Source organism: Dermacentor silvarum, chromosome 10 (genome assembly GCF_013339745.2).
Source record: "Dermacentor silvarum isolate Dsil-2018 chromosome 10, BIME_Dsil_1.4, whole genome shotgun sequence".
In the NCBI taxonomy this organism is placed as follows: Eukaryota; Metazoa; Arthropoda; class Arachnida; order Ixodida; family Ixodidae; genus Dermacentor; species Dermacentor silvarum.
In genome coordinates, this window is record NC_051163.1 from 77,215,471 (window position 1) to 77,279,212 (window position 63,742).

At 50.6% G+C, this 63,742-nt stretch overlaps 2 protein-coding genes across 3 annotated transcripts; both read left to right on the forward strand.

The window, feature by feature from the left end:
* Positions 1-15,379: 15,379 nt before the first annotated feature.
* On the forward strand, positions 15,380-16,777 carry LOC119431644 (uncharacterized). Its single transcript, XM_037699123.1, has one exon. The coding sequence runs from the start codon at positions 15,380-15,382 to the stop codon at positions 16,775-16,777; it is 1,398 nt and encodes a 465-aa protein (XP_037555051.1).
* Positions 16,778-28,208: 11,431 nt separating this feature from the next.
* Positions 28,209-52,356, forward strand: LOC119466130 (glutamate-gated chloride channel-like). 2 transcript variants are annotated; one of them, XM_037726620.2, is made up of 4 exons: positions 28,209-28,488; positions 32,086-32,416; positions 35,958-36,233; positions 51,267-52,356. In XM_037726620.2, the coding sequence occupies exons 1-4, from the start codon at positions 28,217-28,219 to the stop codon at positions 51,795-51,797; spliced, it is 1,410 nt and encodes a 469-aa protein (XP_037582548.1). In that variant the 5' UTR covers positions 28,209-28,216; the 3' UTR covers positions 51,798-52,356. The 2 variants fall into 2 exon arrangements, with proteins under 2 accessions (XP_037582548.1, XP_049513467.1); XM_049657510.1 differs by having other exon boundaries at positions 35,958-36,206.
* Positions 52,357-63,742: the final 11,386 nt, after the last annotated feature.

A 63,742-nucleotide genomic window follows, 5' to 3' on the forward strand; every position in this document is an offset into this window, starting at 1 on the left:
TAGGTTACCCGTAATTAAATACACTTGGATTACTCGACGCCGTCGATGCGAAGGGCAAGCGTGCAAGCTAAGCGAGTAGCCTCGCTCAGACAGTCGGTGTGTGCTGCTACCTGCGAAATGCTGTCGCATCGCGGCTCCCGGCCGATCTCGCAAGTAGCTGGGTGCTATAGTACTAGGCGCTGTTTTGCAGAACAGGAACAGGTTCGAGATAATTTTACCGAACTGGTAACTATTTCGTGTCAGAAACGAATTGTAGCAATGCTGTTGCGGCCGGCATGAAAAAAAAAAAAAAAAAGAGGCGACGAGAAACCGGCCCGCCGGCCCCCTCTCTGTAGGGAGCGTCAGAGAACGTCACATGCCAGGCGCGCTGTCATTGGCTGCGGCCAAATGACGGTGCGATTGTCGGACGCGTCGGACGGTGAAAATCTGTCCAGTTTGTCGCACGCCGGGCATCCGATCTGGCGCTTCGGCACGGCAAAACGCCTCGGTTCCGGCGCGTCGGACGCCGGATCGGACACCGAATCGGACCGTGTGTCTCGCGCTTAAGATGCTCTCGCATCTAAAAGTCGCCGTTTCGCCCGAGACTAGACAGTATACAGCTATACGAAGTAAGGATAGTAGTTTTATCGGCCGTGTAAAGTTGTAACTGTTCGCTTACTAACTAAATAAACAAGTATGGTGTCAGGCGCGCACAGGTAAACATGAACACATCTCGTTCGACGACCGCGGGAGCTCGTCAAAACGCTAGAATGTGAAAGCGCGCCAGCGGCAGCGAGCAAATTGACCTTCGCGCTGGTTTTCCCTTCAACGCGAACTAACCGTCGAAAGCGCAGCGCATACGAAGCTACCGGCACTCGGCGAATGCACTTTGGCCCTTTACAGATCGCTTTGAAGATGAGGTCGCCGCGGGCGCAAACTTCGGCCGCGTCGCAGATCGCTTTGAAGATAGCTCCGTGAGCAGCAGCCGCGGAAGCAGAGCTCAACCCCCCCCCCCCCTCCCCCGTCTCCGTCGCATCCTCCCCGCGCCTCGCGCGCGAACGAAGACCGTGCGCTTCCGGCCGCCTGCCTCCCTCGCCTGCGCGAGATTAAGCTGCGGTTGCCGGCTCACCCTCGCACGCTTTCACTCGCTCACACAACGCACGGCGCGCGGCGAATTTTATCACCGTTGGACTTTATACGGAACCTCACAGCGATGACGACGACGACGGCTAAAATTCGCTTCGAGTGTCCATATAATTGCTATCGCAATAAAATTCACCCGGCATTAAACCAAACAACCAACACAACTCATGGAATGTTCTATAGAAGCGCTCGTGAAAACGTTTACTTCAGGAACTGAGGTGGGAATTCTCTAAGCTGCGCTCTTCGCACGCCATTCCTTATCCAGAAAGTTATTGGGTTAAGACAAGAGCGCAGCCGCCGGCGTAGAGCATTTAACTTGCAGTGTCCTATGAGGGAGAGGAAGAAAAAGGTCAGAAAACAGAAATAAAGACAAGGTCAGAAACAATGAACAGAAAGCAGAGCAGTTGCGCAGTCGCCATATAGACTATTTTAGGGAAGCGTTTGAGTGTTGCCACCTTTGGCGGCTATCTCTGCTAGTTTCCGTCGGTAACAGCGAAATGCAAGCAACTACAGTCGATTCGTATGCCATCCAATGGTTGTGCAGATGCGTTCGATGTGTTGTGCATGTTATATCAATTCATCATCATCTCATCACATCTCATCATCATGAGCCTATATTTTATGTCCACTGCAGGACGAAGGCCTCTCCCTGCGATCTCCAATTACCCCTGTCTTGCGCTAGCGTATTCCAACTTGCGCCTGCAAATTTCCTAACTTCATCATCCCATCTAGTTTTCTGCCGACCTCGACTGCGCTTCCCTTCTCTTGGTATCCATTCTGTAACCCTAATGGTCCACCGGTTATCCATCCTACGCATTACATGGCCTGCCCAGCTCCATTTCTTCCGCTTAATGTCAACTAGAATATCGGCTATCCCTGTTTTCTCTGATCCACACCGCTCTCTTCCTGTCTCTTAACGTTAGTCCTAAGATTTTTCGTTCCATCGCTCTTTGTGCGGTCCTTAACTTGTTCTCGAGCTACTTTGTTAACCTCCAAGTTTCTGCCCATATGTTAGCACCGGTAGAATGCAATGATTGTACACTTTTCTTTTCAACGACAGTGGTAAGCTCCCAGTCAGGATTTGGTAATGCCTGCCGTATGCACTCCAACCCAATTTTATTCTTCTGTAAATTTCTTTCTCGTGATCAGGGTCCCCTGTGAGTAATTGACCTAGATAAACGTACTCCTTTACAGACTAGAGGCTGACTGGCGATCCTGAATTCTTGTTCCCTTGCCAGGCCATTGAACTTATCTTTGTCTTCTGCATATTCATCTTCAACCCAATTCTTACACTTTCTCGATTAAGGTCCTCAATCATTTGTTGTAATTCGTCTCCATGTTACTGAATAGGACAATGTCATCTGCAAACCGAAGGTTGCTGAGATATTCGCCGTTGATCCTCACTCCTAAGCCTTCCCAGTCTAAGAGCTTGAATACTTCTAAGCATGCAGTGAATAGCATTGGAGATATTGTCTCCTTGCCTGACCCCTTTCTTGATAGGTATCTTTCTACTTTTCTTGTGGAGAACCAAGGTAGCTGTGGAATCCTTGTAGATGTTTGCTAAGATATTCACGTATGCCTCCTGTACTCCTTGATTACGCAATGCCTCTATGACTGCTGGTATCTCTACTGAATCAAATGCCTTTTCATAATCTATGAAAGCCATATATCAATTCAGTACTCGTTAAATTTAGAAATGATCGGTGTGGCAGCTCGAGACGGCGGCGCCCCGCGAATCTAAAACAAAATAGTCTATATCATGATAGTGCATCAGGCGCCTGTACACGTGAACGCATGCTGTGACAACCGATCACGGTTCACCGCTGACGGCTTCGTTCTTTCGGCGCCTTCTGCATTGCCGACGGACGCAGCAACGCTGGTATCACAGAACTTGCTTACCCACTCGGTGCACCACCAGAAAAATCGCAGCGTGGACAAAAGTGAAAAATATCCTTCTTCCCAGAGATCGTACGACTGCCGAATAAAAATGTCCACACCAGGGAACTCTTTGTGCAGCGGCCTCAAGAAATGTGTGTACACAGCAAACCAGTGACATGTCAAATAAGTGCACCAAAAAGGAAGATCAAAATGAGGGCATCTATCCCTCTCACGGCAGCGTCGTGCATGCTTTTATTACCTAAGATTTCGAAATCGACATACCTATTCCACAATGCCTTTAGAAGATAAACTGCAGAGGCGGGCTCAAACACGCAAGATTACCAAAGCAAGCGTTGCAGCACTGATAGTCATTTCCTAGCTGCTCGTTCTTTGAAGAAGTCGTTTTCAGGCTAGGCCAGAGCACTTGTGATTTGGATTATACAGCTTTTTTGTGTGTTTGGCGCAAAAAGGGCTTATTGCAGACAATGTCAGTCGGCGTGAAGAGACTACGCGCGAATATATCTTTATTGTTTAATGATTTGCGGACATCACATTTCATACCACATATGCTCATACTACATAAAACAGTGAGCTGGCGGACCTTAAACAATACCGTAAAGAACAAATGCCTTTCCTATGTAGAATGTTCACGTGCTATGAGTTTATAAACTTTAGTAAATTGGTAAGACTTTAGTAAGAATTCCGTCAAATTGGTAGTCACAAGTCAAGGGAAAACTTTACTTTGTACTTAACGACCAGGTGCAGGAATGCCCAAGAGAGGCATGTTGTAAATCTTGCTGTAAATCACGGGAGGCCTGTTTTATGACAATCCTGCTTTCGTATCAATTGATGCTATATTGTTCACACAACATCTACGAGTCACGTAACCTGCCATTGTTTTTCTGAAATTAGTTACAAGATAATGAGAACCCAGGCATGCCAACACCGTGTACCGTCAGCTAAGACTTTGTCTTCAAAGATAATGCACAGGCTACCAGCGTGGGCAGGCTTACAGCCAACGTACAGCACAGCTATAGGTGCAGAAAATATTTCAAATCACTGACAAGCGCTGATAATCTTCACCGAGGGATATCACATTTCCAGTAATTACAACCTCACGCAGTATATTTGTAAAGACTAAGAGCCACAGTAGTCGACCCAAATACGGGACAACCACAACTCGCCACAGAGTAAGCCAACAGCACAAACTAGAAATCTTCACAACAGAGAGCCATAACGTTTATTTCTATAGCAGCGAATGCCTAAGTGAATAATCCGTTAAAACTACCCTGCACGCTTTTGCATGGCCCGTCATAGTACGTAGTCGACAAGAAAGCACCTGCCATCGTCAAGTCGTAGTCTCCCGGTCAATTGCCTGCGACAACGTTTCTTTCTCTTAATAGCGGCAGCTCGGCTGGCGCAGATCGGTATTTGCTGCCATTGGCCTATCCGCTGATGACACTTGGTTCTAGACGTACCATTATAGATGCGGGCTCGGCAATCACATTCCCATGAGGGCGAAATGCGAAAGCACCCGTGATCTTATATTTAGGTGCACGTGAAAGAACCCCAGGGGGTTAAGATTTTCCGGAGTCCCCCACTGCAGCGTGCCTCATAACTATATACGTTTGGGCAGGTAAGACCCCAGAATCTTTAATAATAGCTGCAGAGTGGGTCACGTGGAATTACGGCACCAATGGAAAGCCTAGTACAGTGCGACAGTGCAGTTGACACATATCGCAGATCCACCGTTCATCAAGCACTGTACATGCATACCAGCCTCCGATGCCAAATAACTCGAGACCACGTGTCCCAGATGTCCTCGAGTGCTTGTTCAAGAAACGCCGACGCTAGGCTTCGGATGTTTTCCCACAAGGAAGCCAAAAATGGGGGATGCAGAACAAAATGAATTTCTGAGTTATTTCATGTTATGTTGTCATGCACAGTCATATAATATGTTTATTATGTTTATGCAATAAGCATAAAAGCGTTCTCACTGCAGTTCTTTTTCTTACAGGAGCGCTGGCTTTTCTCACGTTGTGTTCTGCTCCTGTGAACATATTTCTTCCATATCTGATATCTGAGCTTAGCGCCGATGGTGGTACGGCCTATGCAGTTAACATGGGACTCTTCATAATTGCAGGTAAGCCAAGTGTCTGTAGGCAGAAATGCTACGGGCAGCACGTTCTGAAAATCTGGAGTAGACAATTTACCATATGAGCTGGTAGGAGTTCTTTCTTGCAGGAATATAAGAACGTGTTCTGTTATAGTAAATATTGCTTTCACCAATATCAGACAGCGAAAGCCCATCGGTCGCAATTTAAAGGGACACATAAGAGAAAAATATTTCGAGCTGTACTAATAATTACTAGAGGCCGGAATTTTAGTAACCAGAAATGCGGGTTTTAGGTGCCTAAAGGAGGAACTTACAGCCTCATTTTAGGCACTATAGTGGCCGAAATAAACGTTTCATGCTGTTTGCAACCAACGACCTGTTTTACGTATCGAATGCGTGTAGCTTATTTTCATGGTGGGGAAGTTACGTAGCGTTCACGTGTCCGATTTGAAAGGCAGTAGCGTATAGTGCAAGTCATCTCTCCAGGGTTTTGCTGAGCAAACGAGATGCTATTTTTTATTCATTCAGCATGATGCAGTCAACACGCTTAATACATTTGTTCCCACAATATCAACACGTATAGATCATATTTATTCGCCAAGCTTCCATGATACACTGGAGCATTAAGTGGAGCATACACGAAAAAATACAAATTATGGCAGAAAAACTGCTGAACAATTGATGACAGAAGATTATTGCGCAATCGTAAATGTCAGGAACGAAGCGTTGAATAGTGTTGAATATAAATCATTGTCAAAGCTTTATAACAAAAACATATTAATATCATGTTTAGGAATTGAGGTTCAAACTTGTGCCTCCTCTCTCGCAAAATAAGCTGGCCTGCAAAGACGAGTGCGCAACATGGGCATTCTCTCATATTAACGGCTTCATGCTCTATGGGATTCTGAACGTTCACTTGTGAGAACTTCCTAAATTTGTTTGACCATAAAAAATACATGTTTTGTGTGTAAGGAAAATTGCACCTTCAACTAAACTGTTTCACCAGCTTCTGCCACAATCATGTGAAGAATCGTGAACTGTTCACACGAATTCTTTCATACGCGCTTTCTAGATGTCTCAGACATTATCCTTCGCAAAGTGTTTTTCTTTTTATCACACGCTGGAGCAGCGGAGTATATATCTCCTTGCATAAACGCTTTGTGAAGAAGAAGACGCGCCTCCATCCAGCGGCATCGCCAACGCTCGGCCCGCTCTGCTCGCGCTGTTGGTCGCTGGTGTCTTTGGACACAGTGATCCACGCTGCCTCGCCGTTCTTGGAACTCGAAGCGTCCTTGAAGGACATCGCCAATAAACGTCTTCTCAATTGGTGGAAGTTGCTGGAATTCCACCGCCGCTTGCACCCTGGAGCTTCGAACCCGAACGCTTCCGCCCATCATGACCGACAACACAGACACGCCGGCGCCTGCGCCCCAGCCCGTCATCTGCACCGAGGTTCCTCGGCAACGTGATCCGAAGGTCTTCAGCGGTACAGATGAAACGAATGTGGAGGATTGGTTTACGTCGTATTAACGGGTGAGCGCGCACAACAAGTGGGACGATCTCGCGAAGTTGACCAACGTCATATTTATCTTACTGGCGTTGCCCAACTCTGGTTCCATAACCACGAAGTCGACATCCCGACATGGTCAACTTTCAAGACGTCTTTCACTCAAGTCTTTGGTCGACCTGCTGTCCGCAAACTACGCGCTGAACCTCGCTTGCGAGCCCGTGTACAGCAGACTGGTGAAAATTTTACTAGCTACATTGAAGAAGTCGTCGACCTTTGTAAACGTGTCAACGCCGCCATGCCCGAAGCTGATAAAGTTCAGCACATCCTCAAAGGCATCGATGACTGCATTCCACATGCTTTTGGCCAGGAATCCTCGCACTGTTTCTGAAGTAGTCACGTTGTGCCATAGCTACGAAAAGTTGAAGAAGCAAAGCGCGCTGACTCGGCAGCCCCTGTCGACCACCGACTCGCTAGCAAGTCTGGTTGCCGTTTCCGACCACTCTCCACTGCTTCAGCAGATTCAAGACTTCGTGCGCGAGGAGGTTGCCCGTCAACTTGCCTTGGTGCCCTTCACTCAGGAGCCGTCCTGTCGTCTGCCTTCGACGCTCCGCACTGTCATTGCCGAAGAGATCGCTCAAGCTGTTCCCTTCGCTCACCACCAGCCAATTAAGGCCGCGCCCCTTCCCTATACGAAGCCAGATAAGCCTGTCGCCGCGTCGCTTACGTATGCGCATGCAGTGCAGCCTGGTGCTGTGCCTCCTACTTATGCGCAGGTAGTACGTAGGCCTCCCCAGCCGCCTTTCTCGGTCCTGCAACAGTCTGCACCACCCGCCGCCCTACTGCTTCTTGGGCCGGGCCGAGAGTCAGCAATCCATGGCGGACCCCTGACAATCGTCCCATCTGTTACGCCTGCTGCACGCCAGGACACGTCGCTCGCTATTCCCGCCATCGCCTTCCAACTCCCGACGATGCTGCCCGGCCGTTCCAGTATGGCAGTCAGCCCATGCGCCAATCAGCCCCGGGATCCTCCCAGCGGTTCGCTTTCCGTCGCGCTGCTTCCCATCTCCTCGTCGACGATCGCTCTCCCCAATGCGTCGCCGACCCGCACCCTCGACCAGGAAAACTAAGCGCCGCAGTTCGCGAGGCAAGAACTGCGCCATCTGCGAACTGCCCAAGTCCTCGCTCTTCTCCTGCTAACATGGTCGCAATATCTGTCGAAGGTATTTCTACTTTTGCGCTTGTGGACACTGGTGCCGTCGTTTCTGTTATAGTCGCCAAACTTTGCCGTTCGCTGCGCGAAGTGACCACGCCACTGTCTGGACGGTCACTTCACACGGCAAGCGCGCAGAACGTGACACCTCTCGCAGCCTTTACTGCCCGCGTGCTTTTACAGGGCGTTTTACATTGTCGAGTTTATTGTTCTTCCTGCCTCACATGACGTCATCCTTGCGTGGGACTTCTTGTCCCATCATAATGCCGTCATCGACTGCGCACGAGCTAAAGTTGAATTTTCGCCGCTGTGTGACGCACCATCCCACGACGCTCTTGTTCAGCGCCGCCTAAACTGGTCGTGCGTGAGGACACCAACATTCCGCCTGGCTCTTTTGCCCTTGTCCCAGTCGTCTGCGATGCCGTCACCGATGCTACCATCTTCTTTACACCATCTCACATCTTATGAGTCGCAAAGCCGTTCCACTGCCTTTTGCAACGCTTGACATCGCCGCCGGCATCAGCAATATTTTTGTGTACAATCCACTTTCTGCGTCGGTTACGGTACTTGTCGGCGAATGTCTCGGCTGCGTGGAACAGCTTGACACTTCGTTCTTTGTTACCGTGCCAGACGAATCTTTCAATCTTGCCTCGAACGAACTCCTCGCCCTTGCAATGCTTGAAGAGTCGTCGCGTGACATGTTTTCCAGTTCCATCGCCACGACACTCACCCCTGCCGAACACTCCGAGCTTCTTCAGCTTCTACACCACTTCAGAAATTCCTTCGATGTTTCTCAGCCGCAATTGGGCCGAACGTCGGAAGTAAAGCACTACATTGACACCGGCTTACACCAGCCGTTACGTCAACGACCGTACCGCGTCTCCGCCGACGAGCGTGGCGTCATCAACGACCAAGTGAACGATATGCTATGCCGTGGCGTTATCCAACCATCCCACAGCCCCTGGGCATCTCCTGTCGTCGTGCGCAAGAAGGACGGGTGTATTCACTTTTGCGTTGACTACCGTCGATTAAATAAGGTGACGCGCAAGGATGTCTATCCTTTGCCGCGCATCGACGACGCCCTTGACAGCCTTCAGGGCGCGGAATTCTTTTCGTCCCTAGACTTGCGTTCTGGCTACTGGCAGGTTTCAATGGCTGAAGCCGATCGCCAGAAAACGCCATTTATTACACCTGACGGCCTAAACGAGTTCAACGTAATGCCCTTTGGACTTTGCAACGCACATGCAGCGTTTGAACGACTCATGGACAATAGGCTGCGTGGCCTTAAGTGGCCTATGTGTCTTTGTTACCTAGACGAAGTCGTGGTTTTCTCGCCTGACTTTCCGACCCACCTCCTTCGCCTTAAACATGTTTTGACGTGTCTCACCAACGCTGGCCTGCAACTGAACCTTAAGAAGTGCCGCTTCGCCGCGCGGGAGCTGACCATCTTAGGCCACACCGTGTCCAAGCATGGCGTTCTATCGGACCCTGCGAAACTTCGTGCAGTCGCTCAGTTTCCGAAGCCTACTAACGTCAAAGAACTACGCAGTTTTGTGGGCCTGTGCTCATATTTCAGGCGCTTTGTCCGCAATTTCACATCGATCATGTCGCCCTTGACCCAGCTCCTACGCGGTGGCGTGGACCTCTCCTCCTGGTCCCCTGCATGCGACGCCGCGTTTGCTACACTGCGTCGTCTTCTTACCTCTCCACCTATTCTTCGCCATTTCGACCCGACAGCTGCTACTGAGGTACATACAGACGCCAGCGGGGTTGATCTTGGTGCCGTCCTCGCGCAACGCAAGCCCGGCTACTCCGAATACGTGGTCGCCTATGCGAGTCGTACGCTGACTAAAGCGGAGGCCAATTACAGCGTGACTGAAAAAGAGTGCTTGGCTCTAGTATGGGCGCTTGGCAAGTTCCGCCCATACTTATACGGCCGCCCATTTGATCAAGTAACGGATCACCATGCGCTTTGTTGGCTCGCCATGCTGGAAGATCCATCTGGCCGCTTAGCACGCTGGGCACTCCGAATCCAGGAGTACGATATTCGCGTCGTCTACCGCTGCGGACGCAAGCACACTGACGCAGACGCCCTGTCCCGTTCACCTCTACCTCCAGACTCGGCCTGCGGAACCGCTTGCGCTCACCCCCTGTCATTTCTTGACCTTGACTCGATTGACAACGAACAGCGCTGTGACCCATGGATCGCTTCTCTTTTCGCCTATCTTTCTGGATCATCGACCACCCCTGTATCCGATCCCTCCGACCCCAAGCTGTTCATTTCGCCATTCGTGATCAGCTGCTCTACCGACGCAACTACGCTCCCGAAGGCCGTAGATGGCTACTGGTCATTCCCCGCAGCTTGAGATCCCAAATCTGTGCCTCTTTTCACGACGATCGGCAATGTGGCCACGCCGGAGTATTTAAGACTTACGAACGTATCAGCCACCGCTACTACTTGCGGGGAATGTACACTTTTCTACGAAAGTTTGTTCAGTGCTCCCTGACTGCCAACGTCTCAAATTACCACCTTTACGTGCGTCTGGCGCGTTGCAGCCACTTCCGTGCCCTGCCAAACCCTTCGATTGCGTAGGCATTGACCTCTACGGCCGCTTCCCATGACACCGAATGGCAATCGGTGGACCATTTGACACGCTACGCAAAAACCGCGGCTCTACCAAGTGCTACAGCGCGGGATATAGCCTCTTTCGTCCTGCATCGCCTTATCCTGGCGCACCTCGAGAACTCTTCAGTGATAGACGTCGTGCCTTCCTCTCCGAGGTCATCGAAGCTCTGCTTTCGGAATGCCACATTATTCATCGAACGAGCACGGCTTACCATCCGCAAACTAACGGGCTCACGGAACGGTTTAACCGCACTCTCGGTGATATGCTCGCGATGTACGTGACATCTGATCATGGGAACTGGGACCGCGTTCTTCCTTTTGTAACGTTCGCATACAACACCGCGACACAAGGTACTACGGGATTTTCGCCTTTCTTCCCCTTATATGGACGGGAACCATTGCTTACCATCGACACTCTCCTTCCATACCGTCCTGACGCTTCCGAGTGCCCACCTGTGTGCGAAGCTGCCCTACAAGCCGAAGAGTGCCGCCAGCTCGCGCGCGCCTTTACGTCACAAGAACAACAGCGCCAGAAGGAAGGCCGCACCGACTCGCTGCCCAGTCCCCCGTATGCCTCAGGGTCTCTTGTAGTTTGTAGTTTGTTGTAAACCTGGAGTTTGGCAAGGAACAGCCAGCCATATGGCTGGCTTTTCCTTGCCAAACTCCAGGCCTTTCCTCAAAACTGGTCCCAAAGTACGAAGGGCCTTACCGCGTCTTGGAGCGAACGTCCCCGAGAATTTTTGCATCGAACCACTTTGTCCATGTGACGACATCCGCCGGCGTGGAAGTGACCTCGTCCACGTGGCGCGTCTCAAGCCCTACCATGACCCTCTGCCCACAACCTCTTAGGTCGTCAGGATAGCTCTTTTTCTGCGGGGGCGATTGTGAAGAAGAAGACGCGCCTCGGTTCTGCGGCATCGCCAACGCTCGGCCCGCTCTGCTCGCGCTGTTGGTCGCTCCTGTCTTTGGAGACCGTGCTCCACGCTGCCTCGCCGTTCTTGGAACTCGAAGCGTCCTTGAAGGACACCGCCAATAAACCTCTTCTCTTATTTAAATAACACGTGCGCGGGAGAGCTGTGTATTACGCAGAAGTTATTGCACAAGTTGAGATCGCTCTCGTCAAAATGAGGTGCGAAGACCCTGTTGTGCGTGGTGCCGAAAGTGCTACTCTTAAGCCGCCCCACCAGCTCACGCTGTGACTGTGCTGCGTGTGCTAAGCAGGCGTGTGACTTTTTGCACAGGACCAGAGTTATTGGCTGGTTCATAGAAGATTCAGGGGAGCAGCCATTCGCTGGTATATCTGTATAACCACAAAGTGCATGAGCCGAAAAATGACCACGTATCTAGAGTCAGCGGTACTTCCAGGGAACTGTGCGCACTTTCGCCTAACACATGCAGGCTCTGCGCAGTCTACCGTCAACAGTCGCTTCAAGCTGCAGTCGGCATTACACCTTTCCAAGTACTATGCCTTTCTCTCTAGAATCTCCGCCAGCAGTGTGACATGGAGTCGCGTGCCCACTGACGAAGAAGATCTTGGTGCTCTTCTTTCTCGCAATGCTAACGATGCAGGGCCAGGCAGTTGGTGAGAGGCCCCGTGAGCTAAACTAGCACTGTCTAACTAAGCGCTTATTTGCTTGGTCACATTGCCAGGTGCGTTGCCATTAGCAGCAGTGTCTGTTAGTGCTGCTGGTCTTATCAAATGAATAAACTCTTAGAAGCAACCACTGTCGTTGTTTCGCCCTAAAGGCGAAGCATTGATATCAATAGCAATTTATTATACAACTACACGAAGTAAGGATCGTAGCTTTATCGGTCGCGTAAATTACAGTAACTATTCATTTGCTATTCAAATTAAGAGTGGTGCCGTCTGAGCACACAAGTACTTTGACACTGCGTGGTGCACGAGCACCTACGGCAATTATCAACTGGATGGCCGCCAACCGCTAAGGCACTGATCGTTGAAACACCCACCCTTCTCTCCAATATAGCACTTGCCACACGACAATGCAATGGTATAAAGTACAGGCACATCGTAGTCAACAAAGCGCGCACCATGCTTTTATAGCAAAGGTGTTAGCCTCTAGTCGAACCCGGGCTCCGGGGTTCGAGACGAGCATGCTTTGCCGACGCCACGGCAGCTACGTGGGTATCGCCACGGCCGCTGGATAAAAAAAGTGGTCGCAGTTTCACCTGAAAGGGGAAGCATCAATTGCGATAGCAAATTTGTAGAGAGCTATACGGAGTAATGATAGTAGCTTTATCAGCTCTATAAACTTGGACATGCAGCAGCACCGGCAACACGCAGAACTAATGTCGACGCCGTCGGCGTTTTGCCCACGTTCGCACAAAATGCGTGCGGCATTGGTGACTGTTGCCGGAGCCTCTGATATAAATAGGCACTTGGTGCCGCAGCTAAACGTCACCTCCCTTCCATGCCCCCCCCCCCCCCGCCCACGGCCTTTCGCGCGTCGGAAGAAGGCGCGTTTGCTCTACATATATGGTGATTGTAAAGGAAGAAAGAGACGCCTACTTCTGCCCCTTAAGGGAGCACGGCGCAGAACGCGCGTTTGTTCTCCGCCGTGCGTTCACTCCCCGTGAAAGGAGATCCCCTAGAGCGTTCGGAGTGAGCGGATGTGCGTCGCTTGAGCTCCGCCGAACATATGCTCTCACTGACCGGATTACCTCGAGATCGTCACCGACATTGCGTCGGACCACCAAGAACTCACGATCGGCAACACCCGGACATCTTTCCCGAGCCGGTAGGACATTTTTTATTTTTTTATCGGCTCGAGAAGATCCGAAGCGGGCGTTGGCCCGCTAGGCCTAAGGGTGGACCTAGTTCGCGTCGGCGAGTACGGGCCACCAGGTCTGGCGACGCGGCACCCTCCACCACCAATATGGACGCTCCCATCACGCTGATTGCCGGCACGACCACCCCCATGCCTGCAACCTGCGGTCAACCCCTCCGAGCCCCTGGGCCCCACGGACATCCTCGACCTCGACGAGCTCACCTCGGCAAGCGACGACGAGGCCCAGTACTTCAGCCCACCTCGTCTGCACCGTGGGGGCCGGTGACTGACACCGATGCGAACTGGAAACTGGCGATTTCCCGTCGTCAACGCCAACGCCAGAAAAAGTTCGACCAAGCTCGGGGCGGAAAACAACGCAGGCAGCCGGTACTGCAAGCGTTCCCTCCCAGGCCACACCGTCGCCGGGGCTGCCTCGGCGGAGAACGCTCCCGCTGCGTCGAAAGACGCGGCCTGCGCTGCGTCGGCGCGAACAACACAACATGTGAAGGAGCCGCGCCAGTTACGACGGAAGCTGCCGCCGCTCCCACGCACAGACCCTAAAAATCATCATGCGGCCGAAATAAGGGTCTGGCCATTCGGAACTCACGACACACCAAATCTCCCGAGCCATTGTGGTGGCAGGCGATTCTCAACAACCATTGCAACAGGTGACACTTCATCATCCGCACCCGCCCCGGATCGAACATATTATTGCCAGCACGCACATGTTGACACCGCCCAAGTTCTCCGCCGGATCACCACCCTGACACTGGGGGGGAATACCCACGAATTCAACACTTACGTGGCGGCCCCGAAGACACGTTCCGTGGAGTCATCCATGGGATAGACCCCGGCACCCCTGCCAACCTCCGCGGGCGCTCGCAGGGCGTGAGAGTGCACAGTGCGCGGATGCTTGGTGCTACTAAATCCGCTTTGATCACCTTCGAGGGCCCCCTCATCCCCCGCTATGTACTGTATTACGGTGGGGAGGTAGCCTGCCAACCCTTACAAGCCGACGCGGCAAGCCTGCCAAGTCTGCCTACAACCGGGGCACCGATCAGACGTGTGTCCTACGCCGAACGCTCGAGTGTGTCGGCAGTGCGGGACCCTCGACCCTGTGGTATGGTCACCCCTGTGCTCCCAAATGCCAAGTATGTGGGGAAGGCCACCTGACGGGTGCCAAAGAGTGCTCACAGAGACTGAAGACCCTGCGGCCGCGGCCCACCCCACCCACCCAACCCCGTGGGCGCAACCCTCAGCGCAACCCACCCAATACCAAACGCAGGTGGTTCAGCAAGGAGGGGGAGACTTCGCGCAGCCTCTCTCACTCGCGGTCGCAGTCTTTCCCTCCTCTACCCCCTGCAGGACCTGGCCAGCAGCAACAGCCGCAGAACCAGGACCGGAAGACCAAAGGGCAACAGCAGCAACCCACACGCCAGCAGCCCCAGCAGGCCTCTCGCAAGTCTGCCGAGAAGCACAATTTCACTTCTTCAGCCGGCACCGATACCAAGGTGAGCTGGCCAGCAGTAGGGGCGACACCCATCGCTCCGCCCAACACTCAGTCCCCCGCGTACGAACACCTTCTCGCAGAAAATTTCAAGCTCAAACAGGAGCTGGCTGCCGTCAAGGCGCGTCAAGCTAAGGACAGCGCTCAACTCCACGCCCTAATAGCGCGCATTGGATCGCCACCGGAATCCACCGAATGCCACTCACAAAACAACCCCAACAGACACGCAACCCCTAAGATTCCGCCCTCGCTTCCCACCCCGACGGACTCCGCAGTCACACGCGAAGAGATACGCGAAATGCTGTCTGCGCTCTCCCAACAACTCTCCCAACAATTCAGTATCGTCTTCACACAACACCTCACACAGTTCGGAGCCCGCCTTGACTCCCTCGAGACACGCCTCGACACCCAAATTGCCGAAACAGGCGGTAATATACGAAGGAAGAGGGCCACCCGCAGCTCCCGCACCACGGAAGACCAAGTCCCTCTCAGAGTAAGCTTGGAATCGCTTGCCCCTGAACACTACTCTACACCGGCGTTGACACACGCTGACCTCGGCCTCACATCGGCCTCGCAAGCCAACACTCCGACAACCACACCTCCCCACAACACGAATTAACCATGGGCAGTACAACCCCACCCATTGGCGAACCATTAGAAATCTGGCAATGGAACTGCCGCGGCTTCCGCAAAAAGCGGAGCCTCCTCCAACAATACATTAACACACACCTTGCTCAACCAGATGTCATAGCGCTACAGGAACCTGGCACATCACCCATACTCCCAGGCTATGAGTCCTACGATAGCCCGACAGAAGGCAGAGCGGCCGTCCTGATTAACAAAGCATTAACTGCAATTGGTCTTGACAACATCCCAGACACCAACATCGACCATGTGATAGTGGAGCTAATTCTCAGGCGCAAAAAGAAGTCCGAGAGGCGAAGCATCATAATCGTCAATGTATATAGTCCCCCGAAACAAAAATCCACCGACTTCCACGCTCTTGTTCAGGGTGCCTGCAAATTGGCCCAGGGGAAGGAACTCGAACTCCTCGGGGACTTCAATGCTCTCGACGAACGCTGGGGATACAATCGTTCGGATGTCAAAGGCAAACAACTTGCAGCTGCCACCGAAAAATTCCAACTCGAACTGCTTACGGATCCAGCAAACCCTACCCGGATCGGCAACAGCGTATGCAGGGACACTTGTCCCGATCTCACCTTCGCCCGTGGTAGTGCAAACTATAATTGGGACAACTTGCAGGAATCCTTGGGTAGTGACCACTGCATTCTCCGTACACAAATTACGGAGAGTGCGATGCGTCGCTCCATTGGACAAGCCCGCATCACAAACTGGGACGTCTTCCGTCGCGAGAGCGAGAATTCAATTGGCAACCTTGCAAACCTCACTGGCTGGTGCGAGCAAATTAAAGAAATTCGGGACCGTTGCACCACCCTCATGAAAAGAACATCTCAACTCCCAGAAGTGGACGGCCATCTTCTGCACCTGTGGGAAGCCAGAAGAAGCCTCATCCGCAGATGGAAGACCCGAAAACATAACCGACGTCTCAAGCTCAAGATCGCATCTCTCACCCTCGAGGCTGAGCAGTATGCTGAGCAACTGGCACGAATTAACTGGGCCCAGTTCAGCGACTCGCTTCGAGGCTCACTGGGTACGGCCCGCACGTGGCACGTTCTACGAGCCTTGATTGATCCTACTCGAACAAAAAATGAGACAAACAAATCAGTCCAGCGCCTCATACACGCCTTTGAAGGCACGGACGACGAGCTGCTTGCTCAAGTACAGCGCAAATGCTATGGTGATTATCACCCGCCTCCCTATCGGGCGAGGTATCAAGGTTATGCAAACCACACCCTGGACCGGCCGATAACGTTGGACGAAGTTAATGCTGCCATTCGCAGCAGCACCCGCAACACAGCAGCGGGGGCGGATAAATCACGTACTCTCTTATCAGGAATATCAACGACACCGCCGTACAAGAACTCACGAACTTCCTAAACGACCATTGGCAATGTGGCACGCTCCCCCCCGAGTGGAAGCACGCAGAGGTGATGATGATACCGAAGCCGGGTAAGAAGCTCCAGATCGAGAACCTTCGACCAATATCACTCACTTCCTGCCTCGGCAAAGTCTTCGAACGCGTCATCACTAGCCGCCTGCAAAACTATCTCGAGGACAATGACCTTCTCCCGCATTCAATGTACGGATTCCGGGCACATCTTTCAACCCAGGATGTACTGCTTCAACTAAAGGAAGATGTCATTGACACTGCCCCAAAGCAAGGAGAAAATATCATTCTGGCCTTGGACATCAAGGGCGCCTTTGATAATGTGAGCCATCAAGCCATTCTCGAGGGCCTCGCTGCCCTTCACTGCGGACAGCGCACCTACAGTTATGTTCAGGCATTCCTGTTGGACCGCACCGCCACGGTCGGTCTCGGTTCAATCCGCTCAAACATCATCAAGGTTCCGAACAAGGGCACCCCACAGGGCTCAGTGATCTCCCCGCTACTGTTCAACGTAGCCATGGTTGGTCTTGCGCACGAACTCCATCGCATTGATGGCATCCATCACGCAATGTACGCGGATGACAAAGAAGATAGCGCCAACCTTTCCCTTTCCCTCAAGAACCACTTATCATCATCATCACAATCTGGGCTACGCGGGGGTCCCTTGGAGAAAAAGAACATAACTTGCAGAAAGCAGCCACCTGCGTCGAACAATACGTACAGGCACGTGGCCTGACCTGTGCAACCGAGAAGTCTGAGCTCCTAAGAATCTGGCAACACAAGCCCCCCAAATCGGCGCAGAAGGACCCAGGCTACAGCCTGCGCGTCGTTGTCGCCGGCCAACAAATCCCAGAGAAAACCACCATCCGTATATTGGGTATGTGGATCCAGTCAAACCGCCATGTGAATCACACCCTCACTATCCTCCGCACTACCACGCTGCAGGTTGCCCGAATGATATCCCGGGTCGCCACTCGTCACCATGGTATGCGCGAAGAGGACACTCTGAAACTCATACGCAACCTCGTGGTTAGTAGGATAACATACAGTTTGCCCTATCAACGACTTACCGAAGGCGAACAGGACCAAGTGGAAGCCATGCTCCGGAAGGCCTATAAGGCGGCACTCAAGCTACCCCAGGGCACTCCCACGAGCAAGCTCCTCGCACTGGGTCTGCACAACACCTATGCAGAACTTTGCGAAGCGCAGCTCGCCACGCAGCTGCAGCGACTTGCACAAACACCAACAGGCTGCGCATTACTCCGACGCCTCGGTTATACCGGCCAGCTCCATGAAGCAGCTCGCCGCAAGCCCATTCCAGACCACCTTCGCACCACCTATAAGGTCGCCCCAATCCCCCGTAATATGGACCCCCGACTACATCAGGGACGGCGGGAAGCCAGAGTGGAAGCTCTCGAACGAGAGTACGGGCACAAGAACACCACATACTATGTTGACGCTGCCAACTACGACCGCACGAACACCAAGGCAGTAACCACAGTTCTGGACAACACACTCCAAGAACTGACCAGCGCCTCCATACGATGCCACAACATCACCGAAGCCGAAGAAACAGCTATTGCGCTCGCTCTTGCCCATGGCTACAGACATAGACGATCGCTCACAGTTCTTACAGACTCCCAAGCGGCTTGCCGTAACTATCTACAAGGGCGCATCAGCCAGCCTGCCCTCGGTATCATCCTAAGCGCGACAGACACTGGCGAGCATCTCAGTACACACACACACCCAATACGGCATCGGATAATATGGACCCCGGGTCACATGGGGCTGGAGGGAAACCAGGCGGCGGATAGGGTAGCTCGAGGGTACACGAGCCGAGCACCCCCCAAATGCTCCCCTGAGGAACCCGTTCCCGTCCCGTGCGACTACTCGGCCATTCTAAACCACTATAGAGGACTTAGGAAAACCTATTCCCCACCACACCGAACACTAAATAAAGAGGAATCGGTCAGTTGGAGACAAATCCAAACTGGCATGTATCCCAATTTGCATATCCTCAGTAAAATACATCCTACGGCATACCCTTCTCGCTGCCCATGGTGCTCAGAGAAAGCAACCTTTTTCATATCACGTGAGCATGTCAGGCTATCACTGCCGTACCCCCATACAACACCCCACAGCGGAGCGATGGGAAGAGCTGCTGGCCAGCGAGAGCCTGGACGATCAGCTAAGTCTGATTGACCGGGCCCGCAGAACGGCAGCCGCAAGCGGAGCCCTGGACTGAGGGCCCCCCACCGCAAGCCAAGAACCTCCGACCAGCCGGAGTCTCTTCGCAGCAATTTTAAGGACAATAAATAAGTTTTAACCACCACCACCGCACGGCGGAGAACAAACGCGCGTTCTGCGCCGTGCTACAATGTACACTCGGCCACAAAATATTGCGGGGGGCGCGAGCGCGTGGCGAAGCGGTCCTCCTTTCCTTCTAGCGGCGCACCCCTGGTGTCGAGACCGACGCTTGCGCGCATGCGCGTCCTTCCGTGACTGCAAGCGTGCATGTTTCCGCGCTTGTTCCTTGCGCGCCGGCGATATCCGAGTGCAGCCGCGAAGTTCGCTGTGGCGACTTCGACAGCCCGCGCCGCTGCGGCCGCTTTTTGTCGAAACACGACAGGGATCAGCACTTTTTTGTGTCGCCTGTCATCTAAAGACATACGTATGGGCGAGAAGCCAGCGCAGTCTTTGCCAGCCCGTATACTAGGTTCATTTCTCTGCCACGCTGTTCTGCGGGAGAACGTCCCGTTCTTAAAAATAAAGAATGAAGATTGGCCACGTAAAGGCGCAGCGTAGGAAAAAAAATGACTTGTTGCGCTTGCGACCGCGCGATATATATCTGCGCTCGTGTTTCGACAAAAAATCACAGCATATCCACGGGGTGAATGATGATGAGTGGGCGAAGCTCCGGAGGGAATCATCGGATCTCCCGCTTAAGGGGACGCTAGCACAAACGCGTTAGAAACGTGCAGTACTCTCTAGTAAGGGGGAGCGGCCACAGCGTCTTACGCAGCCATTTACACATGCCGGAACGTGCACCGCGTTTGCCGACGCCATCACATGACTGCTGAGAGAGTATACCCCCCCGTATTCATAAACGCTCCTCGACTTGAACTTGACTTGCCACCGCCTTGGGCAGCGCGTTCGAAACGCGTTGAAGGTAAGGCGGAGAGGCCACAGCGTCTTACACCAGCTTCTTACACGGGCCGTAACGCGCTAGCACAAACGTGTTAGAAACGCGCTAGAAACGCGGCCTTTCGTTAATGTTGGGTATTTATTGCCATCGTGGTGCGTGTGTCTATGTGCGCTTCGTGGCGTAGTGGGCTAACGCCGCGCGCTCGGTAGCGAGGGGTCCCTGGTTCGATTCCGCGCTACGGACACAACTTCGGAATTTTTTTTCTCATTTTTCTCAGACTGGTTACACACTACTACTACGACGACGGGGACGGAACGGGTGCCGCTATAAGGAGCTTCGCTCCTCAAAAAGCGGCCGCAGCGGCGCGGGCTGTCGAAGTCGCCACAGCGCACCTCGCGGCTACACTCGGATATCGCCGGCGCGCAAGGAACAAGCGCGGAAACATGCACGCTTGCCGTCATGGGAGGACGCGCATGCGCGCAAGCGTCGATCTCGACACCAGGGGTGCACCGCTAGAAGGAGAGGAGGAACGCTTCGCCACGCGCTCGCGCCCCCCCCCCCCCCCCCGCAATTGGCGCTGAGCCATGCTCCCTCAAGGGCTGCAGAAGATAGCGCCAACCTTTCCCTTTCCCTCAAGAACCACTTATCATCCCCCGCAATATTTTGTGGCCGAGTGTACCTATTCTAGTACGCTGTAGCCGTGCTCCCTGAAGGGCTGTAGAATTAAGCGTCTCTTACCTCCTTTACAATCACCATATATATATATATATATATATATATATATATATATATAGAGAGAGAGAGAGAGAGAGAGAGAGCAAATGCGACTTCTTCCGTCGCACGAAAGGCCGTGGGGAGACAGGAGGGAGGGAGGGGAGGCGACATTTGGCTGCGCCACCAAATGCGTATTTATTAAACACGTTGCGATGCCAGAAGGTGGTAAAGACTTCCGACGCTGCTCGACGAGTTTCCCGTTCTGATCTCGTCGAAAACTTTTGAGCCGCCCCCAGAGGCCCTGGCAATCGTCACCAACGCCGCGCGCGTTCGGTGCGAACGCGGGCAAAACGGCGATGGCGTCGACAACAGTTCTGCGCGTTGCTGGTGCTACTGCATGTACAAGTTTGTACAGCTGATAAAACTACTATCCTTACTCCGTATAGCTCTCTACTAAGTTGCTATCGCAATTGATGCTTAGCCTTTCGGGTGAAACTGCGACAAGTTTTGCGTCGCCTTGGTGTTTGTGCTGTGAATGTGTTATTGGAGGACAAGTGTTATTTAACCGAGTTTGTGATTTTGGAACGCTGCACTCACGATGTTACATTAGGGATAGACTTTCTGCAGACCTGCGGGGCTTCAGAAAATTGTGGTGCCGGCGAGCTTTCGATAAATAGTGGAAAACCTGGAGTTGATGTCTGTCAGGATCTGTTATTTTCAGAACTCGTGGATCAACAACCCGCTGGACAAAAGACGTTTGCCGTTGCTGAGGGAGTGACGCTGCCTCCGTGGTCTTTAGCACCGGTATCCGTCATCTCATCTTGTACAGACGCTTCATTTGATGCTGTGGTACAACCCTTTGGTGATTCTTGGGGGAAGAAAAGCCAACTGGTACCTAATAGTATCGTATCTGTGAACAATGGTAACACGTTTTTGTGGGCGTTAAATTGTTCTGCCGTCCCTGTGCGTGTTCCCGAATACATGAAGATTGCTGTCTTCGACGACGTCGTGTGCAGTTCATCGTTGGTCGTCAGGGATGAGGCTTCCACTGAAGGACGAGCCGCCTGCCCTTACGAGCAGAAAATTCTACGGATGGTCCGCAAGTCTTTGTCTTCACGTGAACGGGACACCTTAATGCAACTGCTGTCCCAGTATGCCTCCGTGTTCGACTTCTCTCAAGATGAGCACCGTACAACAATCCCATCCTCGCGTGCTCGTCATCGAATTGACACAGGATCGGCACATCATCTTCGGCAGAAGCCCTACCGAGTGTCTTCATCAGAGCGCAAGATTATTGCGGACCAGGTACAAGAGATGCTGAGGAAAAACGTCATTCAAGAATCACCAAGCCCGTGAGGCGCACCTGTCATCCTGGTGAAGAAAAAACATAGCTCGTGGAGATTTTGTGTTGATTATAGGCGACTAAATGCGATTACCAAGAAGGATGTGTACCCGCTCCCGCGAATTGACGACGTAATAGACTTCCTACATTCTGCCTCATACTTTTCGTCCCTCGATCTACGTTCACGCTATTGGCAGATGGATGCCGTCGACGAAGAGAAGACCGCCTTTGTTACACCGGAAGGTTTATTCGAATTTAACGTTATGCCGTTCGGGCTCTGTAATGCGCCCGCCACGTTCTAGAGATTCATGGACACAATTCTCCTGGGACTAAAGTGGGAAATATGTCTTTGCTACCTGGTTGACTACGTTATTTTCGGCCGCACTTTTGAAGAGCATAACGAGCGCCTTAGCCTGGTTCTGAGATGCATGGAGAAAGCAGATTTAATTCTTAACTCTGGAAAGTGTAGGTTTGGGGAGCGATAGACATTGGTCCTCGGTCATCTTGTCGACAAAGATGGAGTCAGACTTGACCCCCGCAAGATTGAAGCGGTCAGTGCCTTCAAGCCTCCGCAGTCAGCGCGGGAACTGCGCAGTTTCCTGGGACTCTTCTTATTTCCGTCGTTTTGTCCCGAAATTCGCCGACGTTGTGCACCCGTTGACGCGTCTGTTGCATAAGGATGTATCGTTCGACTGGACGCCAGAATGTGAGTCATCGTTCCGTCAACTTAAGTTCTTACTTACGTCAGACCCCATCCTGCGTCATTTTGATCCGTGTTCCTCTACCGAAATTCATACTGACGCCAGCGGAATAGGCATTGGAGCAGTACTTGTTCAACGGCGAAACGACGCCGAACACATTGTTGCCTACCCCAGTCGATGCTTAAGCAATGCTGAGCGAAACTACACAGTCAAACTACACAGTCACTGAGCAGGAATGCCTTGCAGCTGTTCTTGCTGTTCAGAAATTTCGCTGTTACATCTATGGTTGTCCATTCAGCAAAGTCACTGATCACCATTCATTATGCTGGCTGGTCCCTTCGGGATCCGTCTGGTCGTCTAGCACGGTGGGCCTTACGACTGCAAGAGTACGGCTTTGTAGTGAAATACAGAAGCGGCCGCCGTCATGCTGACGCCGATTCTTTCCTGCTTACCACTGCCAACGGCAAATTCTGAAAAAGACATTTTCGATGACTGGCTGGCCGCTATTGCACCTGAATTTCCGGACGCGACTGTCTTCCAGGAGGATCAACGCAACGACGTCAGTCTGGAACCTCTTTTCGTGATGGCCCTGAATCCGAAAGCCAGTGGTGGTTTTTCCATACATGACAGCTTGTTGTATAAAACGAACCACTCTGCAAGTGGCGCCCGCTTTCTTCTTGTAGTCCCGGAGAGTCTCCGTAGTGCTGTGCTGCATGCCATGCATGACGATCCAACATCAGGTGATCTTGGATTCGCCCGTACGCTACAGTGTGTGCAAGAGCGCTTTTACTGGCCTCACATGCGTCAAACATCACAGCAATATGTGGCTAGTTGTGACCAATGCCAACGGCGGAAGCAACCTTCAACCGCCCCACCAGGTCTTCTGCAGCCGTTGATTCCCCCTCACGCAACTTTTGAGCAAGTTGGCGTGGACCTCCTGGGCCCATTCCCACGGTTGTCGAATAACAATCGATGGATCATCGTTTGTGCAGACCATCTTACACGCTACAGAGAGACCGCAGCAGTACCCTCATGTACCGCTGTTTGCGGCGCAGCTTTCTTGTTGCGTTATGTCGTCCTACGCCATGGCCCACCTCGCGTAATCATAAGTGATCGCGGTCGTCAATTCGTGGCCGACGCTGTTGAAGAACTGCTTCGGCTATGTTGAACACAATTTCGTCACTCAACGCCGTACCGTCCGCAAACCAACGGTCTTGTTGAACGCACGAATCGAACCTTGACGAACATGCTATCCATGTTTGTGTCCTCTAACTACAAGAACTGGGATGATGTGTTGCCATTCATAACATACGCCTACACCACTGCGAAGCATAAGACACCGAATTACAGCCCTTTCGAGCTGCTTTATGCTAGATCGCCGCAGAGCTTCCTCGGCACGATTCTGCCGTTTTCTCTTCTTCTTCTTCTTCTTTCTGGGGTTTTACGTGCCAAAACCAGTTCTGATTATGAGGCACGCCGTAGTGGAGGGCTCCGGAATAATTTCGACCACCTGGGGTTCTTTAACGTGCACTACAACGCAAGCACACGGGCGTTTTTGCATTTCGCCTCCATCGAAATGCGGCCGCCGGGGCCGGGATTCGATCCCGCGACCTCGGGCTCAGCAGCGCAACGCCTTAGCTGACTGAGCCACCCCGGCGGGTAAAAGAAGGGTGCCATCGCCGTTTTCTCTGGACGCTGAGGATTCCGTCACCAGGACACTTTGCCTCGCCGAGGAAGCCCGCCGAATAGCACGTGTCCGCACATTGGCATCGCAAAACCGCTTGAAGGATCAGTACGATAGTTCCCATCAAGCCATTTATTTTGAAAAAGGTGACTTAGTGCTGCTATGGACCCCACAATGCAAGCGTGACTTGCGCAGCAAGCTCTTGTCACATTATGTGGGCCCGTTCGTTGTTTTAGATCGCCTGAGCGACCTAACTTACGTGGTTGCACGAGTTACGCCTATAGATAGGCGTTCCAAGAAAACGCAGCTTGCTCATGTTGCACCCTGAAGCGCTACTACCCTGCCACAGAACAGTGACTCTCTCAGTGGGCTTCGTCGGCGAAAAGGGGATTGTAACGTGGCCAAGAGGATAAGTAGGAGAAGAGGAGAACGAAGAGCCCAGTGGCAGCCACAGCTACATTTCGGTGGCTACATCGTCGCGACCTCTCATCCATCCTGGTCTTCATTTGTAAATAAACATCGATCATCCATAACAATATATACAGGGTGTTTTTTGTTTAGCGGCACCACATTTTTAAAATTAGCAAAATATATATCTTGGTCACGTTATGTTTACCATTCGAGTGTATGGATTGGCGGCCTCTAGATGCAGAGCAATTTCCGCACTTACGTGCGTAATGTGCGAAGTTACGGTAATTAACTATCTAATTGGCAACAATAGGTGACTACAGCACATGAGTGCTTTGGGGCCCGTCTTCGAAACTACCTATCCCAACGATCAAATTTGAATAGCGGAGTGCATGTGGGAGATATATACGCGAACTATTAGTTCCCCTTGGCAGGCTCCTTGAAACCGAAACTGGCCGCAAAAAGAGCGTCTGTGTCATCAATGTCGCCGCTCCCCGGCTTTCCGTCACGTCTCCGAGGTCGCCGCCGGTCCGGCCCCGTGAGCACCTTGCGTTATCTCCTTGCTATCTGCGGCGTTCGCAGTCGACGCTACAGACTGATATGACGCCGTGCCTGCAGTATCCGTGCCGCCCAAGGTCCCTGTATAAGAAAAGTACCGCCATCCTTTGATCAACGCCGCTTCGCTCTCTCATGTATCTCCGATTGGACAATGATAGCGCACGCTTTGACTTCTTTATATTTTTTTTTCGCCTCAGAGCCATGGTGAAAGCACCTCTGCGCAGCCGCAGTCTCCGGTGGCGGCGCGCGCCCGGCCTGAAAGTTTCAACGTGGACTTTCTAGGGCCGCCACTGTCGACTTGCTTTCGCAAGCAGAAAAAATAAAGAAAAAATCGAGCGCTTTAGGAGAGGAGACGACGGAGGAACGAGTAGATGGCGGTACTTTTTCTATATAGGGATTTTAGTGCCGCCAACCCCGCTCAACCCCACCCAAGGAGCGGGGTTGGCGCTACAGCGCAACGTGGCGCCCGACGGAATGACGAAGTAAATATGGTGGCCCGCCAGGCCCGCCGGCATTGAAGTGCTAGGCCAACGCCTAATGGCGCTAAAGGCACCCGGACGCTTCCAGACGCAATTCTGTCATAAAATAAGTCTTTTCTTGGCGCGAAACAACCGTTTCGAGGTTTCTGTGATGTATTTTAACATTCCACGTTGACCTAATATTTATCTTTGGTGTCCGTTTAAGTATAAGCTTGGAGGCCCGTTTCATGCAGATACTACAACAGTGACCTATAGAATGCGTTGCAGATAATCGAGCGTTCATAGTCTTCAGCTTGATCACTTGCCAATGTCACACTTCTACGTACACTTTCGCGAATTGTCATTGTCCCAGGACGCGTGCCAAGTATACATGGCGGGTATCCGCTGTAGATGCAGGTACAGAGCACTCACTGGAGGGTATCCGCTGCAGATGCGGGTACTGAGCACTTTGTAACACTGGAGAATTTCTTCTTCTGGTTGACCTAAAGCTCAAGGGATCGCTCGTGTAAGGGCCGCCCCCGCCCGTGGTCTCCGAAGAGAGACTTCCTCCACCCGAGAAAGATTGTGGGGAAGGGAGCAGACACGCGGGGGATGAGGGCACGCGTGTCACGCCGGAGGATGGATTTTAGGGCAATCAGAACAGAGGTGGAGTCAGAGGGAAGGGAAAGAGGAGTTACGGGTGTCGAGAAAGAGTGAGCAATGCGGTCCGCAAGGTCAGCTGTTGTGGTCATGACCATGTGTCTGCACCCAGTGGACAGTCAATGTCTGCACGTGTATAATTGTGACCTTTTGTGTGTCTGCTCACAAATACTCAACGTTTTTCTCACTTGTTTGAGCTGCTTAACTGCGCCGAGGCTGTAAGTATATAGATATGGGCATCGTCGATGTTAGACAAGTTGACAAGGGTTCCTATAGCATCGTGTACGTATAGCCTGCAGCTCCAATAATAAGGGGTCTGAAAAGTCCGTTGCATAGCTGCCAGTGGCTTGGATCTCGGGGTGTGTAGGACTTGAGAAAGCTGTTTGTCCTCCCCTCGAGTTAACCACCGTGTCCGTGTAGATCATAGAGCGTCTTGTAGGAGCGGTCGTTTCAATTGTTGCAGTCGGTTGAACCCGCCGGCGGAGCTTTTTCGCCTTGTTAGACGAGGACGAGCGCTGTGTACTCTTTCGGTGTCCCTCTGTCCTGCTTCGCGCTGCACCACTAAACATTATGGAAAACCAACTAGCCGAAACCACTACCGTTCTAAATTCACGATGGACTCCGGCTGGTGAACTTCCAGGCCAAGAACACGCAACTCTTCAGTCTCAGGAATCAGCGATGAGCCAATCTTGAGATGAAAGTCGCTATCGCAAGCTAACTTCCTGCCCGATTTATTGGCATGTAGCGAGATTTCTGTGTCGACATCTGGAGTCCAACGGTTTGCACGTATTCGTGTAACACATCAATGCCTTTCTGCAGTTGGTGACATTGTATCGCAAGGTCTCTGTGAGTAGACCACAGTGTGACGTCGTCGGCATAAATGATAAATCTTATATTATCAACGTCCTGTAGCTTACACGCTAGAGACATGAAGCCAATATTAAATATTAACAGTGCCAAAACGGAGCCTTGTGGTATCCCACGGTTTAATGTAAAAGAAGCCAACTCCTGTCCGTTTACAAGCATATAAAATGTTTGGCGCGATAAAAGTGAATGCACTATTTTCTTCACCTAGCTGAAGCGGTGAGCCCAGTGTGTCCATGCTTCGTAGAATGGTCTCGCAATTTACATTATGGTTTGAATGTCAACGCGGTTCTTTTTTTTTTTTTGGAAGTCATCAGGCTATTACTTGCAAGAAAAGAATCACATCAGCGCTTTAAGTATTTCAACGTTCAGAAGTGTTCATAGCTCAGCTTTGTCGTGGGCTCGCAAGTGTAGGTTCGGTCAGATTTTACTGTGTCCTCGGATAAAGTAGCGAACGGTAGTTGGCAGTTTTAGTTAGTTCCTCACTTTGTGGAAATTTTGTCTCGTGAACATGCGTCATACATTTAATGATGATTCCAGAGAATGGCAGATACCCACAACGGGGGATTGGCCGAGAAGCGAGCGGTATATCAATAAAAACAAAGAGTACAGACGAATAGTAGATTGTAACAAGAATTTTAAAGCTAGAAATTTTTAGAATATTAAAGCTAGAAATGTTTATTCCTATTGTTATTTCTGCTTAAATATTTATTAAGCATAGAGGAATAAGATAACTCAACATCACCTACGCCGTATTTGTTCCGCCACGAATTGTATAAAGCCCCATCACCATTGCCGTCGCGTTCGATCCTTGGCTGCCGCTGCGCCATTACCAGAACTGCATTGCAAGTGCGCCGCTCGTTCTCGGCGTTCTCGGTGCCGTACCTTTTCCGATATGGGGACGGGTGTAGAGAGGAGCGACAAGGTAGTGACGACGCCTTCGAAGCGCGGACCGCTACGGGCCACTTCGGCGCGTGGCCGATTTCCCGTAGGGCTCGACGGCTGGACCGAGCGGTGCGCGAGCCGGGCCGACCCGAGAGCCGTCGAGTGCTACGGGCGCGCGTCTTCGGCCAGCCGGCTGCTGCTGTTGCTGCTGACGCTGCTCAGGGACTGCGCCGCATTCTCAGCGGAGGAAGCAGCTCTTTACACTCAAGTAGTGGGCTCCAGGTGAGTACCTCGCGTGCGCTCAAGTCGTTGGAACAATCAGCCCAAGAGTTTCGTAGCACGCCCTCTCCCTAGAACTTCCGCGGTGGCTCAGTCAGCTAAGGCGTTGCGCTGCTGAGCACGAGATCGCGGGATCGAATCCCGGCCGCGGCGGTCGCATTTCGGTGGAGACGAAAATGCAAAAACGCCCGTGTGCTTGCGTTGGATTGCACGTTGAAGAACCCCAGGTGGTCAAAATTAATCCGCCCTTCACTACGGCGTGCCTCATAATGAGAATTGGTTTTGGCACGTAAAACCCCAGAAAAGAAGCCCTCTCCCTAGAGGGTGCTACTGCGATAGTATACTATAGTGCTGTAAAGACACATGCCTCTTCGCCCTTGCGCTCAAGGGACCCGGTGAGGCGGCTGTGCCACGGGGAGGGACACATTTTATTGCCTTATCCAGATAATGTTTCATGATCATAGCCGATATCACTTGTCATTCTCGTTATTTTAGTGTCCATATATTCTACGCTATTTACAACGAATGTTTTAGGCCTCTATACAGCCCTAGTGTAATCACCAACTGCCATTTACCACTTCATAGATTGCTTCATACCGTTTTTCTTGGCGCGCTTTGGCCATCTCTGGCCCTTGTGCCAATAAAGTCCATATATCATCATCATCAAGTCGTTCGAACTGTTCACTCAAAATCCTACCCTCTTCTGGCACTGAACCCGGCCACGGTGGCTCAGGGACTACGGCGTTCTAATGCTGAGCACCACGAATTTCGTGGGTTTGGTTTCGGGCCGAGGCACCCGCATTCCGATCAAGTCAGAATGCAACAGTGGTTGTTCGTGCGCTTACATTTAGAAGCACGTTAAACGGCCCCTCGCCAGGATTGGGCATTGCAAACATATTCTTGCGATGAACCCCACCCTAGACGGCATTTTACTATTTCTAACGTATAAGCAAAATATCGATGGTGCTTTGTGAGAGGCTCTTTAAAGAACAGCTCTATGCTAGAAACTAATAATGGATGCCTCCTCTATGTCATCTTCAAAGCTCAGATATTTGGTTGGATAAACACAACCAGCCAGCCAGCTTCCGTCTATGTCTGTCTCTCTTGCACTGATTTTCCGTGGCATTTTGCAGACAATCAGCTCAGAGCTTATAGAATACCGCCGAACTTTACCGGCTGGTGACGCCATGGGTGAAATAGGTTCGGTCGTCCAACTGACAGTTTTGGCGGCTATGGCTTTGTAGTGATGAGCATCAGTTTGCACGTTCGTCTTCCACCCATACGTAAGGTATAGGTGTATTCCGACAGACTAAAGGTGAACGAAAAAAAAAAAAAACTCCTTTACTTACATTTCTGTCCACTCCCAACACAACGGCTTTGAATTCTTTAAGGAGCTCTCCAACACATCGCCTGCACAATCTATAAATTCAGGTCGCAGCAATTTCTGTCTTAATTTCTGGCATTCGGCATAATGGTCGAAACAGCCACAATCGGCACCCTAGTTCGTGGAGCTCAAAAAAAAAACGGTAGGAATTCGGTTTTACATGCAGGAATGTCTTCCATATGGCTTCAGCCACAGCTCTTCAAACACACTATACGTGAAATCCCTCATTAGCCTATGTTGCAGAACCCGAACACTGATTGGTGACAGCGCAAAGCCACCCGCAGGGGCGTCTGCGTAAGCAGGCGTTTGGTGTGTTGCGACACCACAGACCCAAGGACATCAGTGTTGGATCCTCCCGCATGTAGCCGTGTCTGGGGAAAGGGGATCCTGGGTGTTGAGCTGATGCCGGGTGTTCGGACCTTTAAGGCCTCTCGGCGGACGCAACACACTTCTTCGGCCTCTGCTTCACATAGACGGCACCCCTGGGCTGACCCACCCAGAAATCGGCAGTTACCTTTTCCTGTCCTCCTCTTAAATATTCGTCTTTCTCTCCACTTTCAATCTATCCTGTCTTCTTTTCAATTCCTTTTACTTCCGATTTCCCAGGCAGCTACGGTTAACCTTGTGTGGGTAGCCAACCTTGGATATTCCATATTTAGTTATAGTAGTGGCGTACAGCTGGCGTTTGCAGGACCAATCCTTTCCAGGTATTGCAACGTCCCCTCGTTGGGCTCCATGGTGGGTGGCTGGCGCTGCTGCCGAACATTCACCTATACTTATGGCAAGTTCTTTCCCCCCACTCCCTGATCGCCGTCTGAAACGAGGGCGCACCGAAGATGTTTTCCAGTTTTTTGGACGCCAAACACAGAACTTCCCCCGATTTCATGTGATACACTCACATGAAATCGGGGTCCGTGTTTTTTGTTTTTTTTTTGCGCATAACCATTTCCTTTGCAAGTATGAACCAACTCGCCCAGCAGAAAGTTTTACTGAGCCATGTTGTATTATGCTGGGTGCCTAGTCACAGAGGCATCAAGGGAAATGTACTAGTAGATGAAATGGCTAAAGCCATGGTAACAAAAGCTATCAGTTTCTCCATAGCAGTCCCAGCCACAGACCTGAAGCCATTACTTCGTAAAAAGCTCAGGAGCCATTGGCAACACTTGTGGGATGCCGAAACCTTGAATAAGCTGCACGCAATCAAACCCCAGTTAGGGAATTGGTCGCCACTATCAAAGTCACGACGATGTGATGTGCTCTTTTGCCGACTGAGAATAGGGCACACCTATGGTACCCATTCTTATCTTTTAACTGGTGCTGAACGTCCGAGCTGTGGTAGATGTGGCGAGAGGCTGACCGTCCTCCACGTCTTGGTGGAGTGTCAGGAAGCAGAACCTGAACGGAAAAAGCATTTTCCTCAAGCTTACCAGCAGCGTATCCCCCTTCATCCCGCACTGTTTCTTGGTGCAGAACCGTTCTTCGGGTCTAAAGCGGTGCTCAATTTTTTAAACGATGTTGTGGTGCACGTTATTAGCCCACGGGATTCGTAGCACGCCCTCTCTATAGAGGGTGCAGCTGCGATAGTAGTGCTGTAAGGCACAGGCCTCAGGGCCCTTGCGCCCAAGGGCTCTGGTGAGGCAGCTGTGCCATTATTAGCTTGCCACATTTTATTGTGTTATCAAGACATAGAATATTTTTTATGATCATAGCCCATATCACTTGTCATACTCATTATTTTAGTGTCTATATATTTTACGCCATTTACAGCGTATGTTTTAGGCCTCTATACAGCTCATGTGCAATCACCATCTGCCATTTACCACTTCATAGACTGCTTCATACTATCTTTCTTGGCGCTCTTTGGCCATCCCTGGCCCTTGCGCCAATAAAATTCATATATCATCATCATCAGCGCAAAGCGGTCTGCTGATTGTCGCGTCGCCTATGGACAAGATTACTGCAAACGCTACTTTACGATCACAACAAATTAGGTCACCGCACGCACTGTAATCAAAGCCAAATCAACAGCATTTTCAATAGACACTTTTTTTTCTGTCAGATTAGATATATTTCAAGCGCATTTTAGCAGCTGATGGATGACGACCAGTTTCACGAAGTTTGAAAAGGAGCTTTGGAACGGGTGTCATTGATGAACTATGACTCCGGCATTAGTACATCTTGCCCGATGACGATAGCGTCTGAATACGTCTTCGCAGGTACAGCAAATCTTCGCCACCGCAGACGGCTGACAACAAGACCGAGGTCTTCATCCAGCTCGAAGTATTCTTTGTGGGTGACATCCGGGAGGTTGCGCTGGGCGGCTTCGAGCTTCACGCATGGGTGTCGCTGCTGTGGCGCGACTCGCGCGTAAACACCGAGCTCATGCGTCAGCTGGGCCACCGCATCATGCCCGAGTTCTTGGCGCGTAGCGTGTGGCGGCCCAGCGTCGTCTTCGAGAGCGTCGGCGAGGTGGCCCGCTGGGACGAGCCGGACGTCTTCGTCAGGGACGACGACTTCTTGCTGTCTCGCCAGAGAACCGTCTTCAAGGTGTGAGCGCAGTCAGACGCCGCCAGGCATGGCGGAAAGAAAATAGCATTAGGACAGAGCACGCCTAGCGTTCTCAAACCAGCCTTATCTCATGCCGCCCAACTTTCCCGATGTCTGTTCAACCACCGTCGGCTCACCGTCGCACGCTTTCACTTGCACATACAGCATATGGCGCGCGGGGACGATGCTATCACGAGACGAACCCGGTACGTCCATAGCGCACACAGAACCTGTAGCAACTGCCAGAGGAGGTCAATCCAGCGCGCCTCCGTCGACCCTCCTCATCCGCGATGTTTCACCTCCTTTCTCCTTGCCCGCTTCGCTCAACGCAATCTAGACTATCGATCTTTCAGTCCCCATCCCCCTGTGCAGCGCGGTTGAGGTGTCCTCTACTGAGAGACAGTTATCGCGCTGCACTTTAACCCAATCTTTCACCCTTTCCTACTATATCCTCTAATCTAGACTATCCGCTAGGTGGAGATGTCTTGCCGCGCGCTCAGCGCGCCCCTCCCTACTTTCACTGGTGCGTGATTCTCTTCTCCATTTCCAGGCGCCTTCATTCTCCGGTGCTCGCTTCCCTCGCGGCGACAGACATAATTTCGCCGGTTTGACAGACGGGGCCCCATGCAGCTTGCGCGTAAAACAAGTGAAACCCGCGTGAGTGCAGGCTACAAGGTGATAACAAACTAGATACTAGAGGCTGCGCGTTGTTTACGCTCTGCTTCTGTGAGATTTCACGCGCTTAGGTGCTACAAAACTACAGTGTACTATTCTAGTACACTGTATACAAAACACTACATTAATTCTACATTTTATTGCGATAGCAATTATATGGACAACCTAAAGCGAGTTTCGGCCGTCGGCGTCGTCGTCGCCGTGAGGTTCCGTATGACGTCAACGGCGATGAAATCGTCGCCGCGCTCCGGACGCTGTATGTGCGAGTGAAAGGGTGCGAGGGACGCGCGCTTTCACGGGGAGCGAATGCACGTCGGAGAGCAAACGCGCGTTCTGCGCCGTGCTCCCTGAAGAGCTGCAGAACTAAGCGTCTCTTTCCTCCTTTACAATCACCATATATAGAGAGCAAACGCGACTTTTAGGGGCGAAGCTCCTTCGGGTGTGGGTCGTTCCCTCCTCTGTAGTAGTAGTAGTATGTAGCCACCTGTAGTTTTATGAAGTGTTCACTAGATGGCGTTCCGGTTCCGGTTCCACTTCAGGTTCCGGTTCCACTTTGCGCGCGTTCGGTGCGAACGCGGGCAAAACGCCAACGGCGTCGACAACAGTTCTGCGCGTTGCTGGTGCTGCTGCATGTCCAAGTTTATACAGCTGATAAAACTACCTTGAGTCTCTCGTTCCCGACGCGCGCTCTCTTTATCTCTCGTCCGTAGCTGTGGTTTACCCGAATGATCCCCCGGTGCTTCGCCCACTCATCATCATTCACTTCGTGGATATGCTGTGATTTTTTTCCGTCGCGCGAAAGGCCGTAGAGGGACGGGAGAGAGGGAGGGGAGGCGACATTTAGCTGCGGCACCAAATGCGTATTTATATAAAAACGTTGCGAGGCGAGAAGGTGGGTAAGATTTCCGACGCAGCTCGACGAGTGTCCCGTTCTGACACGACCGCTGGATAAAAAAAAAGTTTTTTTTTTAATTCAGGGCCCGTTGTTCTCGATCTCGTCGAAAACCTCGGAGCCGCCCCCAGAGGCACCGGCAACAGTCACCAACACCGCGCGCGTTCGGTGCGAACGCGGGCAAAACGCCGACGGCTTCGACAACAGTTCTGCTCATTGCTGCTGCTGCTGCATGTCCAAGTTTATACAGCTGATAAAATTACTATCCGTACTCCGTATAGCTCTCTATAATTTGCTATCGCAATTGATGCTTCGCCTTTCGGATGAAACTGCGACATTTTTTTTTTTTTGAAAAGCGCTTCTCCCAAAAACGCGAGCGACGCGCAGTCAGCTTGGCTGCAAACCGGTAAAAAAAAAACCTAGAAGACGCCCACCGTAAAGCTCCGCTCAAATACTCAAACGGCTCGGCAGCATTCTGCTTCATGCGTAGCATGAGCGTTATGCGCATGCGCATAAGTTTCCGCTGCAAGGCTATGTGGAAATTGTAAGGAGACACTGATCTTAGTGGAGATGGTCTGCAAACGCTAAGCTAAAGCTCCGTCATCGTACGCATGTCGATGTGCAACGTCATCGCTGTTCGCACTGAATTTCTGTACACTTATATGCGCGGGAAAAAAAAAAGGGGGGGGGGGGGCTAAGGACAAGTGAGCCATACATATATGTCATCATCATCATCATCCTATATTTTATGTCCACTGCAGGACGAAGGCCTCTCCCTGCGATCTCCAATTACCCCTGTCTTCCGCTAGCGTATTCCAACTTGCGCCTGCAAATTTCCTAACTTCATCATCCCATCTGGTTTTCTGCCGACCTCGACGGCGCTTCCCTTCTCTTGGTATCCATTCTGTAACCCTAATGGTCCACCGGTTATCCATCCTACGCATTACATGGCCTGCCCAGGTCCATTTCTTCCGCTTAATGTCAACTAGAATATCGGCTATCCCCGTTTGTTCTCTGATACACACCGCTCTCTTCCTGTCTCTTAACGTTAGTCCTAAGATTTTTCGTTCCATCGCTCTTTGTGCGGTCCTAAACTTGTTCTCGAGCTTCTTTGTTAACCTCCAAGTTTCTGCCCCATATGTTAGCACCGGTAGAATGCAATTATTGTACACTTTTCTTTTCAACGACATATATGTATACCGCCGTTATCTTATTACCGCGACACTGCGGACATAAAACACCATGCAGCGTTACTGCCAACAACTTGTGACGCTGCGTTGAAAAGGAATGCATTATAATTCTACCCTGTTGCACTAATCTTACCTGTGCTAAGGAACATCCGAATGCACCCTGATGAAGGCTAATCTGTCGTTTCCGACATTCTTCTCGCAAGATGAACGGTAGCGCATGCCGTTCATTGCAATAAAAGGCGTGCTGACAGAACGCAACATCACAAGATGCCAGTACCGGCGTTTCTTCCTTGTATATTATAAAGCTTTGCATCTGCAGTGTCACTGTGGTAATGCGGTTAATATTGCGTGATAAATGTAATCGAGCATGGAGAGATAATGTATAACTCGCAGGTATGGTATGCGGCGCTGATGCGAAAGGCGAAGACTCATTGCACCACGTTCAAAGCGCATGCGCTCTGAAGTTGCCGGCGCCATGTTGCCGGCAGTCTCCCATATGGCAGATTCGTCTTTAGGCTTAAGTCAGTCGGTTGCGCTAAAGAATGACACGTAATAAAGCTGTGCTTCGATTCACAGCTACCTTTTCGTCCGCTAACATCTACCGCTATCCACAGCGGAATCGGCGGCGTATAGAGAGATTCGTTGTCACTTCGGCCTATAGTCAGGAGCAATGCCAGAGGCCTCCATATCCTACAGTAGCCTTGACGATACTGATCGTATAACAACGGCGACGATAACGATGATGAAGCGTGTACGACTATGTTTGGGGTGCGCGAACTCTCAGGTCCTGTGCCTGGGCCAGCAGGACAACTTCCTCCTGGGCGTGACCGTGTGCACCCTGGTGGTCAAGCTGCTCCACGAAGCCGACAGCGTGCCCAGCCTTGTCTGGGTCGGCAACGACACGGCGAGCCCGTTGCGCGGACAGTACGACAGCGTCACCGTGCACGGGGACGTGCGGCCGCTCGTCTACACGCTCGTCAAGGTCGAGCCCGTTCAGCGCGATGACGCGTCCGCCGTCGGGGGCGCTCCCGCGGTAGGGGCCGACTTCCACTTCTCCAAGGTGGGATGAACTTTTAAAAGTGTGGTTACGCTACATCGCATTCGCATCGCGATAAGAGAGTAGAGGGCGACCGCTTATCCTGCTGCTTTTCGTCGTTGCTATACGCAAGTGGCATAGTGCTGCTGCTACTGACTGCTACTAGCACCATCTCCGGAATAGCAAAAGTACTTTGGGCATCATGTAGCAGTTGTAGCTCTAGTGTGTAAAACAGTAGTAATAACACTCAATGTGGTGTCGATACTATACACTATTGCTATAGTCGAAAGACGCAGCGCCTAATGCTATAATTCTATAGTCAAATTAAGACGTAGCGCCTGTCCAGTTCTTGTACGCGTGTGCTTCCTTTTCAGTGTGATAATAAGTATCAATTTAGCTATAGAGTTCTGTAACTATCAATTTATATATTATCCCTTTGTAGTGGCGGTGAAGGTTAGAACTGGCAAAAGCGTGAGTCAAGAATTTAACTCGTTTTTGGGGTGAACTTGTGTTCAGAAAAACAAGCAGTGCTCAAAGCACATTGATAGCAGCGCGATCACAGTCGGTCGGCAATATTTCAAACTCACAGGTCAAGTCCGTCCGCTATTTGTACATGTAAAACGTACATTACAGAGTGATCTCTAGAACTGGTGTACATTTGAAAAAGTGCAGTATTCGCGTCGTGCGCGCGATCTGATTAGACAAGGCTCTTAGCTATGGAATCGACGACAACGTTCGAGAATTTTCGGATCAAGTAAGTGCGTGTGGCGCCGATTTGCAACTTTATAAGTGGCACTCCAGAAAAAAGTAACCAGCAATAACGAAAACAATGTACGCGCGTGCCAATATACTGAGCGTCCCAGCTAACGTTAGCCACGCTGTTAAAAAGTTATAGTTGATCCCTCTTTCATGGCAATCGGTAGAACACGAAAGCGAAAAGTGTATTCACAGAAGCTGTTGCATGTTTGCCTCGCGAACTCACGGTCTGTTGCAGCGAAAGGCGCATGATTTGCAGGCCGGCGACCGTGCTGAAGGTTTGCTTGGCGCGCGGCGTCCAGCTGCCGAGTCGCTTCGGCGACGGTACGACTCCGCAGTGTCTTGGCCAGCCAGTTGAGTTGCAACGCATTCAGCTTTAGGAATGAAAGTTGCAGATTTCGGAGCTTCCGCCACGAACTCGTTCTGCTTTACGCTGGCGTGTCTCTCGTCGGACCAAAGTGAGATTCGCCCATTGACGCCGTTGCCTTTTTGCGCCGCTTAGCGCAGCAGTTTTCTTAGTTCTTGCTATCGCAAGCGAAGAAGTAGGCGGCTTTTAAGCACTGCTGATGCATGTTGAAGCTGCACTCCGTTGGCGACGAGGTGCCACAGGCTAATCCGACGCGAAAGACAAACCATGTGCGGAAAGTGCTAACACCAAGTATAACGCGTTGGAGCCTCCGCTGCGCTGTGACTACCGCAGCCCTCCCTGTCATCAGTCGTTAGTGTTACGATGCAGTACTTCGCTTCAGCGCTTCTAGATGGCGGCGCCATCCCTGTCAACAAAAGTCCAAGGGGTGCTTAGCTATCGCCTAAGAGACGCGAAGGCGATAGCCTTGTAAAGCTTGCTGTAACTCACCTTAATCCTCCCTAAACCACCCTAATCCTCCCTGCTCCACCTTAATCCTCCTTCATCCACCTTAATCCTCCTTGATCCACCATAATCGACCTTCTTCCACCCTAATCTGCTATATTTCACCCTAATCCACCGTAATCCTCCTTAAGCCATCTTTATCCAGCCTAATCCACCTTAATCCTCCTCCATCCACTTTCATCCACCTTTGCCCCGCAGGGGCGTCTGCGCAAGCAGGCGTTTGGTGAGTTGCGTCACCACGTACCCGAGCACACGAGGGTTGGACCTTCCCACGCTTAACCGTGCGTGGCTTAGCCGTGTCCGGGGAAAAGGGGATCCTGGGGGTTGAGCCAATGCTGAGTGCTTGGACCTTTATGGCCCCTCGGCGGAGGCAACACACCCCTTTGGCCTCGGCTTCACGTAGACGGCACCCCCGGGCTGACCCACCCGGGGGAAATCGGTAGTTGCCTCTTCCTGTCCTCCTCTCCAATCTGCGTCTTTCCCTCTTTCTTTCAATCTTTCCTGTCTTCTCCTCTCTTCTATTTACTTCCGACTTTCCAGGCAGCGAGGGTTAACCTTGTGTGGTACAACCAACCTTGGCTGTACATATTTGGTTATAGCGGTAACGTACAGTTGGCGTCTGCATGACTTGCTTCCTATATGTCCTGCGGCGTCCCCTTGTTGGGCTCCATGGTGGGCGGCTGGCGTTTCTGCCGAAATTTAGATATACCTATGGATCGTGCTTTCCCCAAACTCCCTGATCGCCCCCAGAAACGGGGGCGCTCCGAAGATGTCTTCAAGTTTTTTGGCCACCAAATAGAGAATTTCCCGCGCTACCATGTTGTACACAGTGAAAGACCAGAGAAGACTGTGAGGATTATCTCACCGTTCCTCGTTTCCAAATGTATGACAGAAGCTATAGGCCCAGGCTACAAAGCAACTAAGTTGGCCAGCGGTGACCTCCTCTTGGAGCTCCGCGACAAAAAACAGTATGAAAAGCTGCCTAAACTAGTCTCTTTCGGACAAATCCCAGTTACGGTCACCCCTCACCGTACCATGAACACCATCCGTGGTGTAATCTCAGACGATGACATGATGGAGCTCACTGAGGAAGAACTTTTGGAAGGACTCAAAGAACAGAACGTGGTTAACGTAAAGCGAATTAAGATGAGGCGCGATGGAAAGGAAATTCAAACAAAACATGTTATTCTTACCTTTGGTTCTAGTGTGCTACCCGAGACCATTGAGGCCGGGTATGTCAAGATCCGTGTCAGGCCATACGTGCCTAACCCGCTCCGATGTTTAGGTGCCAGCGATTCGGGCACAGTTCACAGAACTGCCGAGGCCGTCAGACTTGTGCAAAATGCAGTGCCAATGAACACCTTTCTGAAGCATGTCAAAACACTCTCCACTGCGTGAACTGTGATGGGGAGCACGCCGCATATTCACGGTCCTGCCCATCCTGGAAGAAGGAAAAGGAAATCGTCACAATCAAAGTCAAAGAAAATATTTCGTCCAAAGAGGCAGGCAGGCGGGTGTCATACCTGCCAAAGAACACCTTTGCCGAAGTGGCGCGTCAGGGGGCAGCGTCGCAACGGCTTCCGGCGGCTGTCCGGCCCACACACAGTGAGCCGGCAGTGACGCCATCAGCCCTCTCGGCGGCTGCAGCTAGCGCTGCTCCGCCAACTCACAAGAAGGGGCCATCGACCTCCGGGCTGGTGGCCTCCAGGGCCTCGTCCCTCGAGGCGAGGCCTTCTCGTCAAACCAACCGCTCGCAAGAGCGCGTGTCCAGCGCCTCACAAGAGGCGATGGACACAACAACCGGACAGACGGCGCCACCAGCGCCTCAGGAGCGGCGAGAATCTCGCGATCGCTCCAAAAAAGAAAAAGCCCGCATCACAGAGCCCGACAAGGGCTCTGTAGCTTAAGTTAGTCTCCTATACACATAGCACAAAAAACACTTTCAACATGAATACACAAATAATACAGTGGAACGTCAGAGGACTCCTGCACAACCTCGATGACGTCAAAGAAATCCTACACAAGTTTAATCGGAAGGTGCTGTGTGTTCAGGAGACACACCTTAAATCTACACAATGCAACTTTCTCCGGCAATACGCCATCTTTCGCAAAGACCGCGATGACACCTTCGTGTCATCCGGCGGTGTTGCTATCGTAGTTGACAGAGGTGTTGCCTGTCGAGAACTGAAACTTCGTACGCCCCTAGAGGCAGTTGCTGTCCGAGGGGTATTGTTTGACAGGCTAGTCACTGTTAGTTCTATATACATCCCTCCTAATTATCATCTTAATAAAACTGAATTTCAGAACTACATAGATCAACTTCCGGCACCATACATAGTTGTCGGAGATTTAAACGCACATAACACATTGTGGGGAGACTCTCGTTGCGATGCGAGAGGACGCCTGATTGAAAACTTTCTCTTTTCTTCAGGAGCATGTTTACTTAATAAGACAGAGCGAACTTACTACAGCATGGCGCACAACACATACTCCTCCATAGATTTAAGTATCGTGTCGAGTACACTGATTCCGTACCTGGAGTGGTCAGTTGTGAAGAACCCTTTTGGGAGTGACCACTTCCCAATCATGTTAAAACTGACAAAACAATATCTATGTTCCCCACACATTCCCCGATGGAAGGTTGACTCGGCTAACTGGGAACGTTTCCAAGAACAAACGTATTTAAGCAGGGATGATATTGACTCTTTAAATATAGACGATGCTGTAGCATATATAACCGGCTTTATAATTGAGACTGCCACAACATGCATCCGTCAAACTAACGGACTGGCTAATAAACGTCGTATCCAGTGGTGGAACGAAGAATGCAAGGAAGCACGGAAAAATCAAAACAAAGCTTGGGGACGACTTCGCGACTCTCCAACCGCCGAAAACTTGATTAGTTTCAAACAAATAAAGTCCCAGGCTAGAAGAACACGTCGACGTGCTAAAAGGGAGAGTTGGGAGAAGTACATCTCCAGTATAAATTCTTACACGGATGAGACGAAAGTGTGGAATCGAGTAAATAAATTAAAAGGCCGGGAGGTGCACCCACTCCCCTTAGTAAGTACTCAAGGAGAGAGCCTGGAAGATCAGGCTGGTTGTCTGGGCGAACACTTTAAATATATCTCCAGTGCGTCCCACTACACACAAGCATTTCTGAGAGTTAAAGAACGCGAAGAGCGACAGGCCCTAAAACGTACAGGTTCATCGAGTGAGGCCTACAACTATCCATTTACTTTAACTGAACTCAAAGCATCCCTCGCTTGCTGCAATAACTCGGCGCCAGGTGGTGATCGTGTCATGTATGAAATGATTAAGTACCTGAATCCTGAAGCGCTGAAAACACTCCTGTATCTTTTCAATGTCATGTGGGCGCATGGATATATCCCGTCCTCGTGGAAGGAAGCTATAGTCATTCCCGTGCTTAAACAAGGCAAATACCCGTCCCTAGCCAGCAGCTACAGGCCAATAGCGCTAACAAGCTGTCTGTGCAAACTATTTGAAAAAATGATCAACAGGCGCTTAATCTGTTTCCTTGAAAATAACAAATTACTAGACCCAACTTACTACGCGGGCGTGCTTAGTTGCACACTATTTATTGTAAAAATGAGTTCCCTGCACGCAGTCATCCCACGCACTATGTTTTATTCTGTTTATGTCGATGATGTGCAGATAGCCTTCAAGTCATGCAATATTGCCATCTGCGAACGACAAGTGCAGCTGGGAATAAACAGATTGTCACAATGTGGTTTCAGGGAAGGTATGTCCACAACAGACCACCTTGTTCGCATTGAGTCTTATATCAGAGACGCTTTTATACATAAGCAGTTCTGTCTTTCAGTGTTCCTCGACCTAGAAAAAGCTTATGACACGACATGGCGCTACGGCATTCTCCGAGATCTCTCTGCGATGGGTGTCCGTGGCAACATGCTAAACACAATCGAAAGTTACCTGTCTAACCGCACATTCCGCGTAAGAGTGGGCAACGCTTTGTCTAAGTCATTCACCCAAGAGACCGGTGTGCCACAGGGAGGCGTGCTTAGTTGCACACTATTTATTGTAAAAATGAATTCCCTTCACACAGTCATTCCATGCACAATGTTTTATTCCATTTATGTCGACGATGTGCAAATAGCCTTCAAATCATGCAATATTGCCATCTGCGAACGGCAAGTGCAGCTGGGAATAAACAGATTGTCCCAATGGGCAGATGAGAACGGTTTTAAAGTAAACGCCCAGAAGAGCACTTGCGTACTCTTTACAAACAAGAGAGGCATAACGCCTGTCCCCAGTATAGAAATCAAAGGAGATGCGCTCTCTGTGAGCAGTGAGCATAAGTTTCTAGGCATTATTTTAGATTCAAAACTCACGTTTATTCCTCATATTAAGCGTCTGAGGGCAAAGTGCCTGAAGACAATGAACCTCCTAAAGCTTCTATCGCGCACAACATGGGGCAGTGATCGAAGGTTTAGTTTAGTTTAGTTTATTTCAATATCAATAATCAATCAATCAGTTACAGAGTACAGTGTACTGTACATTGATCATACATGTCAGATAAGGAGCAGGGTTAGCAAAACGGCAATTTAATGCCTGACAAAGTGCTGTAACCTCTCTCTTAAGGTGTCTCTTAAACCTCTATAACAGTCTTGTCCTCTCACGCCTTGATTACGGGTCTATAATTTATAGTTCTGCAACGCCAAGTGCGTTAAAAATCCTAGTCCCCGTTCACCACTTGGGCATCCGTCTCGCGACTGGTGCTTTCAGGACAAGTCCAATCCAGAGCCTCTACGTAGAGTCGAATCAGTGGTCGCTTCATCTGCAACGGTCATACAGCAGTTTTACATATTTCCTGAAAGTACAAGCAAACATTGAACATCCTTGTTATTCAACTATAAATGACGTGACCGCTGCCACACTCTTCCATAATCGACCTGCCGCGAGAAAGCCATTCTCTTTGCGTGTGAGGAACCTCAGTGAGGAAATGGGTGTTCCGCTTCTTGAACAGTGTCCTGTGGCTCCAGCGAAACTGTTGCCACCGTGGCAGTGGCAGCTCATAGAGTGTGACACATCGTTCGTAGAGGTCACTAAACACGCGCCAGAGGCACATATTAGAATTCATTTCTTAGAACTCCAATCTAAATACTCGTGTACAGAGTTTTACACAGACGCCTCCAAGTCACATGCCGGGGTATCTTATGCAGCCATCGGCCCATCGTTTTCGGAATCCGGTGTACTGCACCCGGAGACAAGTATCTTTACGGCTGAGGCCTATGCAATATTATCGGCTGTAAAGTTTATAATGAAATCAAAACTCAAAAAGACTATCATATTTACAGACTCGCAAAGTGTTGTGAAAGCATTGCAATCACTCTGTAAACACAAAAACCCTGTACTTAATGAGCTCTATTCCATTCTGTGTAAAGCGTATATATCTAACCAGCATGTGATTATATGCTGGGTGCCGGGTCATAGAGGCATTGAGGGTAATGTTCGAGCAGATCAAATGGCCACATCTGTTACATCTCAGGCTATTAACCCTACAACTGCTGTTCCTGCAACAGATTTGAAGCCTTTCCTGCGAAAGAAACTGCGAAGCCACTGGCAACGCTTGTGGGACGCTGAAACAAACAATAAGCTTCACCTCATTAAACCACAGTTAGGTTTCTGGCCTCCCGTAACGAAAACACGAGGAACTGATGTCCTATTCTGTCGTCTCAGAATAGGACATACATATGGCACCCACAATTTTTTGCTTACTGGTAGTGAACCACCACCCTGTGGTAGATGTGGTGAGAGGCTGACTGTCCTCCATGTCCTCGTGGAGTGCCGGGAAGCCGAAGCAGAAAGAAATATTTTTCACAAGCGTACCGATATCATGTCCCGCTTCACCCCATTATGTTTCTTGGCGAAGAACCGATCTTTAATGCCAAAGCAGTCGTCGATTTTTTGAACGATGTGGTCCTGCATGTTATTAGCCCAACTAGTTCGTAGCGCATCCTCTATCCAGAGGATGCCGCTGTGATAATTTTTTATAGCACATGCCTCCAGGCCCTTGTGGTTCAAGGACTCTGTCTAGGCAGTAGTGCTTCTTGCCAATTACTGCATTTACTGCATCTTAAATATTTTAAATATCGTGTCATTCTTTCTCAATGCATTCTTCATTGCATAGTACAGCTCATTATTCATTGCCATGATTTTAGTACATGTATATTTTACGCACTTTACAGCGATTATTTTTAGGCCCCTTTACAGCCCCGTCACATCTACTTCTCAGAATTCATCACTTCACGGCGAACTAACAAACACCCGCAGGGGCGTCTGTGTAAGCAGGCGTTTGGTGTGTGGCGACACCACGGACCTGAGCACATGAGGGTTGGACCCTCCCGCGTGTAGCCGTGCGCGGCTTAGCCGTGTCCGGGGAAAAGGGGATCCTGGGGGTTGAGCCGATGTCGGGTGTTTGGACCTTTACGGCCCCTCGGCGGAGGCAACACACCTCTTTGGCCTCTGCTTCACGTAGACGGCACCCCCGGACTGACCCACCCGGGGGAAACCGGTGGTCGCCTTTTCCTGTCCCCCTCTCCAACCTTTTGCTTTCCTATCTCCTTTCTTTTACTCTCCTATCATCTCTTCTCTTCCGTCACTTCCTAATTTTCACAGGCGGCTCGGGTTAACCTTGTGTATGTGCCCTCTCTTGGGTATCTTATATTGGGTTATAGCAGCAATGCACGGCTGGCGTCTGCAGCCTTACACGTTAAGTGCTGCAGCGTCCCCTAGTTGGGCTCCGTGGTGGGTGGCCGCCATTGCCGCCGAAATAAACGATAATAACATGGGAACACCTGCATTTCCCCGTCTACTTGATCGTCACCCTCACAAGAGGGGACGCACCGATGAAATATTAAGCCTTTTCAAACCTAAAGAAAATTTTCCTCGTTTCCAAGTTGTACATAGTGAAAAAAAACAGAAAAACCAGCTAGAACCCTATCCCCTTTCCTAGTTGCAAAAGGCCTGACTGAAGCACTTGGCCCTGGCTATAAGGTCACCAAAATGGCGAGCGGGGACCTCCTCCTTGAGATCCGTGATAAAGAGCAACACAGTAAAATAAACAAGCTTGTGGCATTTGGAGACATTCCTGTTACCGTTTCACCTCATCGGTCTATGAATACAGCACGAGGAGTAGTGTCTGATGCAGATCTTATCGACTTGTCCGAAACCGAACTATTGGAAGGCTGGAAAGAACAAAATGTAACCAACGTACAGCGCATCATTATCAGACGAGACAACAAAGAAATTCCTACAAAACACCTGATTCTGACCTTTGCCACTTGCGATCTGCCACAAACCATAGAAACCGGATACACAAAGATAGCTGTCAGACCATACGTACCTAATCCAAGACGATGTTTCCAATGTCAACGATTTGGCCACGGCTCGCAGAGCTGCCGTGGTCGACTCACATGTGCGAAATGTGGAACCCAAGGCCATTCCTCAGACAACTGTGAAGCGACACCTCACTGTGTAAACTGTGATGGTGAGCATCCAGCTTACTCCCGGTCTTGTCCGAACTGGAAAAAAGAAAAAGAAATCATCACTCTCAAAGTTCGTGAAAACATATCGTTTAAGGAAGCACGCAAAAGGTGCTCACCATTCCACACGACCACTTACGCTGATGCGGCGCGTCAAGGGGCAGCGTCGCAGCGGCTATTGCCACCTGCCCAGCCCGCGCGCAGCGAGCTGTCGCTTGTGGCTCCTGCCCCTAGGGTGGAAGTAGCGAAGTCTACTCCACCCAACCAGCAAACAGGCCCGGTTACCCTAGGGTTGCCGGCACCACAACAGCCCTCGGTAGCAGTCTGCGCTACGCGTAGCGAACCGGCAGGACCGCCAGCAGCGCCCACGGTGGGTGCAGTCAAGGCTGCCTCACCCTCTCCGGCCCCTGCTGCCGCTGGCAACAGCCGGCGCAGCTCAGGCCCAAAGGCAGCCCCATCAACCTCCGGGCTGGTAGGCGCAAAGGTCTCGTCCTTCGCGGCGAGACTTTCTCGCGAAATTTCTCGCTCGCAAGAGCGCGTGTCCAGCGCCTCACATGAGTCAATGGACACTACACCCATCCCGACGGCGCATCAAGCGCCTAAGGAGCGGCGAGGCTCCCTCGACCGCTTCAAAAAGGACAAATCCCGCGTTACAGGGCCTAGAAAAGGTTCTGTAATCTAAGGCGACACTTCCTTTTTGTACACACAGCACCAATTTTACTTTCAGTATGGATATACAAATCATACAGTGGAACGTCCGAGGCATTCTTAGGAACCTCGATGATGTGCAAGAAATTCTCCACGAACACAATCCAAAAGTGCTGTGTGTACAGGAAACTCACTTAAAATCGGAACATGCAAACTTTCTTCGACAGTATGTTACGTTTCGTAAAGACCGCGATGATGCTCTTGCATCTTCAGGCGGTGTTGCCATTATAATTCAGAAAAGCATAGCGTGTCAACGTTTACCGCTGCAAACGCCCCTCGAAGCAGTGGCAGTTCGACTTGTTCTCTTAAACAAACTCGTCACCATTTGCTCGCTTTACATACCCCCACATTACCGCTTACACAAACATGAATTCCAGTCCCTAATAGACGAATTGCCAGAACCTTATCTTGTTCTTGGGGATCTGAATGCACACAGCGGACTGTGGGGCGACTCTCGCACCGATGCTCGAGGCCGTCTAATTGAAGGCTTTCTTTTCTCATCCGGTGCATGTCTGCTAAACAAAAAAGAACCTACATATTATTGTCTTGCAAACAAAACTTTTTCTTCTATAGATCTCAGCATAGCTTCTCCATCCATATTTCCTGAACTTGAATGGGAAGTTATAAAAAACCCTTACGGGAGCGACCATTTCCCCATACTGCTGAGAACACCAAGACAATACGAATCTCCACCACACGCTCCCCGGTGGAAGGTCGATGCAGCGGACTGGGAGAAATTCCAAAAACTTACCAGTACGCTCTCGTGGGCTGACATTTCATCACTCGGAATTGACGGTGCCGTCGAATATTTTACTAATTTCATAATTGATGCAGCTTTTAAATGTATTCCCCAAACAAGTGGACTTTCTAGCAAACGCCGTGTCCCATGGTGGAATGAACAATGCCGGAACGCACGTAGGCAGCAGAACAAAGCATGGAGGCAGCTTCGCGATTTTCCTACTACTGAAAACCTCGTCAATTTCAAGAAAACAAAGTCCCAAGGTAGGAGAACGCGCAGACAAGCCAGAAGAGACAGCTGGCAAAAATTCTTATCAAGCATCAATTCGTACACGGATGAGGCCAAGGTTTGGAACAGGGTCAATAGAGTAAGAGGGCGACAAACACATCCGCCTCCCCTGGTACACACGCAGGGAGACAGCCTGGAGGACCAAGCGAACCATCTGGGTGCACATTTTGAACATGTGTCCAGTTCATCACACTATTCTCCAGCATTTACAACATACAAATCAGCAATAGAAAAACAAAAACTGGACCGAAAGAGCACTGGGAACGAGCCATATAACCTACCTTTCTCCCTAGCAGAGCTGCAAGCATCACTCACCTGTTGCAACCAATCTGCCCCAGGCTCTGACCGCATACTCTACGAAATGTTGAAAAACCTGTCCTCTGAAACAAAGAAAACCCTTCTCTGCCTGTACAACTTTATATGGACCTCCGGCGAGATCCCCTCTGCCTGGAAAGAGGCCATAGTAATCCCTATCCTGAAGCAGGGCAAGGATCCATCGTCCGTATCGAGTTATCGGCCCATAGCTCTAACAAGCTGCATCTGCAAAGTCTTTGAGAAGATGATAAACCGCCGTCTGATACATTTCCTAGAATCAAACAAGCTGCTTGACCCATACCAGTGTGGATTCCGCGACGGCCGATGCACCACTGACCATCTGATACGCCTAGAGGCTCAGATTCGCGAGGCTTTTGTCCACAAGCAATTCTTCCTGTCTGTTTTCCTTGATATGGAAAAAGCATATGACACCACGTGGCGATTCGGAATACTAAGAGACCTCGCACACTTTGGAATACGTGGCATTATGCTGAATATCATTGAAAGTTATCTGTCCAACCGCACATTCCGTGTTCGTGTGGGTAATGCCCTATCAAGGCCATATGTGCAGGAAACTGGAGTACCACAGGGTGGTGTGCTCAGTTGCACCCTTTTTATCATAAAAATGAACTCTCTGCGTCTGTACATCCCACGCAACATATTTTATTCAGTATATGTCGACGATGTACAGATAGGCTTCACATCATGTAACCTTGCAATCTGTGAGCGGCAGGTTCAGCTTGGACTGAACAAACTGTCTAATTGGGCAGACGAGAATGGTTTTCGGCTTAACCCACAAAAGTCCACATGCGTCCTCTTCTCCAGAAAGAGAGGTCTGCACCCTGATCCCAACATCGAGATACAGGGTGAGGGTCTACCTGTAAAAACTGAACACAAATTCCTAGGCCTAATTCTGGACGCGAAGTTAACGTTTATCCCACATCTAAAGTATTTAAGAAACAAGTGCCTGAAGACAATGAGCATCTTGAAAGTGTTGTCTCGCACTACGTGGGGTAGTGACACAAGATGTCTATTGAATCTATATAAGAGCCTCATTCGATCACGTATAGACTACGGTTCCATTATATATCACTCCGCGACGCCGAGCGCCTTGAAAATGTTAGACCCAGTCCACCATCAGGGTATCCGCCTCTCTACGGGTGCGTTCAGAACAAGCCCCGTAGAAAGCCTTTATGCCGAATCAAATGAATGGTCGCTACATCTACAGAGAACTTACTTATCCTTTGTATATTTCCTAAAAGTGAACTCAAACAATACGCACCCTGCCTACACAACTATAAACGATCTGTCCAGTGCCCAAACCTTTCTGAACCGCCCTTCCGTGAGAAAGCCCTACGCAATGCGAGTGAGAATTCTTGCCGAAGAAATGGATGTGTCGCTCCATGAGCACGATGTCATGCCCCCTCCTGTAGAGCTGCCGCCATGGCAGTGGCAGCTGATTGACTGTGATCTGTCCTTCATTGAGGTCACAAAGCATGCGCCGGTCGCACATATCCGTATGCACTTCCTCGAATTGCAGCACACATACTCTTGTCCAGAATATTTTACTGACGCTTCAAAGTCACACGCTGGCGTGTCTTACGCGGCGGTCGGTCCGTCCTTTTCTGCTGCGGGAGTTCTACACCCAAACACAACCATCTTTACAGCGGAGGCCTACGCCATCCTGGTGGTGGTTAAACACATCAAACAGCTAGACATACGCAAGGCAGTCATTTACACTGACTCTTTGAGTGTGTTGAAATGTTTAACCACTTCAAGTAGGCACAGAAACCCCATAATTATAACTCTTTATTCCACCATTTGCGCCGCGTATGCATCCAAGCAGCAAATTGTGCTCTGCTGGGTGCCAGGGCACCGCGAGATCGAAGGGAATGAGTTGGCCGACAAGCTAGCCACATCAGTTCATACAGACGCTGCCACTTCACCCATAGCCGTTCCTGTAATGGACCTAAAACCCTTTATTAAGAAAAAGGTCAGGGCCTACTGGCAACGTCTGTGGGACAGAGAAACGGGCAACAAATTACACACCATCAAGCCTCATCTCGCTCATTGGCCACCAGAATCAAAGACACGCCGCACACAGGTTACACTTTGCAGACTCAGGATAGGACACACATACAGTACACACGCATACTTATTGTCCGGTGGCGATCCCCCTGTCTGTGATGAATGTGGCGAGCCACTCAGTGTACTTCACGTCCTCCTCCAATGCCCTGAACTGGAGCCTCATAGGAAAAGACATTTTCCATTACCATTACGGCAGAATGTACCATTGCATCCCTGTATGTTTTTGGGCAATGAACCTATTTTTAAATACCAAGCCATCATCGCCTTTTTAAAAGATATACAGAACTTTCGTGTTATATACCCAGGTGACTTGTAGCACGGCCTCTCTGGAGAGGCCGCTGCTGCGGTATTTTATTAAAGAAAGCACGTGCCTCGTAGTCTTTGGCCACAAAGGCCTTCGGCAGGCGTCGTGCTACTCTACATGTTTAGATTTAGTACCATGACCACTTCTCATCTATTCACCACTCACAGGTCATCCCACACGTCACTGCCATAATTATATTCTATATATGTTTTACGCTTCTATACCGCGATTTGTTCTTAGGCCCCTTTACAGCCACATCGCATCCTATCATCGGAGCTCACTGATCATGGCAAACATATCTTTCATTGTCTTGGCGCTCTTTGGCCACATTTGGCCCTTGCGCCACGAAACACCAAATATCACCATCATCATCAACTAACAAACACTGGCATGGCGCTCTTTGGCCATACCTGGCCCTTGCGCCACTAAACCACACACATTCATTCATTCATTCTCCTGGCGTTCGTCGGCGTGTCCCGGCTGTAGCCGGCGTCGAGATGCAGCATGTCTCATCTCGATGCCGGCTACAGCCGGAGCACGCCGACGAACGCCAGATACGTCGACCGCGCCTCGCACTGTGGCGAGGGTAACTTACGAGAAGTTGGTAACCTCGCTGAGCGGTGACATCACGCCTCGCACCAGCTGTGCGAGGCCAATGCCTCCCAAAGTTTGTTTTTTTAGGAGGCATTGGCGACGCGTTGCTAAGAACGCGCGGTGGCGTCATCGCCAGGCGCAGTTTTTTTTGTTAGCACTACGCGGCCTAACCAAGAGCTTTAAATAGTTCCGCTGTTAAAAAGGGAACACCGCTGCAAGATCTGATTAGAGGACCTACGATGTTCCTCTGACGACCGAACACCGTAAGTCATATAATCGTACCTTGCACCGTGTTTTTTTTAATGCGAAGCATTTCTTTCTGGCGGCTGTGTCCGTCCCTCCCGCGGCGTCCCACACCCCCACAGCGCATGCGCCCCCCCTCTCCTTTCCTACGCTCCCCCCTTTCTCTCCTCTAGGAATCCTGTACAGAGCGGCGCCCGCGTGCCACACCCCCACAGCGCATGCGCGTCCCCTCCCCCTTTCTCTCCTCTCCTACGCTCCCCCCTTTCTCTCCTCTAGGAATCCGGAGCGGCGCACACGACAGGTCGTGCGACAGCTGCATACTCCGCTGGGGGCGCCACGGTAGTTCCGTGGTATGAAAATGAGGGAGCGCGCGCGCCTCATTCTCTCTCCTGTGCAGCGCCGCGATGAACGCTCGGGCCGCTGCCGCGAAACCATCTCCCGCTCAAGCTAACCATCTCCCCGCTGCTTCGCATTCACACATGGTTCCCTTTACCGGGAGATGGAGTAATTTTTTTTTCTAACAGCTTGACTAAGGTTAGCTGGGACACCTCATATAGCTAAGTGTAGATCATTTAGCCCAACTAGTCCTGTAGCAAGTTTCTTTGTGCCACGGTGCTCCTCCTAGGTGACGTGGTCGTTCCTGTTGTCCACCTACGTGCCGTCCACCATGGTGGTGGTCGTCTCCTGGATCGCCTTCTGGATGGACGTCGGCGCGGCCGCCTGCCGAGTCACGCTGGGCGTCGCCTGCCTGCTCATGCTGGTCGCGCAGGTTGGCCACAACCGCATCGCCAGTCCGCACGCCACCCAGCTGCAGCCTGGCGACGTCTGGTTCTTCGTCAGTGCCGTCGCCGTCTTCTGCAGCCTCCTGGAGTTCGTGGTGGCCCACGCCGCCTACCGCGACCAGGCCAGGGCGCAGAGCGTCGGCGTGACTGGCGCGTCGGCGTCGGCCGTGGCTGAGCCCCGCTACCGCGTCTACCGCAAGCCGCCCACCATGAGCACACTGACGATCGTGTGTGACGCGGCGAGTCAGACGGAGCGCTCCTACCGTGCCTACCGCGCCAACGAGCTGGACGTGCTCGCGAGGGTCATCTTCCCCATCGCGTTCGTGCTCGTGGCGTCCATATATTTCCTGTGGTACGCGGCGTCGTACGAGTGAGCGGAGACGAGCGGGAATTTCTTGTCTTCTGTTGTGTTTTATGGACAGGCGTGGACATACGCATCGCCTGCGGCGTCCGGACACGTGTGCTTAAACACTGCAAAAATATTGAACTTTATAATTTCTTTCTTTTGTATTAGTTAATTGTGTTAAAGCATTATTGCGTTACAAGGCTCATACCTTATACATAGTCGCCGCACTTTGTGTATGCACGTTAACAACTGTAGGATCGGTATCCTATGTGGTGGGAAGCTCAAATACGATAATTTTTTTGTCTTCGTGTTCCGGTGTTTTCGTTTCCTTTTTTATTCAACCTGTTCCTAATGAAAACGTACTGTCATTTTCAGGCTTCTCGAGCAAGCTCTAGTCGATCAGACTGATAGGCGCATGTTAGGCAATGCTCTGTGATTCGTCTAAGATGTCCGACACGATCGTCGTTCTGGTTTTATGCGCACTATTGTTCATATAGTACTGCAGAACTGTGTTATTATTTTGAAACTATGACGTCATATTCATTGAGAACACATCCATTGGAAATAAAAGTGACCTGCTGGCTAAAGTGGCATAAAAGCATTTTAACAGCGTGCTACACGTTTACGGTAGGCCATGCATGCACTATCTTCACAAAACGACGCAGAACACGCCTCTACGTGCATGGTCATTATCTTCGAGCAGCCTCGCTTTATTTTGTCTGGTTTAGAGTGCGATGTGTTTTTTATGTGAAAGTGTCAAATAACTCATAGAGCGAAAAGGCCGGCGTCTGTAGCAGTGAAACGGCACCTAAATTCCCATTGGCTGCGACGCCACGTCACGAGCGCGCCTCGACGGAGTTCCCATTGGTTGCAGTGTTGCGTGATGGGAGACCGCATCGCCGCGACACCACGTCACCCTCACTCTCGGAAGCCTGTGTTATCCGCGCGTTCCTTGTCCGCGCAATCTCTCGTATGCGTTCTAAATGCGGCTTGTTATGTGCAGCCAAATCAAAACGTGCCAATCGTCTCAATGCGCTCGCTTGCCCGCGATTTCATAACTCCAAGGGCTGCTCAGAGGCGTTCAGTTGGACTATAATGCTTTCTTATTCAAAACTCATAAGAAGTGCTTAGGTTTGCTGGGATTTTTTTATCAGCTGTTTTATCTAATTGTGGAGCGCCATTTACATCGAGGTATCGATCTAGATGCTCATCACTACTCGCAGTAGCTGAGGTTTATACTTGTTTCCCACAATCGCTCACCAGACGATTCTCGGCAATTCCCAACTCCATACCTACACGGATTCACAATGGCTCTTTCTCAAACTACACTCCGAGTGCACGCAAACACAAGCTTTCCTCGTCAGTCGTGCAGGAACACGCTTCTCACGCCAGCTTGTAGTTATTAACTCGTTTTAATAACTCATTATTTATTTTTATCTCCTTACCACTTGCCACACGCCCTCTCTGCATCCACTGTGACGGAAACCCTCGACAGACCTCGCGTCGTCTCGCAGTGCCACCTACTCCCACAGCCCGCAACACACAGCTAAGCTCTCTCAAGTCACTAACGCTAGCGCCTACCTCGATAAAGCGCACCTGGAAGAATGTATTGGGGCAGGCTTTCGTGCATGCTACCAGCAAGAGCTTGCCATAAGGGCCCCCAGTAGGCGTTACTCACATAATGCGTAAAATTGTCTTATACATTGTGATTGCATATATACATTGCTCGTCAGCAAGTGGTCTATACATCAACGTTGCTGGACTAGGTACTGGTGGACGGAGTGAAATGTCATTCGGCACAAACCAAGGCAAATTTCGCCGCTTACGTAGACCAACGTTACTAGACAGCGTAGACCAACGTTACTGAACTAGGTACATAGTCTAGTAACGTTGACGTAGACCACTTGCAGACTAGCAATGTATATATGCAATCACAATGTATAAGACATAGTCTACGTAAGCGGCGAAATTTGCCTTGGTTTGTGCCGAATGACGTTTTACTGCGTCCATCACTTTGTGATGATGATGATAAAAATGTATTTATTGTAGGATGGGCTCGAAGGCCTATTATGTGGAATAGGAAGGGGAGAGGGAAGGAGAAATTAGAGCCGTCCTAGAAGCTGCGTGTCCTTGGCGAAACACAAGAGCGAGTTCAGAATGGTCCTGTCGGAATCAGCCAATCCAGTTACCGGCCTAATCCACTCCTCGTAGGACGACACTTGCACCGCCCTCAGGTGGTGCTCCCGCTGCTTAGCGTACCGCTGGCGCTCCCAAAAACAAATGGGCTGTGGATGGTCGCGTGGCCACGCCGCAGTCAGGACACCTGTGCAGCTCCTGGGGGGCTTCTTCGTCCTCAGAGGCTGTCGAGGGGCCAGGTTCCTGCGACGGAAGGGAGTCGGGAGAAGGGAAAGGAAGGCGTCTCTCCCGGCGTGGCTGGTACTGCCGCCACCGCTCTAGTACGTCCGGTGTGAGGACGAAGCCGGGACGGAGCCTATGCAGTAGCACCTGCCCCGACCTGGGAAGACCACGCGATTCCAAGGCCGCCCTCCAGAGTTTGCTATCAGTACTACGCCGCGGACCCCACGAAGGACTTGTCGCGGACACACACGAAATTTACCATCAGGCAGTTGACAAAGGACATGACATCGTCTTTCAATGGCTGCCAAGTCACTGTGGTATCTTTGGAAACGAGCAAGTGGACGCAGCCGCTCGATCTTCACATCATCATCAGCAGCAGCCTATATTTTATGTCCACTGCAGGATGAAGGCCTCTCCCTGCGATCTCCAATTACCCCTGTCTTGTGCTAGCGTATTCCAATTTGCGCCTGCAAATTTCCTAACTTCATCATCCCATCTGGTTTTCTGCTGACCTCTACTGCGCTTCCCTTCTCTTTGTATCCATTCTGTAACCCTAATGGTCCACCGGTTATCCATCCTACGCATTACATGACCTGCCCAGCTCCATTTCTTCCGCTTAATGTCAACTAGAATATCGGCTATCCCCGTTTGTTCTCTGATCCACACCGCTCTCTTCCTGTCTCTTAACGTTAGTCCTAAGATTTTTCGTTCCATCGCTCTTTGTGTGGTCCTTAACTTGTTCTCGAGCTTCTTTGTTAACCTCCAAGTTTCTGCCCCATATGTTAGCACCGGTAGAATGCACCGGTAGATCTTCACATACCAGTGCCGATTGCGTCGCTATCCCTATGTCCAGAACAGACGCAGCACGAAAGCTCCGTGTGCTTGCTCGCGAGCTTACGTTAGCCCACTGGAATTCAACGGACTTTAAAAACCAGCGCCTCTATTCCCTGGATCCTAATCTGAAGCTCCGCCTTCCACATGGCTTACCACGACGGGAGGTAACTCTCATTTGTCGCCTAAGACTTCGAGTAGCTTTTACCAACGCGTACTCCTACCTTATCGGAATGGACACAAGTCCAGATTGTGAAACTTGCGGGTGCAAAGAGACGATAGCACATCTTCTGTGTGATTGTCGTCGTTTTACTGCACAAAGGAAAGTCCTCAGAACCACGCTCCACAAGATAGACAGCCGTCCCCTTACGGAAGCCAGAATTCTTGGTCCCTGGTCCCAGCCGACGTCGGAACGAAGTGCTTTAGAAGCGCTAGTACGCTTTTTAAAGGAAACAGGACTTCGTGGAAAAACTATAGAATTGTGCGGACTGATGTGTTTTTTTTTCTTTTTAATCTTCTCTTGTTTTCTAATCTTTTCTGCCCTTACCCCATCCCCCTGTGCAGAGTAGCCAACCGGACACTTAACCTGGTTAACTTCTCTGCTTTTCGCCTCTTATTTTCCTTCCTTCCTTCCTTCCTTCCTTCCCACGCGAAGTGGGTTTGGGTCTGGCGGGACACTCGCACGGAGTTCCCTCTTGCATCGGTTGGCTGCTACTCTCAGAGCTTTGTCTGGGTCAGTGGCGCACCGACGGGGGGGGGGAGGGGGTTATAACCCCCCCCCCCCTGAGGCCGACCTAACCCCCCCCCCTTTTGTTTAACCCCTTTTCTTTCCTTGCGCATTTGAGTACTGTAACTAAGATGTAAGACGTGCAATCGTCTGCACACTCGCAAAAAGCGCATTTTTTGACAATTTCCCGTGAAGAAATTGAAGTTAGTGCTGCTTAGATGGTATTGAAAGTGGTGGCGTGGAGCAGAGGTAGAACACCCGACTTCAAGTCTGAAGGTCGTAAGTTCGAATCCTGCTCCAGTCCACTACACTTTCAGGCATGGAGTGGTGCCTGACACCGGCAAAAAAAAATATTGCCGAGAGCTAGTGGGGCTATACTATAGTCCAGGTGCAACCAAACTAGGCAGCCGCACTAAGCTTCATCAAAGTCACTCCCTCACCAGAACAGGAATTGGCCTCCCTGGTGCTATGTTCGGCCACTACCTCCCTTATGACTCCGAAGACAGGGGTAATTGGAGATCGCAGGGAGAGGCCTTCGTCCTGCAGTGGACATAAATATAGGCTGATGATGATGAGATGGTATTGGCAAACTGTCAACTCCCCCCCCCCCCCCCTTGGCAGAGATCCTGGGTGCGCTACTGGTCTGGGTCATACGGTGGTCCTTTTGTCGCTCTATTTGTGCTGGTGCTGAGGGTCTCTGAATGATCCCGGGGGATGACGCGGTTGGAAAGAAGGGCGCGCGTCCGCCTCATGGGCTCTCTCATTCCCCTCGATGCCCTGGTGACCAGGGACCCAATGAAGTGTTGCAGTAACCCCGCGGACCACCGCACGCCTGAAGGCCTGTTTGACCAGAAGAACTTCTGATGAGGCTGTGTGGCTAGACTTGCAAGCATGCAGCGCATATTGGGAGTCTGTGTATATATCGATGTGTTTTGCATGCGTGTTGCTTGAGACCTGGTCTACTTCCCAGCCTATCGCCCGGAGTTCAAGTTCCGTTGGGTCGTCGGCATCAGCAGTTATGAACGTAGAATGTGTCGCACAAGAACCGACTACGTGGTAGGCGACTGCTCCCTCACTGGTGCGTGGGTCCAAAGCTGTGTCAGTCTACACTTGTTCTTGGCTTGGGGGTGAATCTGCCAGACTCTGCCTATGACGCACAGCAAATGCTGCCCGACGGTGCGCATGTTGTGCGCCCATGTTTCGGGGCGTTGGTGTAGTGTCGACGACAGCAATGTCATCCCAAGGTGGAATTTCTGATGGCAGTTGGGGTAAAGTTATGTCCTTTCCCATGTAGGCCAGTAGTGCCCTGCCTTGTCAGGTGTGCTTCAGGCGCTCCTCGTGGCCTGCCATCACTTTATAAAGTGGGCATCAAGCACTTAACTATCATTGGCCACGCGAATCTCCGTCTCGTTCACTTAATTGAACGAATTGATATACGGGCGACATACTTGCGGCCTGGTGTCTGTGGCCGCGGTCTCGATTAAAAGCAACGCAACATGTTCAAGGCGTTTCTTATTTCAATTTTAAATTCGATTGTTTGTCCTGTGGCATAAAACGTTTGGTGCGTGCAAGCATATACATGTATAGTTGGTTTTGTCCGATGAAAGCTAACAAGAATCTGTGGTGCGGACCATAGATCCACAGATGGTGGTCAGCTGGCCGACTTGGCTGTAGCCCCACTTTTGACAAGTAGTGGCGCCTTGACTGCTGTCCGGGACACTTTCACGATAGGTGCGGTAGATCTGCGAGGGCAGCTGGGCGAGGCCAGAAGGGACAGGTCGATCCCAGAATGGATCGGCTCCCGAGTTCTTTGCTGGTTAGAGACGCCGACGAGGTTTGGAATAGCCTATGTTTCGTGCCTAGCGTTTCTCGCTGAAGCCGTGACTGGCTACGTGGATACGGGAAAGAGAAACTTAGTTGTTGAAAAAAAAAGAGATAGTTTTGTTTTTCAATGCCTTTACTTTTAAGAGTGACTTTTTTTTAAGGTACTTGGCAGACCCATCCTTGTGGCTTGTGGCCTTCCAAACTTTTAACGCTAATTGGCAATTGCATTTGTGGGGCGGGACAATGGTCCTACCGCTCCTTTTCTTTGTCTGTTTGAGCTATATTAATCCGGACGATATCATGTCCCTCAGACTGGGCTGACATCAGGATTTTTTTGTTTCCCTGCCTTTTAAACCCCTTTCCTCTAGAAAAGACGTAACAGTTAAAGTTCCAGTGTGTAACATGAAAAAAAAAAGTTTTGGTTCCCGGCTACACCTGCATTTTCTTAACTCTTTTTAAAACATTCCCGCCTGAGCCTCCATGTGCAGAGTATACGGCCCTGTACAAGGGCACCGGAAACACCGCTTCACAAACATCCTTGTACATTTTTTCCCCTTTTAATGCTACTCAAATACTCCATCGAAAAACGTGTGCTTAGAAATTTGAGACTTACAACAATTTCTCTGAAGAAACCACGAACGCCACCTGAAATATATTGCGTCGTCACCACAAAATCAGGCAATGCTCCCCCGAGTCTTTGTTGACACACCGTCCGCAGGAATGGGTCTCTAACATCTCGGAAAAATAAGAACCTTTTTATAATCTGTCGCACAAACAAATGTCCCAGTCCTAAACCACCGGCCATCACCTGCCGAAACAAGTTCGTGCGGCTGCACCTCTCCCAACTGGGCGCCCAAACAAAGACAGCAAGAACACGGTGCAGCTTCTGCACGTTTACTCGGGAACAATGCAGCACTTGCATTACGTATCACAACTTGCTGATCAAAAAAAGATTGCACACCGTAGCTCTTGCGAAGACTGATAGACGAGAACTTTTCCATCTGTCCGCTTTTTCTCGCGTCTCTTGCGCCTGCGCTCGCCAGTACGGATCAATGTCTTTATCAAATTCCAGCGGTACCCCCAAGTACCTTGGTGGCGTCGTAACCTAAGCCACGTTGGCGAATGTGTCTGGGGTCGAAGGTCATTTTCCGTGCCAAAATTCCAGGCACTTACCACAGTTCACCCCACTTCCCGTTACCTCACTGAAGCGCTTCACTCCTTCGACTGTTCTGTTAATACTTTCCTTGTCCCTGCAAAGAACCGCGACATCATCTGCATAGGCGAGTAATTTAACCTCGGTCGCCTGTAGATTGAATCCATGGATTGATTGCATCGTTCTGTATTATATTCAGACATAGCGCTTCTATATAAATGTCAAACAATAAAGGGCTGAGGGGGCAACCCTAGGCGCACCGAACGTCGTACGTTTATGGGGGTCCCAGAAATTTGTTAACAATTAGCCTCGTAGTGCAGTTGCGGTACGCCAAAGCCACTCCCTCTCGGATGACCGAACCGATATTGATGTTGTCCAATATGCAAAACAAAATACAATGTGGCACACAATCAAAAGCATTTTCCAAGTCTAACTGCGGTAACGCCACACGTGCATATGTGGCATCACAGCATTCGAGTACACATCGCGCCTTGTGAATGTTGTAAACGATGGAACGGCCTTTGATCCCACACGTTTGGTGAGGGCCGACTATTTCGCCTATAACAGTCTGCAGTCTCCCAGCAAGAACCCTCATATAAATTTTATAGTCCACGTTTGTCAGGGCGATAGGTCTGTACGACGATACCTGCTTAAGTTTATCTGCTTTATCAGTTTTCGGAATAAGTACAGTATGCGACGTCCCAAAACGACATAGGCAATGCCTTTACTTCATATGCCCCATTAAAAACCCTACAGCCTTTCTTTATTGCCTTTATTCAATTCACACAGAAATACGGTGTACAATCATACCAGCCCATCAAGGGCTGAAAAGGCAAACAATCAAAACTCGGGCATGTACATCAGCCCTTCTAACCTAGGAAGCCAGTCTGGTTCGGTTTCTTGAAGTTTATTCACTTGAACCATTCTGCTTACAGATTCGCGAAAGTAACTCCTTATTGGCCTCGCGTTAAGATCTGCATGACGATCGGCCGCCACTAGGCCATACAGCCACGCTTCCAGAATATGCATTCATGCGAACCATGTGATTGCGTTCGAGCGTCGTCGTCTTCATCGAAAAAAAAAAAGAAAAGAAAATGGTGATACGTCATTGAGGCGAGGCCCCGCCCCTGCACGCATTTGTTGTGAAAACAATCGCACCCCGAATAGCGTCTTGCGCTTGCAGCGCCACTACGGTGTCAAATAAAAACTATTATAAATATTAAAATAAACTATACATTTTATGATAAGAAGAGTAATGTTGAATTTCGCGTTTTTACGTTTAATTACAATTTAGAGGTTATTCTATTAGCAGCAAGTGATTTGTTGCGCTTAATTTTGAGTAACCAACTTTACGTGCCTTCACCAGCCAAGCTAATCCACGTTAGGCCTACGAGTTCGGAATCAGCGGTGTCTAATGAATCAATCTTCATTACACACGTTAGTTGAGAGCATAGAGTTATGGTTGAGAGAAAGCGATAACCGCAGTCACTTCTCCTAGCTTACGAACTTCACGCGTTACCATGAATCGAGCCCAGTTTGGTGCTCGGTTCGAGCCGTCGCTTTGATTGGCGCCGTCATGTTTGTTGACGCAAAGCTTTTGGGGCAGCTTTTGGGGCTCCCGCTAAATCAGTGAAATAGCGTGTGCGACGCAAAACCCAAGCGCAGTTTGGGTCACACGCATGCGCAGTGGTTTCGACGCTATTTCTTTGGGGCCCCAAAATGCTTGGGGCTATTATTCTAAAGCTCTCTATTTTTGGGCCCCCGAGGCCACCCCCTTCATCAGCGCCCGCCTATACCTGGCGACGCGGCCCGACACCCGCTGTGACGCGTTGACAAAGAAGCTCACTTAGAAGCGACTACAACCGTCGCCCTTCGTGGAAGTGGGGACCAGCACTAAGGCCACTCTCCCTACCCTGGCAAGATGACTGAGAGCGAGAAACAACGTCGACGACTTTCGTGGAAGGAGTGCTAACCCCCCGTTTGCAGATTGGCTCGTGCTTGCTTCGAAGGTTGGATATTAGAGGCGGAGTTCTGAGAACAATACGACCCCTCTGATTGGCCGCATCAAGGCCATGGAATTTCCTTGTGGAGTGCTAAGTTCTATTATTTTATTGGAGTGTTAAGTTTATAATTATAATAAGTATTATTTATTGGAGTGATAAGTTTTATTAAGAATTCCCTTGTGTAGGGTACTAGGGAAGACGACTGCTTTATGAGCGGAAACTCTTGGTTCAGTGGGTGTGTCCTGACGTGTTCTGATGTGTGTTGAGACATGTAGCGAGACAGACTGTCAAAGTGCTCCTACATGGGGTGGGCTTCCATATCTGGAGCCACTGTAAATATTGTAAAATAAACCGATTTCTCTCGCTTCTACTCCCGAACGCTACAAAATCAATTTCAGCTTTATACATGTGTATAAAGCTGAAATTGATTTTCTTTCGCGATATGTTTGATGTTTCCGGGGGGTTGTTGTGACGATGCGCCTGCGCAGCCTGTTGGTATATATAGCTGGAGATCGGCCTTCAATAAATCAGTTGTCAGTTTGCGCCTGTGCTCGTCTGGTCTTATCTTGTGTTGTGTGGTGTTGCGCTTTTAACAATGGTTCCTATGTCTCAACACCAACTAGCCCAACAGTCAACTCTTTTAAATTATTGTTCACATTTATAGCCCTCCCAGAAAGAAACAGGCGCATTTCGAAAACGTGGTGGCCACCGCGATGCGGCTCGCTCAAGATAGGGACAAAGTCATATTGTTAGGAGACTTTAACGCTCATCACTCAAACTGGGGCTACAGTAGAGACAATCCCAAGGGCATCTTGTTAGCGGATCTTGTAGAGCGCTACGGACTTTTCCAAATAACCCAACCGGATCTCCCCACGCGAATCGGAAACAGCGTGTCCAAGGACACCTCCCCGGACCTCAAGTTCACCAACAACGAAAGTGAGACGCGTTGGACGAACCTAGGTGAGAACCTAGAAAGCGACCACTATATTTTAAGCATATCAGCCAAGATTCGAAGAGCTATTGGCAAGGCAAGGCTATCCGACTGGACCAAATTCCGCGAAAAAAAAAAAAAACGATCGGAAGCATAACAGACATGGGAGACTGGGCTGAGCGGATCAGAGTTTTCCACGCTGGGGTCACGAAAACAATTGAAATGACTACGGAGACTCCAGCCGTAGACGGTCACCTCTAATTGCATCTCTGGGAAGCCCGGAGAGGTCTCACAAAAAGATAGAAAAGGCAGAAGCTTAATCGCAAACTTAGTATTCGCATAGCTCTGCTAGCACAGGAAGCTAACGAATACGCACGAAAGTTAAGCGACAGCAATTGGCGTCAGTTTAGCGACTCACTTAGGGGCACGTTGACTACAAAGAAAACATGGCACATTCTTCGGAGTATGATTGACCCGGGAGGAACAAAAACAGACACGAACCGCGCACTCAAGCTTCTGGAAAACGAGTTTGAAGGCAGGGAAGCCGACATGATAGAAAAAAATTAAACAGATATATGTAGGAACGGTCCCCACCGGGCAATCCACCAAGCCCGTTTACGGAGGACAGGACCAACCAGAACTGGGCGCCCCCATAACCTTTGAGGAGGTTTACGCGGCGGCACATTCGTTCAGGAAAAGCACCGCCCCAGGGGTTGATTGGGTCACGAATTACGCAATGATTCGCAATATAAGTGACGAGACGCTAAGGAGCTTGACCGAATTCTTTAACACGGTCTGGACAGAGGACGGCGTCCTTCCCAAAGGATGGAAGGAAGCCAAAATAATCCTGATTCCTAAACCGGGCAAGCCCCGTAACATCAACAACCTTCGACCCATATCATTAACGTCATGCGCAGGGAAACCTTTTGTAAAGGTTGTGCAGGTCCGGCTCTCGAATCACCTAGAACTAAACAACATGTTCCCCTCCAACATGTTCGGTTTCCGACCCAGCGTGTCGGCGCAGGACGTTTTTCTGCTGCTAAAGCACGAGGTCCTGCACCCCAACAGAGGTTCGGACGGTAAATTTGTATTGGCATTGGACATCAAAAAGGCCTTCGACACCATCTCCCACCACCACACTATTTTGCAAGGAATTGGAAGCGGTAAACTGCGGAGCACGAATTTATACCTACGTACGTGCGCTCGTTCCTCAGTGACCGCACGGCTACAATCGCACTAGGCTCCACGAGGTCCGACACCTTCAGCTGTCCCGACAGAGGCACCCCTCAGGGAGCTATACTCTCTCCACTGCTATTTAATGTGGGGATGAGAAAGCTAGCCCTGCAGCTAGATAAACACCCGAATTTCGTCTGTGCGATATATGCCGATGACATCACGCTTTGGGCTCACCAGGGGTCCTACGGGGACAAGCAAGACACTCTTCAAAAGGCTACAGATGCAGTCGTGGAATACACGAGGGCGGCGGACATGGCGTGCGCACCCGAGAAATCAGAACTGATTCGGGTGCGTGCGAAATACGCAAGAAAGAAAGACTGGGTGCCAATCACTCTGACTCTCGACGGGGCGCCGATTCGAGGAGTGGAGACACTCAGAATATTGGGGGTGTGGATATAGCAGAACGCTGGAACAACACACACCCTTAAAAAAACTAAAACCAAAGGCGGTCTCAGGAAACGTTGCCGCAGGATGATACGGCGAGTGGCAAGAAGCAGAGATGGCCTACGTGAAGGAGAGACCATCAGCCTGGTCCACGAATTCGTAATCAGCCGGATCACATACGCCCTTCCGTATCAGGCCTTGACGAACCAAGAGATAATACCGGCAAACACGATAATCAGAAAAGCCTTCAAAGCCGCCCTTGGTCTTCCCGAATGCAGTAGCACAGAGAGATTCGAGGGACTATAGGCCTGCACAATACCTTTGACGAGTACGCAGTCGCGACGCTATATGCTCAGAAAGAACGACTTTGTTCTTCAACTCAGGGCAGGGAGGTATTGGCGAGGTTAGGCTTTACACTGAGGCCCCAGTATTGCGGGGAGGAGACGGCACAGATAGACCGCAATGTTCGATCGCACATCGCGGTGGCCCCAATTCCCAAGAACATGCACCCCAAGTACCATCCCGG

What these genes read in the sequence shown, in the direction of transcription:
- LOC119431644 (XM_037699123.1), top strand. Translation starts at nt 15,380, where the DNA reads ATGGGCAGTACAACCCCACCCATTGGCGAACCATTAGAAATCTGGCAA.
- LOC119466130 (XM_037726620.2), top strand. Translation starts at nt 28,217, where the DNA reads ATGGGGACGGGTGTAGAGAGGAGCGACAAGGTAGTGACGACGCCTTCG. An exon ending in GCCAGAGAACCGTCTTCAAG is followed by an intron (nt 32,417 to 35,957) that starts GTGTGAGCGCAG and finishes GCGAACTCTCAG; the next exon opens with GTCCTGTGCCTGGGCCAGCA. An exon ending in CCGACTTCCACTTCTCCAAG is followed by an intron (nt 36,234 to 51,266) that starts GTGGGATGAACT and finishes TGCTCCTCCTAG; the next exon opens with GTGACGTGGTCGTTCCTGTT.